At 37.5% G+C, this 72,089-nt stretch overlaps 3 protein-coding genes and 1 long non-coding RNA gene across 4 annotated transcripts; 3 read left to right on the top strand and 1 right to left on the bottom strand.

The window, feature by feature from the left end:
• Positions 1-21,460: 21,460 nt before the first annotated feature.
• en1b (engrailed homeobox 1b) lies at positions 21,461-27,627 on the bottom strand. The gene is made up of 2 exons (XM_079615092.1): positions 25,114-27,627; positions 21,461-22,252 (listed from the first exon to the last, which is right to left on the bottom strand). The coding sequence occupies exons 1-2, from the start codon at positions 25,616-25,618 to the stop codon at positions 21,933-21,935; spliced, it is 825 nt and encodes a 274-aa protein (XP_079471218.1). The 5' UTR covers positions 25,619-27,627; the 3' UTR covers positions 21,461-21,932.
• Positions 27,628-27,892: 265 nt separating this feature from the next.
• On the top strand, positions 27,893-31,518 carry LOC306999953. Its single transcript, XR_013797940.1, has 4 exons — positions 27,893-28,865; positions 28,979-29,116; positions 29,256-29,447; positions 30,913-31,518. It is a non-coding gene; the product is annotated as an uncharacterized lncRNA (long non-coding RNA).
• Positions 31,519-36,176: 4,658 nt separating this feature from the next.
• Positions 36,177-53,559, top strand: arglu1b (arginine and glutamate rich 1b). Its single transcript, XM_079615093.1, has 4 exons — positions 36,177-36,861; positions 38,776-39,001; positions 40,578-40,661; positions 51,683-53,559. The coding sequence occupies exons 1-4, from the start codon at positions 36,527-36,529 to the stop codon at positions 51,845-51,847; spliced, it is 810 nt and encodes a 269-aa protein (XP_079471219.1). The 5' UTR covers positions 36,177-36,526; the 3' UTR covers positions 51,848-53,559.
• A 777-nt stretch (positions 53,560-54,336) lies between these two features.
• efnb2b (ephrin-B2b) lies at positions 54,337-65,732 on the top strand. The gene is made up of 5 exons (XM_079615091.1): positions 54,337-55,069; positions 58,256-58,545; positions 62,726-62,818; positions 63,208-63,321; positions 63,943-65,732. The coding sequence occupies exons 1-5, from the start codon at positions 54,957-54,959 to the stop codon at positions 64,338-64,340; spliced, it is 1,008 nt and encodes a 335-aa protein (XP_079471217.1). The 5' UTR covers positions 54,337-54,956; the 3' UTR covers positions 64,341-65,732.
• The last annotated feature ends 6,357 nt before the right edge of the window (positions 65,733-72,089 follow it).

Here is a 72,089-nt window from a genome sequence, read left to right as displayed (position 1 = left end):
ACCCTAAAATCAGCTTATTAAGATAATTGGTGCATGTGGGCTATATGCATCTGATGTAAGTGTCATTATGTGTTTACATAATATGTGCATGCATGTGTTAGCAAAAGGTTATGATGACATCATCATCAATCTGTCCAAATTTCATAAGCCTCTGTAAAATGTGATGTCTGTTCTGCTATTTTAACCGATTTGAGACAGATTGGTTAACAAGCCAGGAATGTCACTGGGTTGATTTTGAATTTGGCCAGAGGCTTCGTTCCACATCAAGAGATGCTCGGCCCTGTTTGTTAACAGATGATGTTCTCACAAATGTGAAAATGTGCGAAAACATGAACTAAGATCATCATATTTCGTAATGAACATGTGATGGCAATCTCTCAACTTTATTTATTTATGGTTTGTTTGTATTCTCTTTTAAAATATGGATAAGACATTGAGTGTGCTTACATGTACAATACCTATGAGAACTTGTTAGCCGATTATAAATTGAAACTGTACTGTGAAAATAACAGCTTATTTTAAAAACACGACGACGGAACAAAATATTTATCATAAAAATGCGATGATAGTGTAATATTTTAAATAAAAGTATATATTTAAATAAAAATATATTTATTATATTCTAGATTACTTGTTTATATTTTGTTTTTTATTTGTTTATTTATTTAAATCATTAAATCAAGGTTTTCAACAAATATAATAATGTATGTATTATCTTTTATAAAACTTGTTTTTAATTATTTAGGGAGGATAATGGATACTTTGGTACTACCTTAAAAAAACTAATGACAATATTAAATATATAGAGTTTTACAGTTCACTTTAATAAATATGGACAAGATGTTGAGTGTGCTTACATGTACAGTATATGAAAACTATGATGTTGACCTATGAAACTGAATTATGAAATTTCCTAATATTTTTATAACCTGACAACAGAACATTTATAATATATATATATGTATATATATTACATGACTTAAACATGTAAAAAAGACATGCAAACTGAATCATTCTTGTTTGCAATCAAAACTGGGGTGATCAGATCAGGTGTTGCTTAAACTTTATGACCTTTCCCTGACAGGAACACTGTTTAAAGTGTTTACATGACTTTACATGTTGTCTGGTTATTAAGCATAATCTGTCTAACATTGTGCATGCAATCTAGAAAATAATAACTAAACAAGGAATAAATGATATACACTGTACATCCAGCTGATTTAAGTGCTAACATTTGAATGATCATGAGTATGTGACATCAGTTTAGCATGCATGCACATCACCATTCCCGAGAGCTCATTACAAATTTAAAATGACATAGAAATGGCATGCTCTTCATTTTTACTGTCTCTATACACAAATTATAATGACAAAATGACAAAGTACATTGTACGTTTCTGTTCTTCTGAGAGCCAAACCCGTACAGTCTCCTCATTATCAGCTCAGTCCATGTGGTTCAACTTTTCACCCTTCTCTTCTCAGTGGGGCCCGAACGCGAACACAAACACACACCTGTGTTCTATTAGGACATCAAGCCATCCATCCCAATAGCCAAAGATAGCACTATCTCAATCAGTGGGAACACTGGTAGCTGCAGAGCTTCCCTGTGAGTAAACATATGAAGTTCTGGTTGAAGGGAGGGTCATGTTGCAGACAATCCGTCAGGAAAAATACCACACTGTGTATTTCTCTGCTTCAGGAGCAGCACCATATTGTCACCATATTTTAGCCTTCAGCCTCCTGACTCACAGCTGAAGTGACTTGATCTCAGAGGCATTGGTTTGCTGCATTCATGAGCTGAATAGGAAAATGCTCAGAAATTTCGGGTCTATAACGAACGCCCTTGTCACGGAACTGAGACGATACGGTTTCCGAATACGGTTTGCGTATGTCCTTCTGCTTAACCTCTGACCCACTGACCCAAAGACGGGTCTCGCAGTGGCCTCCAGTGAGGTTTTCAGGGAAGTTGAAGTAGATGCTGTCAATAGAAAGAGACTCTGGGGAGCAGGGATGTCTAGTCACCACTGTGGGAACTAATACCACACTAACACCATGGATTATGAGAGGATTAAATGCTTGGATGTAATTGACTGCTTTTGCTCACTGCACGTTGTAACTCAAGGTGTCAGAGTTTGATAGGACTATGGAAGCCTGTCTTTTGGGAGTAGGGCACAAGTGTAGATTATCTTCTTGATTGATTGATTGATTGATTTCATAAAAAAATCATGTTATCAAGTAGAAACATGAATTTATTTATTTGGTTGGTTTTATTTTTTTATGTTTATTTTTTGTTAACGGTTTTCTTTAATAAAAGTTTTTAGTAAAATAATAAATCTATTATCTTCTTAACTAGGCCTACTTGTTTATATTTTGTTTGTATATATTGTATAAATATATTTAGCTTAGACATGTTTTTTTATTTGTTTGTTAATGCAAATGATTAAAATAATTTATTTTAAACATTTAATATATATATATATATATATATATATAAATCATTAAGAGGATTTATTATAATTCATATTAAAAAGTATTAGAAATGTATTTATTTGTTTGGTTTTGTTTTATTTCAAAACATTAAAGTGATTTTAATGAAATTTTAATAAATAAAATATATTTATATCCTAGATTACGTGTTTTATATATCTGTTTGTGTGAATCATTAAAAGTATTATTTTAAATACATCTTTTCAAAATTCATCATCTTCTAGATTACTTGTTTATATTTTATTTGTGTTTGTTTGTTTGCTTGCTTAAATCATTAAGATTATTTATTAAAACATTATAAAATTACATATTTATTATCTTAAAATTACTTGTTTGTGTTTATTTATTTATTTATTCATTTTTTTAAGAATACAAATATTTTTTTAAATATATATAATCAGCAGTACGATACTTTTGTGGATACGAATTTATATGTATTTTTGAAGGCATGTTTTAATATTTAAACATGAAGGCAAAACACATGCATTACAGAACGATCACCTTGATGAATGTGAGAACCAAGCATCAGGTGCTGAATCCTCATGTTAGCTATAGTCCTTTTAGGCCAACCTGAGGCCATTACAACAACATCAATAATGACCGGCCGGCCATCTAGACTGGACACTGCGGAGAACAGGCAGCAGACTCTCGAGGAGAGACGTTTATCTAGGCCTGCAGAGGGCAGAGAGTGTTGGAAAAGAGGCCTGGAGAGATTTCACGCTCTGGGCTGTCCAGATGATTTGTGCCGACCCAGGGCTGAAAGCACAGCTACTTGCTGAGAAACGCTCCCAACGGGTTAAACTGATGCAGATGTATCTTAATGCCACACAGACACACACTCATTGTGCGGCAAACTGATATTCACACACTTTCTCCCAGACTTCAGACATGTCCCAGACATCACACGTGAAGCACCACACAACAGACGCATCGTTCTATTTCAGTCAGACTCAACAAACTTCCTCTCTAAATGATAAAACGTTTTATTTATTATTTTTGAATTAGACTATTTTTCATCGAACCTCTTCCCTGATTGTTTTAGAAAAAAATCAATACTGATTTGCCATCCCATTCAAATCCTTTGCAATCCAATCAAGTGATCTATTTACTTAGTCAAGCTTAAACATGAAAACAGCACTCAATTGCTTTGCATCAGACAAATGTGTGTTCACATCAAATAAATAATTACGCTCCCTTCTTTATTTTTGGGCGCTCAATAATCTCATCAAGATCAAAGAAAATATTTACTTTACATTGTCATCAATTGAGGACCCAGACCTATGGAAAGCCATTTTTCTATTTAAAAATGTTCTTGATATTTAGTCACTTGAAGAGGCTGTATGTAGAATTCAGAAACCCTTGTTATTAGCGGTGGCCATTAAGTGAACTGCATAGACTATGTGAGACTATGTTTGAATTCATCTTAAACATTATTGCTCGTGCTCGCGCCCGTGCACACGTAACGTACAAGTAGTATACGCAATTTCAGGTCCGACTTCGATATATGCTACTCACAACGTTGAAAATACCTTTGCAGCAATATGCATATACTGCTGACATCGACGTTTAGATCAATATGATCAGATCCTCTTAATAACAAAATGTAATAAAAAAGTCGGGGAAGGTCTTGTTTTGTTACAAGCTGTTCACATATTGGCAATAGAAAGCGATTAATACATGAAAATACCTACATATCCCTTTTAAAGGGATAGTTCACCCAAAAATAAACATTCTGTTTTTCACTCATCCTCATGTTGTTCTAGACACGTATGACTTTTTGAAAAATGCCTCGTGTCCCGTGTTGATGGACCCCATTGACTTTCATTGTTTGGACAAAAACATTCCTAAAAATATCTCCTTTTGTGTTCCACAGAAGAAGGCAAGTCAGAAAGACATGTGGGTGAGTGTGACTGAATTTTTATTTCTGGTTGAACTCGTCAAACTCTTTATCAGTTTATGGGAATTTAATTGAATTTGAAGCATTATGTGCATACCATTACATTACACACTTGAACATTTGCTTGTAAAAGATTCTTTGCTGAAAGTTTTCAAAACAATTTAGAGAAACCATGAATGAAAGCAGTTTTGACAAGAACTGTAAGATGCCTTTTTCTTCTACTTCAGTGTTGTCACCAACTTCTGACAATACTGTAAGTGCTGACATTAGCCCTGAATTTGTTTTCACTGTTTGGGAATATTATGTAGTTTGAAGCACTTGAGTGAACGGCTACTCGTCGGTTCACGTTGACTGGGTAGAGTTAGTTTTTGTGAAATTACGTGGTGTGCATCCACATCTGGCAGGGAGTTACTGCACACCCCCCCGAGTCTGTATAAGTGTCTCTGAACATCTGTGTTTCCAGACCCCACATTGTTTTTTGCTTCACATTGCTTTTTTTTCTAGTCTCCCATGTTGGCTCTCTTATTCCTCTGGGTTTACCTTTGCAAATATTCTCAAACAGGTTTGCAGCTTTCCAGCATCTCTCAGGATGATCCCTGGAGTATGGCAGATTCTGTTTAATCTATTTATGTGTTTGTTTTTTGTATTGTAATATGTGCTGAAGCGTTCAGGCATTTCACATGTTAGCACAGTAAGCTACAGGGTAAATGGTAAAATAACTGTTACATGAAAAATACACTACAGGCTTTTCATCATTATTTCCCTGCCTCTGATCTGAGAATAAGTGTCCAAACATCTCTAAATTATAACAACACTTAGATAGTGTTTAAGAACTGAATCTAAGGTTTTGTGCTCTGTAGTAGTAACTTTAATAAAAGTATATAGGTATACAATAGGTTATATATTGCAAGTCAAACGGATATACAACAGCGATCCTGTAACTGTCTTGTTAGTGTGTTGTAAGTGTTCACTAATTAAGATTCTTCAGTACGAGATGGTCTGTGTTTACTTGAACTCTGCACCATTGTGATCGACTGTTGGAGTTAATGACTTGAGGGTAATGGCTAATGAGTGGAGGATCGACCTGTTGCCTAATTTTTACACTAATGGAAAACCAGTCGGTCAGCCAACCCCATTAAAGCATTTAGAGCTTATAAATAAAAGTAGCCTAATATCATCAGCTACCAGAGGAATAGGGAATACACTGTTAAATGACCTTTTTTAGAAATATTGAGTTTGTGAGGAATGAAAGTGTGCATAAAAATGTTTTGGCTCTATATATATTTATATACATATACGTATAGGCCTATATATTAGGGGTGTAACAATATATTGTGTCACAATGTACTGCAATACAAAAATGTATTGTGGATAGTTCACCCAGGAAAACAACGGTGTGTGAACAAGTTTTCAGGTTTAGTGTCAACACTACATTACACTAATATAATGTTGAATACAATGTATAATAATGCAATGGGGAAATATTTGTGTAAAAAGTGGTCTACATTATTTTAAATATATCTAGTCAGTGACTGAGTGCAAACATATTCGTCTATAATTCTGTATTTTCAGCTTCAGAATCATTAATTATTTTTGTTCTGGTGTCACAATTGTCCTGTGCATTGGGTTACCAGCAAGTCCAAGTCTATTAATTTCCACCCCAATACCAAATTTAGCATTTTAATCAACAGTATTTTTTTATTAGGCTAACCTTTTATCATATGTCTTGGAGTATCGCAATAATATTGTATCGTAAGTTCAGTATCGTGATATGTATCGAATCGTGACACGATCATATCTTACAGTATCGTTACACGCAGGGCTAATATATTTATATAAACTCCAGTTTTTAGTGTTACATGAACCTTTAGAAATCATTACAACACACATTACAACACACAGTTTCTGCCAATATCATACTAATATTAAATACATAGAGTAGTATTGCATCCTTCATATCTCCGAAGAGTATCTAGTTTTATCAGATTTATAAAATACAGATACACTGTGACAGTACCGATTCTTTCCGAAAGCTCAGCCGAGCTCCTGGAGGCGGAGCTAAAGACTCAGTCAGGCACACATCATCGCATTATCCCTGGATTAATTTATGATTAACTGTATACTTTCGTGTTGTTTACATTGCACTTACCATTGACTGCCAACAAAACACAGACAGTACTTACCGCCTGCAGTTCCGACTCGAGTCATGACCGGGATATTTGATCGATGGGACCGCTCCATCTTTCAGTTCCAACTATCTGCAAAGCAAACGTCGAACTGTGCCTTGCTTAAAACATTTGTCAGCGAAATTCCGGGAATAAACAAACACACTTGCACAAATCCGTTGATAGAAATCAACTAGTCATGACTGTTTCCCGGCTACTGTTGCAAATTTGTCCTTCAACCACGTTGGTTTAATGACGTCACGCACGTGGTGAAGTAATAACTTTTTTTAATGAAACTGTTTGAGATCTAATTATGCTAGATGTTTTGATAAAAATGATAGATATGGCATCTGAGGACTAGGCCTATTTCAAATTTTTCTAGTTATTTCTTTCGGCTCGTTCTTTGTAGGTAGCACGTTTGCACATGCGCACTTCAGTCTTCAAAAACTCAAACTCAAGACGTAAATGACATTTGTACATGTATTCTATGTCAGCATTCTTTTTTTTTTTTTTTTTTTTTCTTTTTTTTTTTTCTCAAGATATAGATTTATTAAGTCCACATCATGTCATGCAATCTAGACTCGAGATCTAGACCACAGCTCCAGAGCTGTCGTTCCTACCACTCAAGTGTGCGATGCTGTTGGCGGTTGGAATGATGGTTTCGGGAAACACCAACTCTTTGATAACGACAGGACTTGCGACCATAGTTGGCTAACGATACTTTCGGGAAACGTTCCGAAACTTTTAATCCTGAAGGTGTATTTGTCAAAGATATAGCATACTCATTTTTTTTGGAACTTGGCCATGTTTAGCATGAAAATCCAACTCTTTAAATGTAAATAAGTCAGAATGCATGAAATAGAATTAGACATCCCCTTTAATATTTTTGTAGAATCCTGGATCATTTTCATCAATGATAACAAATTCTGGATTATTTCATAATTAGATGTTTAAAGTAGCCTAACAGCATTTATTTGAAATAGACATAATTTGTAACATCATCTTTACATTCACCTGAACAATTAATTGTGCCCTTGCTGTACAAGAAAAATAATGACCCCACACTTTTGAATAGTGTATATTATGTCATGTTAGCATTTACTTTAACCACCTGAACCTCAAGTTCTCATCAATGGACCTTATTCACAGCAGCGCCATCCTTGATTTTAATTGGGAATGAAAGCGAGGCTGTGAGGCATTCATCTCTTTAGTGGGTTCTGTACTGTTTTTGGATTGTTCTGCTGAGGAAACACTGCAAAAACATATTTTCAGGAAAATTCAGTAGACAAAAAAACTAAATTATAAGTGATTAGGAACTTTACACAGCTTTCTTTTTCATACCTTTCATGGCGCTGCTCTGAATATTGACTAAATCTCAAGTTAACTTCATGTACACGTGTAATTTATATTACTTATGGACATGTCTCTCAGTATGACAGACAAAATGTGTCCAAAATATTATTAATTTTAAACAGAATATCGAATAAACTTATTTTTATTAAATGTTTTGGTCAAAAAGTGCACTTGTGCTATCTTTTTTTATTTGTATAAATGCAACTTGCATGGTTTAGTATATTATTATCTACTACAATATTGAGTACTTTTTATACTCATGTAAAGCTTATTGATGCCAGTTAAGGTTGTTCAAGTGATTGATGATTTAAAAAAAATATATATGAAGTTTTTACACCAAGAGGCTATAGATTTATTTGAAATTTATTTGAATAATTAATTAATCATGAGCGAACACATCCGAAGCACGCACATAGAAAGGCGGCTGTCAGACGTGAGTATTAAACTAAGTTCTCTTTCACAACATGGTGTTTCATTAACAAGGTTTGGGAGGAGCACATTCAGATAATTAATACTAACACGAGTGGAGAGCATCAACGATAAGAGGTATACAGCAGTCTTACCTCTGTTCGTTGACAGTTTATCATCCCTCCACCACCCCTTCTCCACACTTCTATTTCTAACCATTTCTACACTGGTTCAGGGGGTTCAAGCCAAATTTTTGACTCGGAGCTCTTCTCCCGGACAGCACGCCAAATATGCATAAAGCTTTACTCCATATAATGTGTGAACTCGTGAATTATTGTGCTTAAATGATCCAATACACAAGGTTATGTCAAAAACACACAAAGTTCCACATAAAATAGAACGTAAAGAACAAGTAAATAAATCATGTGTATGAAATCATGTGAAAAAAGTAAAAGCATGCGTAATATATCTACAGGACATATTGCCTTATATCCCGTTAATATGATTCAAACAACAAAAGTTAAACAGAAAACCACTCTTGATTGAATAACTTCAGTAGCTTTAATAAGAATCAATGTCTTGAATGCTGCTGTTAAACGCTCTGAGGAGATAAACATGGCGGTCTGTGTACAGCTCACTCAGCGTTATGGCGGGTCTATGCTAATAGGTCAGAGTCCGCCTGCGGTTGTGGGCGGGGGCGGGGCCTATGCATTTGTGAGGTCACAAAAGCTACAATCTGCAAATGCATTGTTCTGAGACAGCGCACGAATGTTATTATACGCCAAAAAAAAAAATTTTCCTGCATATGCTACGCACTGAAACCCCATAGGATTAGGGGTGGGGAGTGCGTGCGTATTACACGCCATAAAGTGGGTATCATATGCACAAAAAAATATATTTTGGGTGTATAAATGGCACGAGAAATAACATTCGTCGTATAGATATGCACTTTCAGCTTACATGAGACATGATATGGATTTCAGTACTGTATCTTTCAACATATCCCGTTATCTTTATGCTTGTCTGTTTTGTGTAAAGTGTGTGTAAATCTACGCGTAAAGTTTAAGAGATGATCTGTTCATGTGGGCTTCGCACTGCCGCACTTTGGCCACTTTACAGAGCGCCATAACAGTAGGTATTTATTTGTTTGAATTTCGTAATAAAGAGGACAGAATTTGAACGCTGAGACGTTGTTTCATAGGCTATATGGCCTAAAGTAACAAAACACAAAGCTATATTGCAATTTATTGGACAAATATTCATGATGAAAACTGAAAAGGGATGCCGAGTCTCTCCGAGTCTTTCTATTGATACATAAATATGCATATTCTTGTCATGTAAGTGCGAGAATAAAAATGAAACTGTAAACCAAAACATAAGCTATTAAATGTCTAATCTTATGTCATTGAAATATGAAAATTAAAACCTAATAGATTATGACGGATTTTTTATGACTCTTTACGTCAAAATGACAGACAATGTGAAAGGCCTATAACGCAACCTCTGCTGCCTACACACACACACACACACACACACACACACACACACACACACACACACATTTATGTTCAAAGACCATGGGCTTTTTGCATAATGGGTCTGTTTAAGAAATCCCAACAACCAAGGAATATCGTTAATTTATGGGGTTTTATTTAAACGTATAGAAAACTGAAGACTGGAAAGCAGAATTTGGAAAGGGATCAGGGTGCGATGCAGACCGAATTTGAAGTTGCATCCCAGTAAACTTTCACTATACTATGTCATGGATGGCTCCAACCCCAATGACACTTAAACACACATAGAATGGAAATGTTATGCGAAAGCTACAAGTAGATCTAATTGCAATGAATAGATAAATACTTTTCTTTGAGTGGCAGCAGCAGAATATTTGGTTTGATATAGTGACAAGTGCTCTTGTGTTCATTATAGGCTTCAGGTAAAATGTGTGTGTGTGTTTGTGTGTGTGTGTGTGCCTGCACATCATTTTAGACAGCGGAGTGAGAACAAAGAGAGTAAAGTGGAGGTCATTTCTCTCCCCTTTAAAGGCCTGTTTGACGTGGCTTTAGGGATAAGGTTAATTAGGTTAAGGGTAAAGGTTTAGGGTAAGGGTTCAGGTTGGGCACTTAGTTGTGACGGGTAAGCTAGAGATTGCATTGTGTCAATAAATGTAGTGTACTGTGTGTGTTGACCTGCAAATCCTACGTTATGGGGACAAAATGTCCCCACAAAAATGGCAATATCGGAAATTGTTGGGTCCCCGTGAGGAAAACAACGTATAAATCATACTAAGTTATTATTATTTAATTTTTTTGAAAACCTAAAAATGTAGAAAGTTTTCTGTGATGGGTAGGTTTAGGGCTAGGGTTACTGTAAGGGGATATAATATTCAGTTTGTACAGTATACAAATCATTATGCCTAAAGTCCCCATAAAACATAAAAACACAGCATGTGTGTGTGTGTGTGTGTTATTGTTTAAACTATTGTGAGGACCAAGTGGCCCCACAAAGACAGTAAAATGTGAAAATGTTGACGAAGAAAACCGAAATCATACAAAGTGATGTTTTTTGAAAATGTAAAAATGCAGAAAGATTTCTGATGGGTAGGTTTAGGGTTAGGGGATATAATACTGTTTGTACATTATTAAGAACCATTATGTCTATGAAAAGTCCACATAAATATATAAAAACAAGTGTGTGTGTGTGTTTGTTTATAAAGGTGATGGAAACATAAATAGATGAGCACGCAAGCAGTGGGATTCTGTGTGTGCCTGAACATGAACATGAAGAGAAAGAGAGAGATGCCTGTTAACATGCTGCACTGTGGACACACACTGCTCTTTAAACACAGATTGATGGAGTAATGTCACGCTGCTCGGAGGTCCATTCTGTAGAGGGCATGAGGGGGAACTGACATCCGGGCCTCCTCCGTAAGTATTTCCATGCTCGTGTTCTACAACACTGCATAAAACATAAATAAAATATATTTATGTATTTTTATTTTAATCAAGTGTGTAGCCTACTTGATGGTAATTTTGTTCAGATCAAACAGTGTTTGCATGCATAAAAGTGACTTTGAAAGGAATGTGCGAAGTGTGTGACACAGTTCGTCCGTTGATTCAAGGCAGATTTGGGCAGCAGCTGTGTGTGTCAGGATCTCTTTTTTTCATAGACATCTGCGACTGCTCGATGGAAACGTGTTTTTGACCAGTCGTCTCGGCTTCTTAAACACGCCGGTGTAGATTCTTCACCACAAGTGCATCACTAAACTTTGTATTTGGGATAAAAATCAACAAATACAAAAGTGGAGAAAGACAGGACAAAATATTAATATTTGGGTAGACTTTTATTATTTTAAATTGCTTTATGACTGAGAATTGATTGTAAGCAGTATTAGTGATCTGGACACAATTGCAAAAAATGTCCACACTCTCAGAAAAAAAGGTACAAAAGCTTTCAAAAAGTACACCTTTGTACTGTCCCTTATTTACCACTAAAGATATTAGTATACATATTAGTACCTAAATGGTACATATTGTTTTTTTTTAAGGGGTACCACCAGTGACAGCTTTTGTACCTTTTTTCCTCAGTAAAAATGTGTGTCAAGAGGACTACAGGTGTCTTGGACACCGGCACCTGTTGTCATGGGACAGATCAGCCTGCAATTCCGATAAACCCTGATGCATTCCAGCGTATTACCGTCTTTACGCTACAGCCCAGCCATCCCACCCTGATCCCAACACAAACTTCCTGAACATCCATAAAATGATTTACTCACATGGAACAGTTGTTGCTGTAATGTGTGTGTCTGTGTTTTTTTCCCCTTCTTGTCTGGGCAGACACACAGTGAGCTCACACACACACAAGACAAAGAGAGGATTGGAATAGCACCCTTCGGACCACACATCTCGCAGGCTGTGTAAAAGGACTTCTTCATGCTCAATGCTGTGCGGCTGCCCCAGAAATCACTCGTTCTCTTGAGCTGGTTCTGTCATCTGAAGGGGCGAGTGAGTGAATGAGTCAAGTGGGGGTGATGTGGTGTACTGGTTAAAGCTCAGGGCTCGTAACTGGTTTGAGAAAATCTAAATTTGCCTTTAAGCGAAGATCCCAGGTTACTACAGGTGAACAAGAGAGAGCAAGAAAGATAAAAACATAAATGACTACTTTACTTGTATTAATAGATATATATACTTAAACACTTATATACTTATACTTGCTATATAAATATACTATACAATTCAAAAGTTTGGGGTGGGTGTACAATTGTAAAAAAAAAATGTTTTTGGAAGAAGTCTCTTTTGCTCACCAAGCCTGCAATTATTTGATGAATAGAGTAAAAACAGTAATATTATTGAATATTATTACAACGTAATTCAAATAACTTTTCATGATGTCATATACTTTACAATGTTATTTTATTTATGTGATGGCAAAGCTGAATTGTCAGCTGATTAAGAAACATTTATTATTATTATTATTATTATTATCAATGGGGGAAACAGTTACTTTGATAAAGTTCAGCATTTATGTGAAATTTTAATGTTTTTGTCTTTACTATCACTTTTAATTAATTGAATGCATCCTTGTTGAATTACCAACATTAAAAATAAGAATGTTTTATTCCCCCCCCCAAAATAATAATAATAATAATAATAATTATAAAATTAAACACATTAGTACTTATATAGCACATGCCTTGTTCTGCATGACCATATTCTCTCTTAATCCACCCAATACCTAAATTTAATAACTACCTTACCAACTATTCATAAGAGTTTAAGGCAAAAATTGTAGTTACTAGTTAGTTGAGTATACCCCAATCTAAAGTGTGACTAAAAAGTTTTGTTGATTTATTTCTCATTCATTATTTTTCAATATTTTTTTATCTTTTATTTTTATCTTTGTCTCACTTTCACTTCATTTATGAAGGTAAACAACTGTCTCTGTTAGTTTATATCTGTGACTCTCATCCAAAACTATTGAACTGATACTTTCAGAATGAAAAACAATCATAGGCTATATGCCTATTATCATGTTCTATATTTTATCAAATATTTACACAAATCATCTTGCCAAGAAATTAAGCCTCTCTCTATTAATAATGTGAAAGCACCCATAAGGCAGTAATGAACAGAAATAGCATTCCTATGTGTTTGTCACACAGTTATTTTATTATCATCAGCTATTTCATTCAACATTAATCTTTGGTTCACTTCAAATGAAATCATCTTTCGCCTGAAGATGGCTTCACACTTCTCTTCTCTTCTGTCGGCTTTGCACTTCAGCTGTATCGTTGATGCCGCCCCTTGACCCATCCCGACCCTGGAGTTTATATTCCTGCGGGTGAAAGCCGACGCCGCAGACCACCCCTCCTGTACGGTACTCCATCAGACCCTGGTACATATTAATGTTATTTTCGGGTCATTTAACTTCGCTGTGCAGGAGGGCTAAGGGCTGACGCAAAACCGTAAATCATGGAGTTGTGGAGCGGGCTGGTGCCATAACAGATCGTCGTATGGATTTTAGGTGAGGTAAAAGTAGTCCCTGAACCGGACCTTATTTGGGTAATGATACAGGCATATGCAGATGTGTTGACAGGCGTGTTTCACCACTGACACCTACACAACATACATTAACAGGCCACTTTAAATCAGTTTTGAGAATTTAACAAAATGCAGAAATGGATAAAACCAGACACAAGCACACTAAGTCACAAGCAACTTTTAAAACTGGCCTCTTTGCTGAAAATGAAGATGGAGATGACACTTGTCATAGGCCTATATTTGAATAGGAATGAAATACACAGTTAGGATATTAAAGTGGCGAGAGATTTAGACTTGGTTGAAATTAACTGGCTTTTGAAATTGTAGGCATCTTTATACACCATATTGGGGGGGGGGGGGGGGGGTTGTGCAGTTTTTCTCTTATTGCTCAGGTCATTTGAGATAGAAATTGAGATAAAAATTTGTCAAGCAACGTAAAAATGTGCGGTAACACTTTATTTGACACTGTCTTTGTTACACTCTGTAGTAATTACATGCAACTAACCCTAAAACAGTCTAATCCTGACACTATAGTACATGTTTAACTAATATTACTCAGTGCTTATTAAATGTATAATTACATTGTAACAAGGACACCTTAAAATAAAAGTGTAACCAAATGTGCTTTGTTGTAACATCTAAATAAACTGTCTTTATTCAAATCAAAAATGTTATTTATTATGACTGAACAAACCTGAATTGCTATACATTAGGGCTGTGCACCAATACAAATAAATGTAAAGGTTGGACCAGATATAAGGTTGTTGCATTTTTTGTGTTATAGCCTACAAAATAGCATATAAAGAGGTGCCTGGTTATTAAAATGCATAGCCTACGCTTGTACGCTTAAACCACGCAAGTCATTTGACAATAGCCTATTTGGGTGATTCTTCAATTAAAGTTACTTTTGACTACTTCAAATCAGAGTTCAAAATGTTTAATCTGTGTTAAAACATGTAGGCCTATCACATGTCATCATGCTTAATCAACTTTCAGACATGTGGCTCTATTAGGCTAGGAGAGAGAGAAAAAATACTTTGGAAAATCCTAGTTTAATGCTTTTTCAAAACTGTTTTATATAGAGGGAAAGTTAATTTGTGGGTTAGGACAAGCCCAAAATAGTATTAAAATGAAAAAGGAATTAAACGTTTTTCAAAGGCTAATTAACGCTAATAACCTGTGCTTTAAGAATGGTTGTGTTTTTGTGTTAAAAAACATTCCAGGGGACAGAATAGTTCCCCTTATTGAAGAATCACCCATTCAGAAGCTCTATCCAACACTAGCCTACTGATGATGTGGTAGTAGGCCCTAGTGCTTTCTCAGATCATGTCTTCTCAAATGTGGGACAATCGTTCATATTCTCTCGCGGGGAATGACATCATGGCCTGTGACAGCCGTGTGCTAATTGAATATGACGAAGTGTTCTCCGGCTCACCTCTCTCCACCTCGGGACTGCACACAGCCAGCGATGAGAGACCGAGAAGGAGACTTCGCGATTTACCCGCCTTTTGAAGTGCAGGGCCGACGGTGAAAACATAGCCGCTAATGCTAGCGCGCATCGTGGAAGGCCCTGTCTGTCTGTCTGCGTCTGCCGGAGCCGGAGCGGGGAAAGTAATACCACATGTGAGAGGAACGCGGAGTGAAGAGCCTCTTGACCACCCATCGCATATTATGATACCAGGTGTCCCGCGCTTTGTTCTCTTTGTGCGTGTACCTTCATTATATAAAAAAGCGCCTTGACAGGATGGGCTCTGAAAAATCTGCACAGCAGATGCCATTGTGAACGGGGTGAACACCCACTGCTGTCCCACGATAGGACCCCTTCTGTTTGTAATTACAATTCTTGTCAACTCTTCTTCCTTTCATAAATGGGTCAATGACGTGACACTTAGGCCTATTTTTTTCCGAAACTATTAAGTTATTTAAAAAATGAATTAAAAATGCAATTCATACGAAAAACGGCTCATTTCTTAATTAAAATCAATGGTCATTTTAAATATTAGGCCTTTAGCAATTTAAAAACAGGCCGAATGTATTTTGCTGTCATGTGACAGGACCCGCACGATCTCATGAAAGTGCGTAACTATACCACGAATGTTATTACTCGTGCCATTTATACGCCAAAAATGTTTTTGCGTGCATATGCTACGTATACTGAAAACCCTTGGTTAGGATTAGGGGTGGAGAGCGTAGCCTATTACACGCCATGAAGTGCGTATCATGTGCACGCGAAAACTGCGTATCATATGCACGCAACAACTATTTTTGGCGTATAAATGGCACGATAAATAACATTCGTTGTATAGATACGCACTTTCATGAGATCGGGATTAGCCCTAAAAAAATCATTTTAAAATAGTTTTTTTTTTTTTTTTTAAAAGCTTGCACGTTTTTATCTTCTCAGAAATGTGTCATATGACATGACATGTTTTGTCATTACGTTGCAACGAAACAGAAATTTTTGTTAATCACATTACGTTGCAACGAAACAGAAATTTTTGTTTTGAGAAAAGTGTTTTTACGGCAGGGCCTTTCATGCAATGGGATGGGGTTGAATAGGTTGGATCACTGAAAAACTAGTAGTGTATTTAACAGCCTAAATATTGCCCTATACGCTGAAAAGCCTAGGTGTTTTATCAACATCGCTTCTAAACCGGTTGACTAAACTAATTATGGTAAGACACATTGTTACTTGACAAAAGATAGCCATTTGAAAGAAAAATAAAATGAATAATAAAAAAATACAAAATAAATGCACAGGCTAGCCTATATGAGGTTTATGCATTTCTCAGACTGACATAGGCTAATGAATGGACAAACTTTGAAATTTACTGACAATAAATAAAAAGTAACCTAAACAATGTAAATTCGACTCTGAGGGGTTTAATTGCCTCAATAATAAGTGCATATTTAAATATTTTCACAAATAGGACTATTGTCTGGGTGTTTGCCATACAAATGTAGGCTATTATTGTCTCTTACTTGTATATAAATAATGTAAATAATGTGTGGAATAAAAAAACAGTAGGCTAATAACTTAGGCCTAAATAATAACAGAATTTAGAAAGTCGGCCAGCAACAGATAGGCTACAATGTTATATTATTATTATTATTATTATTTTTAACTGATGCATGTGTATCTCACCATACTCTTCTTTTACAAAGCCTTTGCAGCAGTGTGTTTGTGTCTGGCCCTGTGCAGCTGACCAGTTAGGGGTGGGTGGAGGGGAATGAAGGTACTTGGTTGTATCCACCATGTAATGTTCATTTATCTGCTCCCACATTTGTGGCTGCTCTCCCAGTAGTCCTAATGCCTACACTGGCGCATTGGGAGGTTAACATTCAATGCCATCCTTTGTTGAATCACCCCACCAGTATTGCCTCTGTATGCATTTGTCACACATTTCAACAGCAAAAACTGAAGTGATGTGGAACTTGAAGGAGGAGGAGGAGTGGGGGGGGGGGGGTGTTTAGAATAGGACAGTGCATTTTTGCGAAGGCATAGGCTATTCTGAAAACATGAGAGAATTAACAGACGTTTGACCTCAGAGCACATTTTACACTAAAGGTTAAATAGTTGTATTATAGTACATGAAAAAAAAATCAAGATTTGCCAGAGCATGCGTGAATTTACTTCGCGTCTAATGTTGCTTTATTTTAGAAGTTTGCGACAGAAAGGCTTCCTCTTTCCAATGCAATTCCCTCTTATTTGATGCTTTTATCACACTTTCTGCTCAGTAATTCCATGGGGGATTATATTTGAGTTAAGCAGTGGGGCCGCGCTGGCGACGATGCCTCTGCATGCGTGCGCGCGTGCGCACAACAGAAACACATGTTAGCTGTGTGTGTACAAGAGCACTGCCGTGTGTAAGCATCGATGACTGGTAGTGTTGAGACGCGAATAGCCCCTGAACCGCTGGCCCCCCCACCCACGGTGTTTTCTAATAGGATTACCAATCACTTAGCTCATATATTTGCATCCTTTAGTCCTATTCAGGGTCACTGGCCTCTTCCGCTGTTCTTTGATCAATGGTGCGCGCTCGCCTCTGGTAAACGAGGGCACAAACCGAGACAACCAAGCGAGGCTGTGAAATTTGTGCAAGCTTTTCCTGTCCTCAACCCCAGTGCCATGGCCTTCGCCTTTTCTCGTGCTTTCTCTTAAGTCCACCACTTGCCATTTTGCAAAACATCATGTCCTCCTCTCCTCCCCCCCGTTTTTTCATTGAAAATAGACTGGCGTTCTCTTACCTTTGCTTTGTCTGAAGTTGCTAAGTTTCTAGTGTTTCGTTTGCAGCTACCCTGCTAAATAATCTCCATAGTTTCGTCTTTTATTGCTTTAATTTGCATATATATTAAATACATGTTGAATGGTAGCTGTAGGGCAGAGTGTAGTGCACGCGCCGATCTCAGTTGCCTTTTGTTTTAGCGAAGCACCTGCCGAACGAAGCAAGGCGGTTTTGTGCCGTTTTTTGAACGAGTTCTATATATTTTAATAAGGTAATGTCAGTAATTATGGTCCTTGCAGTATATATGTCGATTGAACCTTTATTTTGTCCCACAGAAAATACGGATATCTTAAAAATAATACATAGGCTATTGTATAACCCAGTTCACCCTTCATTATATTAAGGTTGATACGTTCATGCACTTTACCCTTGATTTTGAGCATTTAAAAGGTTGACACACAAAAAAATCGTATTGTTTGAACGACTGAAGGATATTTGAACAATATTATTTAAATATGTGATATTTTGATGTGAACAGCATCCTGCGCATTCCGAAGTCTTTTCCCCTAACAATTGTGCAAATAGGATTTGTTAAAAACACCAGATTGTAGGTAAACGCATTAAAACACACATTAATGGTGGAATCTAGTAGCCTAATATTTGCCCGTCTGGGCCTTGCAAGGATTTTTATTTGGATGGTCGGTAGCCTAAATAGAAAGCAAATTTCACATTCAATATTTCGCTGTTATTATTTTATTAGCAAGGGACCTAATAAGTTGAAAGACAGCTTCATTCGCTCTTTATTGTACAACTTAAAATGAATGATAAAGGCCCTTCATATAACATTTTATTAAATGAGCAGAAAAGCACGAGGGATTGGCTTGTCCATACGAAAGCAAATTAATAATCGTTCTAGCCTGTTTAAATAAGTAATGTCAATCGGTTTATGGCTATTAATATTTAATGTACAGGTGTTTTTGAAATGGTTCTCTTTGCTATATGTGAGTTTGTTAATTAAATTCACTGAATATTATGCGCAGCAGTTATTAGCAGCAGAATAATTACAAATAAAAGCGCGCCTGCGGGCTCCTGATGGCAAAACCCTCACGTGGAAAGGCAAAATATTTATTAATTCAACTTTTTTTTTTTTACTTTAAATAAAGGAGTTATTCTAGTCTATATTAGAAGAGTGAAATAAAGAAGATTTAAACTAGTAAATAAATTTGTAACAATTAGGCTACGTAAAAAATACAGAACTCTAAAAAATTATAATTAATAATATTAAATCGAGAAATTCTGTATCATTAGGCTTATAGCTCTGCCTGTCCATTCTCATATTGTCACCGTTGCTATAAAAACACATTTATGACAATAAGTAAGCTCTTAGCTTCAATGGGCCCATACCATATCACGTCCCACAATAAATGCTTCAAGAACTGAAGGTTAAAAAATAGTTATTATAGTCAATTCTCAAGAAATCGGGAATTCAACTAAACGGTTTGCAGTATACTTTTGTAACAATCGTCCAAAAAACCACAACACCAGTCCCGTAAACTTAAATAAAGAGTCTCTTAGCATGGAGACACAATAGCTGTGTAGCTAAATCATTTTCTTACGAACCAGTAACACTGAATATTCCAAAATAATTGAAACTGATAAATGATGACACTTCTGATGTGAACTCGCTCTGTTTATGCCTCCAAGTCAAAACATTCTAAGGCGAGGCCTGAGACAAATATTTTGTTTTTGCCTCAAAGAGCGCATATAGACTGTAAATTTAGACAGTTGATTGTTGTTGTTGTTGTGGTTGTTAAGTCTTGTATTTCAGTATTGAGTAGGCTAAGCCTTTAGAAGTAACTGAGGGAATTAACCATAATTAAATGTGCCTATAAGTCTCGTCCCAACAATACCTGACAGAGCATTTTACATCAAGACTCATTGCATTATTCAGACTGATTTCTTGTTCCTTCTTGTATTGTTTTAGTCATCATGACTCGTGCACGTGCATACATTGAATGTAATGCATTATATCTACACTAAGAGAGGTTATTGGCGAATATATTTTATGTTAGCTGTTAGACCCCTAAGTTAAAATGATTATATGAAATTGCAAACAAATTGCTTATATTTTCTGCACATTTAATGATGATTATATGCCTACGTTTCACTTAAAAAACAAATGTATTATTCATCCAAATACGGGCCGCCAGCATACCTTTATTAAACTAAAATATCATAACAGATTCTTTATTGCCCTACTTTGAAACGCAATGTTCAATGCTCTTTGTCTTAATATAATACGCGGACTGTTCCGAGAGAATGTAGTGTTTTTAAACATCCATGATTTTGTTTTGACTGCTCAGCTTGACCTTTTAACCTCGTTGGGAGAGTTTTCTGAATTTGTTCTTTGATCCCACACAGGCTCCCGCACACTGCCTCGCAAAGACACTGCGCTACCCGAGCGCTTTCTGCACTGCTGTTGTCATCGCAAGAAGTCAGATTTGTGACGGCAACATGAGAAAATTATTTAGGTAGGCTAATCGACATTCAAACGGTTCATTCAAATAATTTGCGGTCAAACACATGAGGTACGTTGATGCAAATCATGATAGCCTGCTATAAACGAAACCAGCAAATACAGAGATTAATGCATGCAATATCGTCTTCACGTGAAAAAAATAAATAAAAAATGCGTAGGCCTATCTAAAGATGCCGTTGTGGAAGATTAACCAGATATAGCCTCCTCTTATACGTTTAATTAAGTCAGATTCGCAGAGCACAATTATTTTGACATATTTACAATAGTCTACCATTGACATGCGCAGAATTTTGGTTCAAGTCAATAGTTGGATTGTTGGCGTCATAAAGAATGAATGCTGTCCAATTATCTTGCATAAATTAAAATAATACAAAATGCGTTCCAAGATATGCTTTCATTTGGCATAACAGTCTACAGGTTTTTTTTAGTAGCCTAATATAAATGCATTCCATGTTTCATACTTCAAAATGGCACGTATAGTTGGGCCTATATAAATAGAATCATCATTAATAGTAATGAGTTTTAGAATAAATTTAGATATGTAGACCTTATGTTATTTCTGTCTAAAAACAGACTTGACTAAAAAAAAAAATTCTCCCAGGATTATAATCGCTCCAATCATAAAAATTGCAATACGTTATCCGTAAAACACATTTCTCTTGCAGTGCAACCACACTGCCTCATTCAAACAAATTAGAGTAGCGTAGAAAGCATCGTTTTGTGATACATTTATTAAACAAAAATCTCTCAGGGGGTTGGGAGAACGACAAGTCATCGTAGCGTTTAAATAGCTACAGATCGTGTAATTATGTTAAGGGTTTGTAGACTAGGAAAAAAAGCAATGGCACATTCTACCTTTTTTATTTCAGACAACATAATCTGAACATATTAAAATCTTTGGCTTGAAGCGTTGGTTCAGTCACGCATTTTGAAGAACTGTGAGATAAGGGATTTAAGAGACAGGGCTATCACAAAAACTCTAACAAGCCTGACACTTAGGCCTACTGAAACGGTGAGCAACCACATTGGGAAAGGAGAAGAAACGTTAGAAATATACAGCAAGTAAGGAGTAATATAGACATCCCCTTACCTGGAATTAAATATATACATCTTACAGTTTTGGCTATATATAAATTTTCATAGTGTTCGTATTTAGATGCATGTCCATATACTGTATGATAAACAGAAATTTGTTTAAATATCGTATCTTCGTTTCGCAGAATTCGTTTCCTTTTCATTTGATTCATAAAAATATGAAAAATCCCTTTTGTTGGGGTCAATGTCCATGGCCTTTTCAAGAAGAGGACCCGGGCCATTTTATTCGCTATCTTCTTTTTCATCTTGAACTGTGGTTGTGGAATGGTTGTAGAGTCCTTGAGCCATGAGCTGAAGAGCGAGGCCGTTCTTATAGCCAGTGGCCTTTTTGATTTTGGCCCTCTTATTCTGGAACCAGATTTTTATTTGTGACTCATTGAGGTTGAGTTCCTGGGCCAGCGACTGTCTCCGCTGCTCCGTAATGTACCGATTTGCCTGAAACTCGGCTTTAAGTCTCTGCAGCTGTTCAGCCGTGAAAGCGGTTCTCGGTCGCTTGTCTTCTTTCTCGCTTTTCTTCTTTTTCAATTTTCGTGTCCTTGGGCCTAGTGTAGAAACAACAATAAAACGAAGACATAAATATCATAAAGCAGTATTAACACTACATAGGTTACCCACACCTGACAGAGAATGCAATGGTTGATGCGTGTTAACATAAGGGCCTACCTGACACTTCCGTATTGGACAAGCTATTTCGGCTACATTCTTTTAGAAATGTCGATAAAGAATTCAAACTGCAGTTCATTATGCAGCCCTTTCTCTTTCGTTACTGAATACACAATGAATGTTTGCAATGAAACATAATGAGTGTTGGGGTGTACTACATTACCTCAGCTGACAAGTAGACATAACGTTATACCGGTATGTAATTGCCAAACAAGCAGTGAAACAAAATGCCGCTGAAAAAATAGTTGAGTCAGTTTTATTTCTAAACCACAAAATATAATAATTGTAACCTTGAAATGCACTGTTATATTTATAAGATATTTAACAATGAACAAATCGTAGACCTGCAATGAAAGCTTGCATGTAGGCCTCAGTCCTCGACTGTCACTTGAGCTTACACCCTGCGAACATGGCGGGAAAGCCGAACGAGTCTTTGTGCGAGTCTGCTTATTACACAAGTTATTATTATTATTTTTGGTTGCATTAAATGCACAGAGTATAATATAGTATTACTACCAGCATATCAGACAAAATGACAACATGTCAACACATCAGGCTAAGTAGGCCTATATTCGCCCTGCTTTCGACAACAATAGCAAGTCTAGTTAAGTTCGAAATCACCTTGTTATTGTCAGTCACACAGAAAAAGAAAATCGATAGATTAATTCGTTTTTGTTTTTCTCTCTATAAAACACTCAAGCGATAGGGTAGGCTATTATAAAAAAACAAAACTGTAATAAAACATTTCAAAATGCAAGCTAAACTTGAAAGACGTAGGCTAATGCACATAAAAAAAACGATTAGCTACACTATAAAGTAACCTCTGCAGATGAGCTGTGTTAATTGCTAAAGATAGCCTAACTACTTTACTGAAAGAAGCCAACATTATATTTTTTTATTTTACATTTGTAAGTTTGGCTCCGTTGCAACAACTGTCTTGTTATTGTTCTAGAAACAGTTTTTACCTTTAATATATATCCATGAATAATGCAGCTCATATCCAAACCCATTCATGCACAATGTGCAATTTAAAAATAAAATAAAATAAAATAAGAAAAGCTAACGACCTGCTTACAGCATATTATGCAAAGCAAATATCAGCACGCATGTGACATTACACGCTCGTCAAGGAAACAATTTTCTGCATTACCAATCAACAACAGATCAGAACCCAAAGCTTTTCCTTTAGGAAACTGCACTCAGATGATCGAAATTCTGCTTGCCGTCTGTGAAAGTCCAGTGCCTGATCGCTCAATCAGTAAGTCAATCAGTGAAGTCAATCAAAGCATCTTTTCCAACAACCCAGCTGACTTTATGGCAGGTATGCAGTGTAAAAATATTTTGCAGTCAACCTAACAATTTACTTCGTGTGGTAACATCTAAACGAACTGGCTTTTGTTGAAGTCAAACAATATTTTTAAAAATATATAAAATAATAATAATAATAATAATAATACTGACATGATGGGAATACACTGGGTTTAAGTCAGGTAGCCTATAGCCTAAAAACCGCCTAAAGGTCTGAACACATTTACAGCGTGATTATGCAAGAATATATATAACAGACAACAACAATCAGTTGGCCCTATAACAAAATAGCAATTCAAATAGGCTACTTATGCACATATCTATTGAATATCGAATAATATCCTGAAATCATGAATTAATTACACAAATAGCCAGCAGCATAAAGTCATGGTGGATTTAACGAACGCCACAAAATGTGGTTGATTAAATCTCGGCACTTTCTTCTTCTTATCTTTCCTTTATTAAGATAAAGCTGTTTGGACTGGTATTATAAACAAACTACTTTCAGATTAACACATACCCATGATCACAGACTAAGATAAATTATGCGCTATATAGCTACTGAGAAAAGATATGCTCGTTATTGTTGTTATTATGAATAACAATGTGCTGCTGGGAAACGGTGGTTAGACAGAATAATTTAAAAGGGATTACTATTATCTAAATATATAGCCTACGTGTTATCTATTCCACATTATCTATAGGCTACTTGACATCCACCATTCTCTTTATTGTCAATGATTGTAAAATGGTTTTATAAGCAGGCTACAATTAGCTATTTTGTATTGAAAAGGGTTAATAGCCTACTTTACAATAAGGTTTAATTAGTTAACATAAACTAATAATAAACTGCACTTCTACAGCAATTTATTCATCTTTGTTAATGTTAATTTCAACATTTATAATACATGATTAAAATCCAAAGTGGTATTTGTTAACATTAGTAAATGTAGGCTACTATGAACTAATATGAACAACTGTGTTTTTATTAACGTTAACACATACAGTAACAAATGTAGGCCTATTGGTATAGTTCATTTTAGTTAATACATTAATGTAAACAAATTAAACCTTATTGTAAAGTTTCACCAGAAAAAGACTAGAAATTGAAAGGGCGATCAGAACTATTAATGTTTGTGACTATATGAACGCACTTTGCATATTTTCTTTTTCTCCAGAAAGTGAACAAAATGGTTTGCGGCCTAAGTGATATTGTTCGCTGATGCCTCAAAACAACCCAAGACTGCTGAATGTTAGTGACAGCTTCAGACGCTGCGTAAAACGAGTTTGATTAAAACGCCCAATCATAAAAAAATTGCTCACTATGCGACCTCAAAAAAAAAAAAAAAGAAACAAAAAAGAAAGTTTTTCGCGGGAAGCGTCAATCGCTGTTTGTGAATTATGCAATGCAATTAAGAAACTAGCGCCTTACCAGATGAAGGTCTGTCCGAGTACCTGGTGCAGTACACCCACGCAGGCCATAGTAAAGGCTGCGACTCTTTAGCCGGCGGAGTTCCCCCGTTAGCGTTCACCACCACTATCGACGTCGTATTCTCCCCGTACCTTGCTGTGGTAGTTCCATTTCCCTCGACAAGCGTTGCCGAGGTCTGCTTTGAGGATGGCGAAGACGACGAGGACGAAGAAGTGCTGTCACTACTGCAGTTTGAATCCTGGCAAAGGCTGCTATTATGCGACGGCCTTATTACCATAGGGTTAACATTCTCCCTACCCGAGGTTTGCGCGCGGTCCCTACTCCCAAGATCTTTCTTGCAGCCGAAATCTGGCCGTAGAATATTGTCGATGAAAAAGTTCGTGGTTCTGTGGGCTTGCTGCGCAGCCTGGTGAGGTAAAATCGGAGGAGATGGTATATTGGGTGAGAGCGAGACGCTCTCAGATTCAGTCGAATCACGACTATTTTGATCCTTTTGCTCCTCCATGACAAGCTGGATCGTGGTCTGCACTCCAAAATTCCACTTGTTGCAAAGAGCAGTATCCGGATAGCAACAAACACGAATGCAGTCTATACTGTTAAAATAAAGGTATACGAAATACCTTAAGAGGAGCGACTGTCATAGCATCGGAATGCTTTCCGCGATCAAGGCGTTTCAAGTGTCAAAACGCACCCGTTATTCATGTCAGACAATGCATCGCGCGATGCTCCGCAGTCCCCGACTCGCTGCCCCGTGTGACAGCTCGCGCTTAACAAACTCTTTCTAAAATCACTGTGCCCCTCACATACTTTTTTTCCTTAACCGGAAGCACGTGAGCGAGACACACGTGCAATGGACCAATGGGGTACCAACATCCTTGGTGTCACAAGAAGAGAATATCCAATAGAATTTTACAATCTTATGCAAATGGATGGATTTCCAAGACCAAATACGCTGGCGAACGGGAAATCCACTCTAATGAGGACTGGATGTTTCTGGATCGGCATTGGCTTTTGACAGAAAAGATCTGATACTGCTGCCAGATAATTCATTATTTTAGTTGCTCGTTGTATTTTTGTCAAAACTAGACACTAATAACATCGCGAATAGCAATTTTCTGGGGTTCTTAGGGTAGGTAGGCGATAGACGGAGCTAGTGAAAGAAAACAGGAGCGAGCCTTCATAATTTGGCCAAGATTGTTATTCTTTGAGACAATGAAATACATAATGGTTAAGAAGGAGAAATTACCATAAAATGCGATAGGTTGATAACATTAATATTAAAGTTTGCAATTATATGTCAAAATGTCTGATAGCATATAAGGTCGGCCTATAATATTGACTTAATTATCGTCATAACAAAGCAACAGACTAGACCGTATTTATAGCCCTATACTTATTTACTTATTTTTCAGTCGAAACGGACAGTCAAAAGTGGTAATTAAATTGCAATTGCTAGCCTCTTAAGGATTTCTACCTGACCCATAATTCAACACACTTTTGCTGGTGTAACCTAGCCTAATGTCTAGTCATATTAATGCAGCCATATCATATTTTGGTTTGAATGAAAGCATATTAATTAGATAAAGAAATCGCATTCGTGTTACATTTTATAAAACAATGGACAGTTTACTGTTTAATAGCACCCTTAAAATTATTTACAAATGGATGGCCACATCAGGTAAATGTGGCAGCATGTTTAGTTAAAACGAAAAAAAGAATAACTCAAAACATAAAAGCAGGACGTGTTAATAACAAGAAGGCTAAATGGTTTAAAGTTTCACCAATTAGGCTACGCAAAATAATAGGCCAAAAGGGGAAGCAGGAACGCATGCACACAAAACATTTAGAATAATAATAAGCGCAAATACGGAATTTTAGTGGCCTGCATGCAGCATTTATTCATATAAAACGGGTTGGGTTGAAATCTTTATTCGAAAAGCTCGAGTGGGTACTTAATAAATTTCTAATTAGGACACTATCAATATGCTATTTGAGCCAAGTAGCCATTGTGAGGCACGCTCCTTTTCAGGCGGTAAATTAGCACTCCAGCTCTTATCTCGGCTGCATGCGACGTCTTGAGAGGGGCTGCAAAAGATAATTTATAGGTTTTAATTAGCGCCCATTCCGCCTGATCAGCTTGGCGTTCATCACTAGCGAGTGAATAAAAGCCGGTCAAAAGCACTGTCACTAGCCGCTGGCAGGGCGCTTTATCAAGGTAAGCAGGGCCGTATTACATGAGGTGTAGAGGCGACGTAATTTCCCCAGTGCTGATAAAGCCCGTTGAATAATGCCAGAGTCATCTGAGACACCATTTACTGAAATGACTTTATTGACGACTTAACGTCGGTAATTCATTTTACCCTTCACGAATCGGACCTGGATTGGGTACAGTAATGGGATGATGAATGTGGCAACGGGCCGCACCTCGTATTATTGAATATAATACACACGCCCTTCTCTAAATGTCTCGAAAATCATGTAAAAATCGAAGTTGTAACTATTTTAATTTCATTATGCACACTAAAAAACGTTGGGTTATTTGTTTAACCCAACCGTTGGGTTACACACATTGGGTCAATATGTTGGGTTATTTTTCAAAAATATTGGGTTATTTTTAAAATCGTTGGGTAATTTCTAGAAATAACCCGACTGTTGGGTTAAATAGCCATAGCGACGGTTCAAATTTTAACGGTCAAGTGTCAGACAGTCAACACAGAAGCTGCTGCTGCATCCTGATAATGAACTGTAAGTCATATCGTTTTTATTTATATATAACATTAAGTATTGTGTACTGAGATACTTGAATATAATTATTCTAAAACTAAATTTTATATTTTTTAAAAACGAAGTTCCCTTTAGGCCGTTTTAATGATCCCAGGAAAGTGAGATCGGTTGGAAATAAACTTAGCTATCTCCGTTAGCTCGCTAGCTGTAATAAAGTAATTAATTAAAACGTTATACTAGCGAAAACGTTAGTGATGTAACGTTACTACCAGTAAGTTACCTAATATAAACTAAGTAACGTTAGGCTTAAGTTAGTCTGAAATCACTAGCTAGCATTACGCCTGTTTTACTGTATTCGTGATAGCAAAGGTCTTATTAAAGGGACTTTAGTGATGGTCTGTCACAGCTGAAGCAGTGCTCCAGACTGGTAGCGTCCTTTTTTGTATAGGTGTGACTACAATTGTCACTAAATGCGGAACGAAAGAGCTCTATACTCATTAGAACCGTAGTGCGCGGACCATCTATCAGCTCGGCCCAGCGCCGCGAGCTCAGGCATCGGTCACACGACACCACAACAGCGCTGTGAGAAGCGTTTGAATTCGCTCAAATCTCCGAGATGAGAGGAAGATGAAAAAGTGCAGATATTCCCAACAACATTGAAGCTGAAATAATGAGAAACATTGTGCAACAAATAAACGATTAGTGCATGATTAGTTAAAAAAAGTTTATGTTTTCCAATACACAGATTATTACCTTGATTTACAACACAAACTGCAACTATGGTATTTTGGCAGAAAAATATTCATAATGCATGTTAATATGCATGCATGTGCATGTAACAGTATTAATACTGGATAGCTGAAGCATCCAATTATAGTATTATAAGTGTTTTTTTTTCTTATGAAGTTTTGCCTTTTATTTAAATGTGTTTTACTAAATGTGTTATACTTTTGTTTTAGACAAATGGGCTAATTTGTGAAGCAGACTACAACAGTTGATCTTCTGCCATTTAATTGAAACCTTTCAAGGTGAGTAAGCAATTAAAATAAGTGATATATTAAAGGTTTTTTATTAACTTATTTTTAAAGACTAGTTTACTTATCTGAACATATTTATTTTTTTCTGCTTCATTCTAACACAGGAAGGAGTAAATGGAAGTTTTACGCTGCTGGATGGCAATGGTTCTCAACTCTGGTCCTGGACAGTGTACAGTAGTGCACATTTTGGATGTCTTCCTTATCTGGCACCGGTCTTGGTGTCCCTCTAATATAACAAGCTGGTAAGTTGAATAATGATTAGAGAGACCAAATGTGCAGTGCTGGGGCTACTACATATACAGGTACAGTTAATTACTTATGTTTGCTTGTTTTTTCAACTGTCTTCCCTCATTTTAATACAATATGTTTTAATTTCTGTAGAGTCTGAGCTGGCTGATGACTGACAATGATTGAGTGGCAAAAGAAAGCAAGAAGTCCTCACAGCCAAGTCGAGGAGTTCGTGAGACACACACCACCTCAACAAACTGCAGTGCGTGGAATTGATCCTCTGGAACAAAAACTATCGAAGAAATCATTCGAGAACATCCCAGACTTCACTGTTTTCTTGGAATGGTAAGTTTAATGATATATTAAGTATAGCGGGTTTGCGCGTGACGTCACCATCGAGTGACTGCGGTTATACCCACTGAGTGGCAGAATGACTGCCGCAAAAACACCAATAAAATGGGAAAGAGCTTTTCAATTTGTTTGTACAACTAGATAAATCTGAGGTATATTTTTACAGACTGCCGAAAGCTAGTGGGAAGTTCTGATCATTTTACTATGTCTATAATCTATTTAAAATGTTACATGTCAATAGCCAAATTCACCAAACACATTCAATGTTGATCACATTAAGAATAAGAAAAAATTGCAATGCTAGGAAGAGGCCAAATTATGAGAAACAGAAATGATTGATTCATTTATCTGCGTCTTCAGCCAATGCAGTCTGTTAGTTTACCTCACCTCCCAATTTGAGTCGTTCATTCATCCCATGAAATCCTCATAAACTGAGCTTTGCAGTCTGTAGTACCGGATATAGAATTGAATAGTTCACGTTTCGAGTCTATCGACTTCAGGTTCAAATCATTTCTTTCAACACATGACAGCCACATAAACTGAAGCTATGCAGTCGGCACCGGATACAGTGTTGATTAGTTCATCTCTCTGGTTTGAGTCGTTCAGTTTTATGTCACGTAACTGTGTTGTTATTAGACTATATAATATATATATCTTTAGCAAAGGGATTTTGGCATTGCCAACTCTTTAGTACCACATTAATATGGAAAGAACCATCATAACAGAAATTCTTAAATGATCAATTTAAAAAAAATGAAAAAGCTATAATTTGATACCAAAAGCGCAGCATGATACTGTAAAAAAACTGACTACTGGTAAATGCTTGTTTATAAGAAAGTTTGGGAATTATTAACTCATTTATGTGTCCAGCACTGTCACATGACAAAAGAACGAAAGACTCGGATCAGACCCAAAGACTCGAGAGATGAACTAATCATTTCTCTTTCCAGTACAGAACTTAAAGGATGTTGCGCATGTGCGGTCAAAATGAACAAAGAATTTTATCAACCAACGCGAGTGCTTTGTGTAAAAAAATCATAATCGCTGCGTTCACACTCTTGTCGTCTGCTCTCGCATTAACACAACACGTATGCGTTGAGGTGCTCTCGTGAACATGCGTTTGAGTTTAATATTTTGTATACTGTAATGATGTCTTCGCTACCTTACTGGGGCTTAAAAGTGATAGTTGCAAAAATCTCTCAGACTCATCAAAAAGCTCTTTATTATGTTCCGAAGATGAACAAAAGTCTTATAGGTTTGGAACGATATGAGGGCGAGTAATTAATGACAGAATTAAAAATTTTGGGTGAACTAACTCTTTAACACCAGGTGTAATGACTAATTAGAGTGACCATAATTTAATTCAATACAGCACTGCTTTGATGTAACTTTTTCATAATTTAACACTGTTGATGTTGTCACAGTGCATGCCCAACTGAACTTTATTTATTCTTTTAAGGTTGGAACTAACATGGTGCCTATCTGAAGTTCTGAACCGTAAGACAAGCCCGGATCCACATGACTGCTGCTTGGGGACGAAGAGAACTCGCAAGTTTTGATCATATTCAGTGTGGAAGCAGTTGAGCAGAAGACTTTATTTCAACCAATGGATGCGTTTCAAAAATGTTTTACATATATGACATAAACAATTTCAAGACCTCTGCACCCATTTGGTTGTTTTTGTAGCATTCAAACTTTAATATATTCAGAGTAGTTCCTTCAACACATTGCTGCCTCATTAAGAACTTTGATCATCATCATCATCATTAGGTCCTGTAGTCAACATATGTATTTGTAGTTTTATTACTTAAGGTATGTTTACAAGAACACATCTATGCATTCAGTGTACAGAATAAAGTTGTGATTAGGATTTAATGTTATTCATTTGTGTATTCTGTCCATATTTGTATAGGAATTTAATGTATAGTTCTTGTGCTGTATATATATATATTATGTATGTTTTGAATGTGTTTGTACATATTTGCATAGGTTTTTAATTTATTATGCATGATGTACACTTGTATTTTGAATTTATGTACACAATATATTTACATTAAATGCTAGACTCCCCAATATATATAGTGTGTCATTTATAAATATATTTGTTGAAACATATGTATTTTTTTATACAAATAAACAATCTGTATTTGAAAACAATGGATTTTATTGATTAAAATAAGGTCATAAATAAAAAATAAATATTTAACTCAACTGTTGGGTTATTTTAACCCAACTGGTGTTTAACCCAATGCATTGGGTTAAAATAACCCACAGTTGGGAAGGTGCTATACTAACCCACAGTTGGGTTATTCGTTGGGTTATTTTTAACCCAACATTTTTAAGTGAGTGGACAGGTTGAAATATTGTCCGGTCTTGAATAGCTCTGTTGCAATGATAGCTCACGGGATATACTCTACATAAAATAGGCGCTCATAGCGAGAACCTGACAACAACACAATAGGATATAGACAAAAAATATATTTCATATATAAAAACTTATCCACACGCATCTGAAAGCGCAACGAAATTACATTACAGGTGCACAAATCTTCAATGAATTTTAACCAATTTTCATACTAGGTGTGTTTTATGGATTGCTTTAGTTGTGCTTTTCAGAATTGTTTCAGCCAATTAGCTAACAGCATAATTGCCTTGATTAAACTATGAAAAATCCACCGCTGCCTACAAGAATAACTAGACCTTGTCGAGCTAAATAAATCAATGTGAAACGCTGCCAGTCGCATTCACTGTTTCAAGTGAACACTTTCACTAAAAGGGATGTTTTACTTAGGACATGTTTTCCCGCAAAGAAAATGTGATCAGAAACTCTCGGCTTTTCACTTCAAATCAAAGAAAAGACAAAAAAAAAAAACTATGAATAGGTCTAATGATAAAAAAGATAAAACAACTTTTTGTTAATTTGCATGCATAAAAAGGCTGGGGGGCAAATGTCTAAACTTGTCTTTTCAGATGTTGATTATAGGCTAAAATATTTCTAAATAATTCTAAATCTGATCTCGATACGACGAAGTGAGAGTTTCTTGAAGAAGGATGCTTCATATTCTTTTGTTATTCGTTCTGCTTCAATGCATTAACAGGTCTAACATTTGCAAATATTTTACTGTATCGGACATTCAGTTTTGCAAAACAGGTTGCTTTGTCATAAAAATAAAAGGCAAAGTTTCAAGAAGTGCAGTTTAGGCTCCGGTTCACAATATGTAAAACGAATTAAATTTAAGCGGCATTATATGATTTAGTATAAAATCTGCAGCTATAATTAATGTTGCATACGGGGTTTACATGACGTTGCCATATGGTGTAGGTGAAAATACCTTTATTACTTCGATTATTCTAGACTAATTTAAATATTAGATTGGCATGACTTAATCACAAGCGATCTGCATAAAAGTGACGAAGCCTTTTCTATTGTCTAAAGTCCAGAGTTAAATGATGGTTGTTCATTTAAACCATTCATTCAAAATTATTCCTTTTTTTTCTTTCTTTTTTTTTGTGCAATTTCACATGCTAATAATTTCATTTGAATCTAGGCCTATAGTTTACTGTGAAGTATAGGCCCATGTATAAAAACAGAGGTAATTCATTGAACAACGGGCCAGCTGCATGTGAGCCGAAAGGTGTCGTTTTTTTCAAACTGGTTTATATTTTGCAATTACGTGAACGCCTCCCAATGGATGTTCTGTGTAGGGTAGAGTGGTTACAGTCCTTAAGGACTGTGTAATTTTTCCTGTGAAACAAAAGTTAAATGTGTCAAGAATAGTTATCATAGTTTTCAGTGACAAAATGACATAAATTATAAACCAAGTATGAAAAAATGTCCAAGACTAGTTTATTTTTTACCAAGTTTTGCCCTACAGATGCATGGGGTAAAATGCCCCCACTCTGACAAAGGAATTTGATTACATTTACAGCAAAATCAGAGTAGCCTACACGCTTTAGCGTGAATGACAAGCCAAAATAACAGCAAGTTAGATAAATATGTATATTTATTACCATGCTGAAATTCAGCCTATTTGAAAAATGTTGTTAGCTGATTCTAATTGGCTAGCTAAATAGCTAGCTAATGCTAACTTGAGGTAATTTTTTTGTCAATATAATTCCAAATATGTATTTATTCAACCACCTTAGATTATATTTGATGGAAAAAAAGGTGGGAAGCGATGCCCCCTGGGGGCGTTTTACCCCACAGACTAGCCTATAAGTTAGCTATGTTAGAAAAAAATGGTCATTCTCAAAATATAATTATATTTTTCTTAAATAACACGTAACGTTAGGCCTACTCACTGACTACAGGCCTTACTGTTCGCATAGTATAACTGTGATGAAGATGACGACAACAACAACAACAACAACAACAACAACAACAACAACAACAACAACAACAACAACAACTTTAAAATAGGCCTATACCTTTTTTTTTTTTTTTTTTTTTTTTTTTTACTACTAAAAATTAGATCACTTAACGTGAAAACCTTTTCTCTCAGATAGGCTACCCAGCTAGTGTAAGCTTCACAGCAAATACATTACTTCTACATCACTCACATTTTTTTTATCTGGACTCCATCTAGTAAGTTAGCCTTGTTATTTTTGGATAAACAGTAGGGGGATCTGTTCTGTTGAAGAAGGGAAAAAATAGACATGATCAAGGCATTTGAAGCTACCGCTAGTCAATAAGTAGCAGATAAACGAATAAAACAACGGCCAAAGAACAGCAAGTTGTTTGGGCTGCTTATTTAAATTTAAGTAATTTATTTATCTGTTTTTAATAACATGTAGCCTAGCCCATAGCCTATATAATATCATTAATTAAAGAGTGAACCTTTTTAAGTCTTAACCGTCTTAAAACGGTTTACGAGGATTAGCCTAGCTATAAACGGTCCTCTGCGACAAATGTATCGTGCTGAGAGAAGATTGACTGGGACACAAAAAGCAAACAAAAGTTCTCAATTTCCGAACCTTTATGTCCGAGAAGCGTGGTATCGTCCTTCAGGCATTTGGCGAAACTTGGCTGCCATCTTGTGGTCAAAGGAGTAAAGTCCACATGAAGAGTGTTGGCTGGTCCTGGCTGTTGCTGACATTAGCCTATAAAGTGTTATAAAATGAAGTAAATATATATTGTACACACACTCCATACCAACATACAAGAAACAGCAACTAAGGGAAATTAATATTAATATAGCCTGTCTACGCATGTGTAGACCAGTGTAGACTCACCAGACTTACGCATCATTTATTCAATGTTGCGTTTACTCAACATCAAGTTCAATCAAATATATTGACAAATGATGTAAAACACATTTTTATATAAATATAAAACAGTTTCCTTACGACATAATCTCTTAAATGAACATATAGCCTACCACCTTGGAGTATTTACCACACAACATTTGGTTTTGCTCCATCCATGTATCTCTCTCATAGGCTACTTGATTACTGACGTAGTGGCATGGGAGGAGTTAAGTCTCATCTTGCAGTAGCTCTAGTTGACCAGCAGGTGTCCGGGTAGTGTTGTTTTAGCATAGACAGTAGACAGTGTTTTTGACAAAGACCAAGCTCATGTCAGGGAAGATATCATATGAAAATATTTTTTATGTTAAAAGGATAAATTAAAACGGTTTATACTGACTGATCTTCATAAAGGTGATATGATGATAGTTAATGTGTAAGTCCAAGAGAGTATTTTACAATCAAGCTTTGTCAACGTTATACAATGAATGTATAGCCAGCCTATAAGGAAAAGTGCATGTGAGAAGGAAAATAAATAAAAAATTAAAATTATGATTAAAGTTTTAACACAATTCCCTTCAATAGTTCATTTTAGAAATGTCTAAAGCCGGGGACACACTTTAAGAAGAAATATTGGTATGCTTTTTATTTTATTTATTTATTTGATCTCAAAAAGCCTCCATATATGATACTATTTGGAAAATGCCTTTTGACATGAATTTAGTTGGAGTTAGCACCTCATGCATGTAAACTTCCCAAATGCAATTAATATCAATATTCGTGAATGGAGAACCTAATTTGATTGTCATATAGACATGAAAATACGTCTTTTTACTCCAACTAAAAATTTTATAACTTGAAAAGCAAGCAAAGCACTAATCGAAGTGAACAACTAAACCCAGTTATTGGTAGTAGTATTAATATATTAATAATAATGCCTTCTATTATTTTCTTAATGTGTATGATATCTTACAATGCATCTGCATGCTGTTACTTTAGCCTTTTAGGCATTTTACATTTTGGCATTTGAGATTAATTAAATATTCTGCTGTTTTCATTCATAATTGATGATATATATCAGATTGCATCAAGATTGTGAAGGCTAGGTTTCTTATCGATAAAAACAAAGCCTAGCCTTATTATTATGGCTGTATTTTGTGAAACATTTTAGAACACATAGGCTATAATATAACTATGGTGCCTTATAGCCTAATCAACCTGCTGGATATGGTGATATAGGAATACACCTATATCCACTAGTCACTACTGCACCTAAACACAGCCAGTATGAATCCATATTTTTAGTTAATATATAGTTATAATGTTACAAGTAAAAAAAAAATCCATCCATCCATCCAACAACTTTACAAAAAAAAAAAAATAGCCGGGAGTGATGACTCGGTGGTGAATCGGTTCATTGAACGAACCGTCCAAATGATTCTCTAAAATTAAACGGATTTCTTGTTTACGCTCCACGCCAGTTGATGGCAGTAATCGATGTAACCAAGTGCCGATCGTCACAACGTAGGAAAAAAATAAGAAATTGCATTCTGGGATCTGAGAACAGCCATCCTCCATCTTGCTTTTTAACCATACAAGATAAATGGTACCGTGCAGTTAAGCAATCACGTTCTTATTAAACAATTCATTTCCAAATAAGAGTTTCGTCTTCAAGATTATTGTCATGCAGTCGGGACTGATTCCTTAAGTGTGTAATTTGGGGCTTGTTTGAAAGACGACCAGGTGCGTGTACTCCTCTATCCGATGCTTTAGAGGTGTTCAGTGTTCTGGTTACTGCTACTGAACACTCGTCTCTAACGGCGTCTGAAATGGGTCGTTCGCGGAGCCGCAGCTCTTCCCGCTCCAAGCACTCCAAAAATAGTAAGCACAGTAAAAAGCGAAGCCGCTCTCGATCAAGGTCCCGGGACAAAGAGAGAAAGAGACGGTCGAAGTCCCGAGAGTCCAAAAGGAGTCGGAAGAGAGAGTCGCGCTCTCGTTCCAAATCAAACACGGCCGCGGCTCGCCGGGAAAGGGAGAGAGCCGCCACGCCGCCGGAGAGAATCGATATTTTCGGCAGGGCGATAAGTAAGAGGAGTGCTGTAGACGAAAAGCAGAAGAAAGAGGAAGAAGAAAAGAGAGTCGAAATGGAAAGACAGAGGAGAATGTGAGTAACGTTACCCACACTTTCCAAAACGAAACCCGTCATGACAGTCATGCTGTAGAGTAGACATCACCTGAATAATGTGAGCCACACGAAGATACAAAAGTACTGTGAGGTACCATAAAGTGAAGAACGCTGCCATGTTTTTTTTTTTGTAAATGTATCATCGTATTCTGAGAGTAGGCTACCATGCAAATGCACCAATTTCAGTACAATAGTGTTTACGTGGTAGTATTTAAACTGCATGTGGGGTTTTCAGGCCACATTTAAAAGCACCATCAGATACTAAGCTACTACTATCAATGTACTGCCATAAATATTACATTATCTGAATTATATTTACTTTAGTACACCGAGCTTTTGCAATGCAATGCCATGTTAAAACTGAGGTGCATGTAAAAACAATTAGCCTACACACTACCATTGAGCCATGTTCAAAATACAACCGTGATACATTGTATTTTTAGGTATACACCCATCAATCAGCCAGGCTGGTTATTTAAATGAATCTAGACAGAAACTTTGGCCACAATGTCATTGACAAATACAGTTTTTAAATATCTTTTCAAAACTGATATAATGCATATTTTTGAGTCATGAACATTGTGTTTAAACACTGTGTTCAGTTGTTAGATAACATTTCAAAGTGTTTCAAGTAATTTTTTTACTTTTTATTTCAGGCGGTACAACCAAATAGTTGTATAGTCCTGACATGGAAAGTGTACCAACCTACCTGTTCTTGAAATGAGCATTTTTTTTTCTACAAACTAGTCCTAGAAACCTTTTCACTCTGCCACAAGGATCAGTTGGGTTCTTCTGGATGATGCATAATCATATTTACTAGGGGTGTAACGATACCCTCGTGTCAAGATTCGAAACGTATCAGGATTCTGAACTTACAATTAGAAATTATTGCGACACTCCAAGACATGATAAAAGGTATTTTGTATATCATGTATTTTAAAATATATTTAAAATAATGTAGGCCACTTTTTACTGGTAACATCAGACATTGGGCATTATCAGGTCAGGACCCACAAATATTTCCCCATTGCATTATTATGCATTGTATTCAACATTATATCCTATATATATTATATTTATGTTTAATGTAGTACTGACACTAAAACTCTGAAAACTATATATTTTTTCTCATAAAGAGCTTTAAAAACTACCAATATTTATAAAATTTGTTTATATTAAAGGTAACAAACCTAAAATGATGCCATAGTATTTAGTTTTTAATTTACTTATTATTAAGACACCATTTTAAATTGATTTCTTAGTCTGTTCATTTGTTCAGACAGTTGACATTTTGGGGGTTTAAGATGATAAAACATAAAATAATATGCTTTATTTAAATGTAAAAATGTATTCAAACTAAATAAGTTTATAGAATAAAGTTATGCATGTCATGAATTCATCATATTCTTTTAAAAGGAAATACTGCCCTTGTGCACAATAATGTGCATGACATGTAATTGAATACATGCATCAATAAATAGCCTATTGTCTGAATTTGAACTTTGATTTTGTGTCCTATAGGGAAGTGTTAGACAACAATATAATCTTCATTATTACTGTCATAAAACCAATAAGCAGTAGTAACCATAGCTATTAACGTATAAATGAGATGCATAATTATTATATATTATACTTAAAGAAATGTTTCCCCAGTCATTAAATTACCATTCAACATTGATTGCAGTTTACATTTTGGACTTTAACAAGCCTATAGAAGTGGACCACTACTGAAAAGCTGACACTTTGAAGTTGTTGATTTTCCATGCTCAATGGCAGCTAGCATGTGCATTGCATTTAATGTTGTTTGTTTACCTTTCCTGCTTCATTTCATAATTAGCACTAAGTACATTTTCATTTTGTATTACCTACTGACTGCAATCTCTTCTTCCCTAGTCGACAGCAGGAGATCGAGGAGCGGCTCATTGAGGAGGAGACGGCGCGGCGCGTAGAGGAACTTGTGGCCAAACGCGTGGAGGAGGAACTGGAAAAGCGAAAGGATGAGATTGAAAGAGAAGTGCTGCGGCGGGTGGAGGAGGCTAAACGCATCATGGAGAAGCAGTTGCTGGAGGAGCTGGAGAAACAGAGACATGCGGAGCTGGCTGCTCAGAAAGCTCGGGAGGTAACTTGCATGTGAACTGGCAGCACAGAATGTATGTGCTTACGAATGCTGGTTAAATGGGTAGGTTCCTGTAGTTTTGTTGGAATTGGATCTGTTTCACACCACACACACACGAAAGCAACAAATATTTAGGCATTCATATTAACTGCATTAGGAAAAATTTAATATAGTAACTCAGATATCATGTTATTTTCTGTTTGGATCTGCAGTTTATTTGTGATCAGCGACCTGTGTGAAGCCTGATGTTGCTTTCTTTGCACACTGTATGAGTGTGTGGTGTAAAACAGGCCTTAAGGCTCTGATATACTCACAGCGAAGTTCTCTTTCATTTTCCGTTTAGGGGTAAAAAGAAGTTTGAAATACCGTTGCCGTGTTAGCGAACATCCCGACGGCGCCCACACTGCTGAGAGCGACGATTAGATGAATATGTAAATATATGCTGCGCACTATCCATGCAATAGCTAAATAAAGGCACAACAAAAAGGGCAGCTGTGAGAGAACATCTGCAGTTAAGAAAGCATGTGATCTAAGCGACCTGAATATGTTTGCACCAGCTCTGCAATTCTGGACTTATCTATCTATCACTTTATTCAATAGATTGCTTAAAGCAAGCAGCTTTACCGTATCAAACATGAAAAAACGGTGTCGGTGTCGCTTTCAATTAGAAGTACAACTTCAGTTTTTATCTAAAGGAGCTCTCCAATGTTTTTATTTGCAGACATCTGACCTCAATTTTCCACATCAAAGAAGGCGGAGCCTCAGATTACACCTACATATTACATAATTGCCATGGACCAATTTTAGTTTAAAGGCGTTTACCAGCTGAAGTGAAAGTTCGCCTTGGCAAGCTGTTCAAAACTCCAAACGAACTACGTTTTGCTTGATTTAGTTCGAAATTAAGTTCAGTTTGTTCTTCGATTTCGCTTAAAGTATGTCAGGGCCTTTAGCCTAATTCCTCTCAAAATTACGTGCAAGTATTTTTTCTCTCTCTCGAATTGTAGCTCTAATCTCACGCATATCATAGTAGTACTGAGAATGACAGTTCTACCATTTTATTATCTTTAAATTTCATGTTTCACAGTTTTCTTGAACAAAACAGCTCATGCACAACTCCTGCGAGTTCCATGAGCTTTGGTTGCTATTCGCCTGAACTTCACTATCCCTCTCAGTTGTTTATGAATAGAAGTGATGAAAGTTATTCACGCTTCTGTTGGTCCTATACATCATTTAAGCTGACTGCTCCTCAGACGGCACTTCACTGTGTGGCCTTTTTTCTGAGAGTGAGATGTAAGTAGAGAAGTACCAAGAACACAGGTCAGTGGTTTGAAAGAACCTCCCTTGCTGATTGGTGGTACATCTATCAAGCAAAAAAAGTATTCCCAATATGACCCTGACTCCTCTAGGAACTTTATTCGTGAGTGAAGGACAAGTTTACTGTAGGTTTATCCATGTCTGGTGAGCTGAATGTATCTTTATTATCTACTCATTTATGTTTACTCAAGTTTTGCCACTTATTTTTGAGAATATTTATGATTTCTGCCACTACAACTCACATTAAAGCGGTTTGACTTTGCAGGAGGAAGAGAAGTCAAAGCGTGAAGAACTGGAGAAAATTCTGGTGGAGAACAATCGCAAGATAGCAGATGCTCAAGCTAAACTGGTACGTGTGGTTTTGTCATGTTTCGTTTCATATAAAAGTTGAATTGCATAGTTTTAAACAATTCATTGAAAATTTTAGGGTTTTTATTTATTTAAAGAAATGATTAAGTTTTATCCAGCATGGATGCATTCAATTGATTAAAAGTGATTAATAAAAACTGTTGAAAATCAATCAGTTTGCGGTTGCCAGTGGGGGACTAGTTCACCACAGATGTCCGGTTAGAGACATGAAGAAGCAGCATGAAAGTTCTTTGTAGCTTTATTTTCTCCACAATAATCCCATACAGCTTCAAGCAAGGTTTAGCACGTAAGTGCAAATGATTACATGTGTAGTTCCAGGAGTATGTGTGGTCTAAACAAAACATACAAGATAATAATCAATATAACAGAAACACAATTCAATAACAAGATAAATACATACAATATGATGTAGCAGAAATGCTTCCATGAACCATTAGCAACATCATGTGAATACGTGAACACAAATCAAATCACTACTTCTGTGTGAAGTATCCTTAAACAAGGAATATATAAACAAACACAATCAAACAGTTAACATAAGTTAAATACATAAACCAACTTACTTTCTTAACATATACGCACACATCAAATGGCAAGAAAGCATCAAGTCCGTTTGCTACATTCACTCTATGCAGAGCCATTTAATATCAAGGCTAATCAATGCCACCTGCTGGAGATGGGCGGAGCCTAGTGTCTTTCCATTGCTGCTTTGACAGCGTGCTCTGACATTGGCTGATTGCTAGAACAAGTCTCACAGACACAAATCCAAATACATTTACAATGGGCCTTTTTAACAGCCGCCCCCAGATTTCTAAAGAATAAAGAAATCTGCCCATTATAAAAAGGTCAAAGTCCAATTTTAGTCTGGAATCCCAGGCAGCTGTATAACCTTAGCCACAGGTCGCACATAAAACTTGTCCTTAATTCTCACTTCAACAGTCCTGACTTTACCATCCACCCCAGGGAATACTTGCGAGATCTGACCAGTGGGCCACAAGGCCCTGGGAAATTGAGGGTCCACAATCATAACTGTAGTTCCAACCTTGATTTCAGGTGACTCTCGCTGCCACTTGCTACGAGTCTGAAGACCAGGCAAATAGAACTTGATAAACCGCTTCCAAAAGTGATCTGCTAGGACTTGGCTGTGACGCCAACGACGTCGACTCAATAGTTCACTTTGAGGGTATATCACTTGAGGAAGGGACGAATCAGGTCGACCCATAAGCAATGAATTAGGAGTAATAGGAATTGGATCAAAGGCATTAGAGGAGGTATACCCAAGGGGTTTAGAATTTAAGATCCCTTCGATCTCAACGAGTGTAGTGAGAAGAGTTTCCTCGGGTATAGGCTGAGTTCCCAGAGTGACTTGTAGAGCTTGTTTCAGGGAACGAATCTCCCGTTCCCAACATCCACCAAAATGTGGGGCATGAGGTGGGTTGAAACGGAAGATAATCTGCTGACCGGCAAGCTGTTCCTTAAGCTCGGGAACTAGTTCGTCAAATGCCTGTTGTAACTCCCTTTCCCCTCCTTTAAAATTCGTACCTTGATCACATAAAACTTCCAGAGATTTCCCACGTCGGGATACAAATCGCCTGAGGGCCATAAGGAAGGAGTCAGTATCAAGTCTTGGAAGGAGGTCGATGTACACCGCACGAGTCGTCATGCACTTGAACAGAACACCCCAGCGCTTCTCATTTCTGCGTCCAATTTTAACTAAATATGGCCCGAAACAGTCAATACCAGTAGAATGAAAGGCGGGTTTGAAGAGACGTAGTCTGGCTGGAGGAAGATCTGCCATTCTGGGTATCTGTGGGTTTTTACGAAACTTCTGACACACTAGACAATCTTTGCGCTGGTAACGTCGGATTGCTTCCCTACCCCGAAGGATCCAGTATTTTCTGCGCATTTCTGCCAGTACTCTCTCAGGTCCTGGGTGAAGCAGCTTGGTATCATAGTCCTTAATGAGAAGGGTAGTGACAGGATGATGGGAATCAAGCACAATAGGATGCATCAACCCAGGCTCAATCTCTTCACAGCGGCGAAGACGACCTCCTACCCTAAGGAGGTGACTTACACAGTCAAGATCAGGAGCCAGGCTAAGAAGCCGGCTGTTGCTATTCAGTTGTTTCCCTGCTGTAAGTTGTGCCATATCAGAGGGAAAACTTTCCCATTGGGCTTGCTGAAGGATAGCTATCTCCGCTTGTTGAAAGTCTTCAGCAGATAGATTCGTCCCATTTTTCTTGAGAGATTCTGTAGTGGCTGTCAGTAATTCTTGAAAAGTCAGAAATTTACTTGGATCGGGCATGGACAAACAATGTGCAGTATTAGTCAGACCACAGAATGTGGAGTTTCTTAGTTCTTCACTGTCAACAAGAGAGGATGGGGGTGTAACCGGCCACTGATCAGATGAGAGACTAAGGAATGGGGGCCCTGTATTCCAACGACTTTGTGGCCCTAGTTCTGCCAGCCTTTTCCCTCGGGTGATATCATCTGCCGGGTTCCTATCCGAAGGCACATAGCGCCATTCACAGTGGCTGGTAAGGTCCTGAATCTCTGTCACCCTTGTACCAACGAAAACCTTGAATCGACAGGATTCGGATCTAATCCAGGTCAAAACCGTGGTGGCATCAGTCCAAATGAAAACTTGTCGAATAGGCAAAGTCAATTCCTTCTGAAGAGTCTTGGCCACTTGCGCACCTGTCAGGGCCGCACATAGTTCTAGACGAGGGATTGACAGCCGTTTCTTTGGAGCCACTCTGGATCTGGCCACTATGAATGTGATCTCCACTTCTCCCTGCTGGTCTTCTGTTCGAAGATATGCGACCGACCCATAAGCTGACTCAGACGCGTCACAGAAGATATGGATATCTCGCTGGCTGGAAAGATCATCCTTTGGTGCAGTACAGTAGCATCTGGGTAGGACTATCTTTTGCAAGTCACTGAGTTCCTCTGTCCATCTGTTCCATGCATTCACCAAATCTTCAGGTAACTTGGGATCATCCCAATCTCTTCTTTTATCCCATAATCGCTGCACAATCATCTTGGCACGTGTGGTGTACGGGATGATGTAGCCAAGAGGATCATATTGACTGGTGAGCACTTTATATATATTGCGCATAGTAACTTCCTGGCATTTTACAGCACAGAGTTTATAAGACAAAGTATCATTCTGACAGTTCCACTTCAATCCAAGCACCGATTCACAGTTTGAGGCATTACCCTTGGCAATCAATTGCTCAGCACTGCCCGATCTGGATGCCGCTGGTAAGTGACTGATGGTGGAAGGCGCATTACTGGCCCATTGCCTGAGTTCGAATCCTCCATCTGCTAAGTTACTCTGCAACTGGTCTACCATGAGCCTTGCTTCATCTACAGAAGGCAGACTTTGCAGGTAATTGTCAACATAAAATGCCTTCAGTACAGCATCCTGTAACTTTCCACCTGACTGACAACTTTCCAAGATATGCTTCTGTAAGGCAAAGACGGCGCAACATGGGCTACTAGTGGTCCCAAAGGGGAGAACTTGCCATTCATAGACTCTGGGCTGCACTTCTCTTTCTTGCTCTCTCCATAAGAAACGGAGAAGGGGTCGATCTTCAGCAAGGAGTCTTATCTGGTGGAACATTCCTTTAATGTCGCTACTGATGGCGATAGAATGTTCTCTAAATCTTAGTAGCACCGCCAGTAAGGAGGAAGTCAGTGTAGGTCCTGGATGCAACAGTTCATTGAGGTTGTTTCCTTGAAACCTGAATGAACAGTTGAAGACCACTCGATGTTTCCCGTTATGTTCAACCATATGGTGTGGGATATACCAACTTACTGGAGTGTCTTCTGCTCCTGACTGTAGTTCAACAATGTAACCTGCCTCCTCCAGTCGTTTAATCTCAGCCCGGTAGATAGCTGCTTGCTCCGGAGACTTACCGAGACGACGCTCTAGGCTTCTTAGATGAGGCATTACTGCTGTCTTAGGTGCATGAAGTGAGGGCATATTTTGAACTCTGAGCAGTGGGGTAGCATATCGCTGAATCCCATCGACTTTAACTCTGACAGTTTTTTGCTCCAGTAGTTTTAATGACTGCTGGTCTTGTACTGATCTAGTACTCATCTTCTCATCCCTCCAAGGAAGGACATCCATCTGCCAGAGTCGTTCAACTTGTTCATGCAGAGTAACAGAAGGTGACAAACTTGTGAACAGACATTGTTGCTCTGTGAGGCGATGATGTAGAGCCTGAACTGGTCCTTGCAAAGTCCACCCCAGGAGAGTTCTAATCACTGCTGGTCCTCCTGGTGGGCCCAAACGAACTGGTTCTACTGGAGTAATTAGATGAGGGTAGTCCGATCCAATGAGCAAAACTGGATGACCAGCTTTAATCTCTTGGAGGGGCAGTCCTTTAAGGTGACGGTACCTTTTCCGTAAAGCCTTAACAGGATGACAGTGCACTCCCAGCCCCAGCTCTGGCGCAGTGAAAGCTCCGCTAATTGGATATACCTTGTCTGGCTGACAGGCTGGTGAAAGGTTGAAGGATACAGCCGCCCCATGCAGGACCTTTAACTCTTGTCTGACTGTGCGCAGGGGTAAGTCCTCCGGCTTACCTCTCAATTTCAGCTGGCTAGCTGCAGTGTGTAGTAGAATGCTCCTTTCGGAGCCATCATCAAGAATGGCGTAAGCTTTCATGGATCGATCTCCATTTCTCAGAATGACTTTACATATTTTCAACAGTACCTTCCGACTTCCTGGGGGCTTGTCAATGAATAACACATCCTTGGCGGCCTCACCCCTGATAGGGTTAGCAGATGGGTCCTCTCCATCTATGGTTTTCTCCCTACCCCGTGCATTAACTTCATGAAGAACAAGTAAGTGACGCCCATTACATGCTTTACAGCGCATCTTAAGATTACACTCTGCTGATCTATGGCCCCGTCCACAGCGCCAACATCTTTTGTTGCCCTTAATCCAATTTTGCCTCTGAAATTTGGAGAGTTGAGAGAAATTGTCGCAGTTATTCAAAGAGTGTTTGTTATTATCACAGTAAGGGCAATAAGGGTTTGCCAGGGTGGTCTTAACTGTGACAAATGATGGAGGTGCTGAAGCGTATTTCTCAGTGCCGAGCAGAACTTCTGTCCCTTTGTGGAATGATTTTACCTTCCTTGGTGGTTCCCAAGATGACTTGAATGAGTACCCTCTACCAGAGTGGCTTGCATATCTTGTGGAATCTTCTTGCACTTGGATTTCATATTCTAACCAGTCTGAGAAGTCAAGGAGGGTAGGAATCTTTATACCTAATGGATAGATGAATCTTCTGAAACTGCTCTGCAGATCATGTGGCAATTTAGTCAGAAGTCTGGACACATGAGATCCACATTTCAATTCTACTTTTCCAGGCTTACCTAATTGTCGCAACATTCCCACCAAGGATCTCACCCTCAGAGCATACATTCGGAAGGTTTTGCTATCTCCAGTGTTGATGCTTGGTCCCTCCATCAATTCCACTATGCGCTGCAACGCCATCTGATGTGGCTGGCCATACTGCTTATTGAGGGCACCCATGGTTTTGGAGTAAGGATGTCTTGAACTGCTGTAAGATTCAGCAATTAGCTGAGCTTCTTCAAGCTTGAGATGTTCTAGCAGAATATGGAATTTGAAGCGCTCTGTGGAATCGATTGGCAGAATGTTTTCCAAAGCAATCTTAAGCCGTGCAAACTCTCTAGGGTTTGGATTAATCAGGTCAGGAATGGTAGGAGTAGGTCCACGATATACTCTTTCAACCGATGAACTTGGAGAGTGGTGATGACTTCTACCCCTTGATGATAGCTCGTACCGTGGCCTGAACGAAGCTTGTGGAGAGGGAGATCGGACATGACTTGTTCGAACCATGTTGACTTCAGGTCTTCCATCTTGACCTCTATTAATCTGTCTGTCAACTGGTGGGCTGGTGTTAGCCTTTTGGTGCCTGGATGAGCGCAGGTGTAGGTTTCTCATGCCATCATCAACAGAAGAGGAATAGCTTTCTTGACTGCTTGAATCCTCTGAGCTTTCCGAACTTTCCGTTGTTCTACTATATTGCAATGCTTCATGAGATGCCTGGGCATGTGATACCTGCTCAATTCCTCTTGGCCTTCGTGGGGCTGGTACTGGGTTAGGGCGGTCTCGGGTCTTTGACCGACCAGATACAGGAAGTGGAGATAATATCTCAGGAAGTTGTGACTGCTGATTTTTCCAACTTAGCAATTGTTTCACCTCATCTCCTAATTGAGACATCTGTGACGTAAACTTTCTGTTGGCCTGCTTAAGATCATCTCTCTCATCATTCAGCTGCTGAACCGTGGCAATCAGGTCTCGGTGGAGTTTCCTTAAATCAGCATTTTCCTCCCGCAGGGCATCCATTTGCTGGTCCCACTGATCCGTTACATACCACTGTTGCGGAAGATGATAATCACTTTGATGTGCTGTTGCCTGTGGGGTGTCCATCCTGACATCCTCGTCGACAGAGGCAGCACAAGAAGATTTATGAGAATAGTTAGGTGGTGATAAGGATCTATGTAGGTTATACCCAGTCAAATCATAATCCTGCAAACGTGCTGGGAAAGATGACTGTCTTCTGGGCCGCACAACAGGGACTTCAGCTGAAATCTGCTTCTCCATAACTGTGGGAAACTCTGGCTCCGGCTCGAAGGACCATAATAAAAACTGTTGAAAATCAATCAGTTTGCGGTTGCCAGTGGGGGACTAGTTCACCACAGATGTCCGGTTAGAGACATGAAGAAGCAGCATGAAAGTTCTTTGTAGCTTTATTTTCTCCACAATAATCCCATACAGCTTCAAGCAAGGTTTAGCACGTAAGTGCAAATGATTACATGTGTAGTTCCAGGAGTATGTGTGGTCTAAACAAAACATACAAGATAATAATCAATATAACAGAAACACAATTCAATAACAAGATAAATACATACAATATGATGTAGCAGAAATGCTTCCATGAACCATTAGCAACATCATGTGAATACGTGAACACAAATCAAATCACTACTTCTGTGTGAAGTATCCTTAAACAAGGAATATATAAACAAACACAATCAAACAGTTAACATAAGTTAAATACATAAACCAACTTACTTTCTTAACATATACGCACACATCAAATGGCAAGAAAGCATCAAGTCCGTTTGCTACATTCACTCTATGCAGAGCCATTTAATATCAAGGCTAATCAATGCCACCTGCTGGAGATGGGCGGAGCCTAGTGTCTTTCCATTGCTGCTTTGACAGCGTGCTCTGACATTGGCTGATTGCTAGAACAAGTCTCACAGACACAAATCCAAATACATTTACAATGGGCCTTTTTAACAGTGATAGTAAAAACTGCAGTATTGCAAAACATTAGAATTCAAATAAATGCTGCTCTTTTAAACTTCTGGTCATCAAAGAATCTGGGGAAAAAATATCACCATTTCCACAGAGATATTGTGGAGCAGCACAACTGTTTTCAACATTGTTAATAATTAGAAATGTTTCACACCAAATCAGCATATTAGAATGATTTCTGAAGAATCATGTGACACTGAAGACTAGTGATGCTGCTGAAAATCCAGCTCACATAAATCATTTTTTAAAATATATGAAAATAGAAAACATTTATTTTACATTGTAAAATATCCCACAATATTTTTTATCAAATAAATGCAGCTTTGGTGAGATTAAGATAATTTAAAAACAATCTTACCGATCCCAAACTTTTGAGAAGTAGTGTATGTGATCGAAATTAAGGGCAGAGCCATTTAGTTTGATGTTTAAGTGCCCCTATTATTCTATTTTAAAGTTTCCTAATGTTGTTTTTGAGTCTCCTACAACAGGTTTACATGCATCAAAGGTCAAACAACGGTTTCATTTTCTCATAATATATATTTGCACATCACCACATTTTCAATGATTCTCAAACGACTCGCCAAATGAATCAATCTCTCTAAATCCCTCCTTTCCACAAGCTACTCTTCTCTGATTGGCCAGACGGCTCAGTCTGTTGTGATTGGTTTACCGTGTACAGCGTGCGTGTCGAAAACAAAAACGCCCATTGCCACAACAACGTCATCGATTTGACCATTTCAATCCAAGCACGAGCATTACGTTTCTCAGCGATACGCTACTTAGTATGAGGTACATATGAGACGTTGCAATTCCTCACCATCAGCATTAACAAGTACATTTACCTGTACACATTTATATATAGTATTTTTCTAATATATTGCGGTGAACACGTGGAAACTGTATCAACAACAGTGCATGTATGCAATGTATACATTAGCCGAGCTCTAGCGTGAATGACTGATGTAACAAAAGTTGGTAAAACAAATCTTTCTCAATGCTTAATCTTTCCTCAAAGTATTGAGAACGACAGACGATCTGCATTAATAGACAGAGTTTTATGTAATAGTGTCCCACAGCTGATTAGCAGAAATATTTCAGTAAGACAGTGATAATGTGAGTTTGCCAGTTAGCAGGAGACTTACACAATATAAAACTCAAAACTAGTATTTTGAACACCGTCTTTCAAGAGCAAGCGGTTTGCGAATCCTGTATTAAACTCCCAGATTTGAGAAGCAGTCGTCAGTAAAATAAAGTTAACAGGAAAAGTTTAGGATTATACTGCTGTAGTTTCATGGTAAAGATGAATTTTAACCACTGATTCGTCACATGCTCGTCCTTGGGCAGTGAAAAAAAAACTGTCTTTACCGTCACATTGCACAGCATCTTCTCGACATGATGCTGTCCAGTGTCCACAGGAATCAGCTGCCGGTTTGAGGTTCAAGTTTTCGCTGGTGTCTGCGCGCGCAATAAGTGGGCGGGCTAATGTTTCGTCTTGACGTCACAATGAAACAGTTTAGGACTCGTTTGAAAAACGATTCATTTCATTGACTCAGTCGACTCTTACTTTTGATAGACAGTAACTTTATATACGGTGCACTTTCAGATTTAAAACTTTGCAGGATGTTTTCATTCACTTAGAGCTATGTTCCATAATAGGGGCACTTTAACAATCAAACCTTTATGCTTGCTGCACAAACTTGGGTCATTGTTCAGAATTTTCAATAAACGCTGTTCTTTGTGTCAAGCACCTTGAATTCTTTCTAACTAGCACTCTATTGGCCTTGCTGTCTTCTCATAGAACGAATGTCCCCTGCTCTGTGGCCATGTGGAACATTAATGTTGCATAAGCACTACTTGACATGTGGAGTTTGTGGAGTTCTCTTTCTCAACAGAGCAGCCTTTTAGAAAAAGGAGATCCGTTTAGTTTTAGTCCTGATGAATTTAGGTACAAAACAGAGCTTATATAAAGGATCGTCTCAGTTACAAGCCATAAAGGTTAAGAGCAACACTTAAAAGTGAACTGACAAATGTGGTCTTGCAGCTGTCCCTTTCAAACAGTTTTCACAAAATTTGGTTTGTCATAAACAACTACATATTTGCAAATGATATAATCAAAGAAGTTAAACAGACTATTGGTAAAGCATTTTTTTTTACATTATATAGAACGTCACAGAGCACAGAACGATTGCTTGAAGCTTTAATTAAAGCGTGGGACTAGTAATTATGAATGCATTTTGCATGAATAGTCTAGTCTTGAATGTTTTTAGTTTTTTATACATCTTTATTTTTTTAACAAATATAACTGCAAAAAGTAAATATTGCATGGACCATAAACCAAGATAGTCACGATTCCAAGATATGGCGATGCTGTTGACGGTTAGGTACCAGCCAATATTAAATTTGCATTAGGGCTGTCAGGATATCAGATTTTTCACTAAACGATTATCATGGCCAAAATAATTCACAATTACGATATATATAAAAATCTTGAAAAAAATTAATGCTATCAGTCAAATTCATCTTTATTTTTTTGAAGAATCAAACCATTGCATACAAAAGGAACAATTACACTTAATGGCAACCAGTGTGAAATAACTTCCTTCTACGAACTGATGTTGCTTATTACAGAACGAGGCAGAAATTATATTATTGTATAGTATTCTTTCTACAGTGATAAAGGGTATGTCGATTGGCATTACATTTTAAATATACATGATCCTGATGAAAATACCCGAGATGGCTTGAAGAACACAGATAAACCATATACTGTTGCAATGTGTGTTAAATCTGTTTAATCTGCCATAATGTCTCTGTCTGTGTTTTATTCCGCTACAGCGTGTGGTATCTGTATGTCTTTATCCATATTATGGTTTTATTATTCCTATGAGTCTCACTTGTGGACTTTCTGTTTCTGTGCGATTGCTACCTCCGGCATCGAGTATGAATGAAACATAAATTACACGTGAAGAGTTTAGTGCACCACAATGCTCACATCGTCCTTAAAAATGGGTAAAAATAGAAAAAAAAATACTGCTCTCTAAAGATATTTGAAGTAAACATACGATAATCCATCCGTTTTTATCTGAATAAGCACACATTTGGACTAAAGGCAGGTTAATGCAACATTTCCCATTTCAGGACTAGCAAAATAATTGCAACTTACTGTTTGTACAGTGGCCAAATCTGCAAGATAACAGAGGTGGAGGTGGGTGAACTAGTTTGTTTTATTGCCCACCTTTTGTGCTCAGTGTTGATCGACAAGCCCTGCAGACTGCGGTGATTGAGTCATTTTGGAGTGTGTGTAGAGTGTCTGTCATATCTGACGACATGCTTTTGCATGAAAGTAGCACACTGTGTCTACTTGTGTTTTATGTTTTATGACAGTTGGCACCCAGTGCAATACCGCCACCTACTGTACGTTGGGATGTCAAACAGATACTGGTGCTGAATTATTTATGCGTCATATCATGTGTTCTATTAATTTGAAATATTATGGTTATCGCCAACACTGGTATATTGCATCATCACTAATTAACAAGATATCAATATTACATTTTTTAATTGCCATTATCGTCAATACCAGTATATTTTGCTTGTTAATATTTATCTCCTTATAAACACCTTTTTCTGTCCTGCAGGCAGAGGAACAACTACGAATAGTTGAAGAGCAGAGAAAAATACACGAGGAGCGTATGAAGCTGGAACAAGAGCGACAGAAACAGCAGAAAGAAGAACAGAAGATCATTTTGGGGAAAGGGAAGTCGAGGCCTAAACTGTCTTTCTCTTTCAAGGCCACTGAGTGATGAAAACAATGTGTCCTCCAGACTTTCTCCAGACCACTTCTCCGTGTGAGGCGTTTGTGCTGCAGCACAAGTTCTTCTTCATAGGTCTTGTGTGGTGTGTTTCAAAGAACAACGGGAACAATCAGTTTGTCAGATTTCCTTACGCCCCCCCTCGGTTTACCTGTCTGTTTTGTATTACTGACTCCTTGTAAAGATAACCTCCACTTGTCCTCCATGTAGTATCTGCAAACACATTTGGTGCATTGCACGGGTAGGGTAAAAATGGACCGGCCTGACCTGCTCTCTTATCCCAAATGCACGTTATGGTTTCCGGTGTCACTAATTCAAGACCTCAACAGATTTTCCTGGCTGATTCGATTGAAGTATTTTTATTTTTTTTAATAGTTTATTCATAGTATAAAGTAATTAGAAAGAAAGATTGGCTGGGAAATTGCTTGAACTGGAACTCCATCCCTCTATTTTGAATGGCACAGACCACTATGATTTAAATGGTAACCAGTCCAACCAAGAAGCATCATAAAACAAGAGTAACCTCCTTTTATCATTTTTACTTACACATTAATAATTGTACATTCAAGAGGTAAGGTGATGCTGTAATAAAGGGTACCTGGTCGTTGCATGTCATTGAGCTTCTTATATGTTAGTTATGAGATGCTTTTAGAGGTGATTGAGTGAAAGGTTGCTGATTGGCCGGAATTTGTGTTTGTGGTCTGGTTAAATATTTGACCCAGTTATCAAGGATATGTCAAGAAACTCCAATAAATCCATTAATGTGTCGTGTTTCTGATATCTATTTGCATATTTGTATTAACTTGTGTAGTTAATCAGGATTAGATTAAACACAACTATACATAAAACCTAAATAGTAATCTAAAATCAAATATGATTAAAGAAAATTATTGTGTCATTTACTCCAGTTGTTCCAAACATGAGTTTCTTTCTTCTGCTGAACACACACACAAGGATATTTTAAATATGGGTAACCAAACATTTGTTCTGCCCCATTGACACATGGAAGTCAATCAACTTTTAGGTTACCCGTATTCTTCAACGTCTCTTTTGTGTTTAGCAGAAGAAACAAATTCGTTCATAGATTGAGTAAATAATGACACAATTTTATTTTTTGGTTCAACTATCCCTTTAATATTCCCTTAATTACTTAATGTCTGCCATCGAGAGAGAGAAAAATAGCATTCGAGATATCAAAGAATCTGGAAGACATGGGATCAACAAGACTAAGTGGGTTAACATTTTGACGTTAGGATGTGAACACATCACCAAATGCTATCAAATCCGCAGCCTAATTAATAGTTTGTTTGACACCTCTGTTATTTCGGCACAAGCCCAACGCGCAAATACACACTTGATTCATGCTCGAACGCAGACCAGACGATGGAAGTGCCAACGCATCACACTTTAACACCGCTCGACATCCAATTATCTCTTAACTGTTAGTTTTTCCTTTTGATTATTGACCAAACACGCAAAGGACAATAAACAAAAGTTGCCCGAACCATCGAACAAATGTTTTGATTTATCTCAGGCATCTAATAATTAAGATAAAATGTGCGTAATTTAGCTTAGGGAAGGCTGCTTTTAAAAAAAAAAAAACGGATGACGAAATTTGTAAGACTTTTTGAGGTTTACGTGACTAGGCTAAGCGGGTTAAGATCGTGGGAATTGCCTTTAGTTACAAGCTTCCATCGCGGTTTAAATTAAAAGAAAAAGAAGAATCATTCCATTTCGAATGCGACGCCACATTAGTGCGTTTAGGCCTACATTATTATAGTGTAGCCTATTTTGCATTCTGCATCTTGTTTGTGTGTAGGTATGCCTAGGCTACACACACACACACACATGTTAAACGTAAAACATATTTCTTCTATGTAAATAGCCTATATAATAAAGTGTAATTTATTCCTGTGATCATGGGGATTTTAGACATGTTTTTTTATACTGTACAAACTGTAGATTGTACCTATCCCCATACATGCCCACCATCACAGAACACTTTCTGTATTTTTATTTTCAAAAACATCACTAAGTATGCTACATGATTTAAGCTATTTTCCACATGGGGACCAATAAACGGCCCCACAAGGATTTTGGATATCCCCATCTTTGTGGGGGCTTTTGTCCCCATAACGTAAGGTTTACCAGGCCCCACACACACTGAAATGAATACCAGCAGTTCTTTGTCAATTTTTTTCATTATATCTGTCAAATCAATATAATTATTTTCCTTAAAACTTACCTTAACACTCAATTGCCTTATGGCTTTGTAAAGACAACATAGTAGTTATGCTTGAATATCTCTAAGGATAATAAAGTGTCTCCGTCTGCTTACAGTCGTTGATAGGACGAATTGCTAAATTATTTTTAATTTAACATTATGTTTTTAATTTTTTTTTTTTTTATTAAGTTCACTTGAGGCCCCCTAGTGGGTCACGGCCTCCTCCCGGTTGAAAACAATAGCATTTTGATCATTTTGATACCGCTTTGCACCTCAGGCAAACTTTGTGCTCTGGTAGTAGCCTACAGTTGCCAGACTTCTGTGTAGTCTCCTTCAATTCGACTAGGTGTCGCTCATTTAGCGTCATCCAATCGAGTGTGATGTGGGCGGGGTCTAACCGCAACACTGGGTTGTCCTAAGAAGTCTCTGAGCACGTCTTGAGGGCACTCCAAGACTGGCAGAGTTGAATGCAAAGACGAAGAACAGGAGAAGCACTGATGCCGCCTTTAGAGTTGAGCTCAGTAACATCCGATTTTTAGAGCTGTGCTGATATCCCACGTAACCTGCACTATTTAACTGTTTTCTCTACATTCATAAGAATGTCAATCTCTGGTCTTCAAAGGATGCATATGAAGACATTTAATGTCTAAAAACCCGATTACATGGATTATCTCCTGCTGTCCGGTTAAATTTGTTCTATAGAGTGCCAGTTGCGAAGGAGTCTTAGCGAATTGTGTTCTTTTTTTCCCGTTTCGAAATAAAACGCGTTTTCAGCAGAAGAGAGCGCCCAACAACGTCGGATACTCCTCACATTAGTGCCTGTGGATCTCTCACTTGTTAATCAGATTTGGACTGCTGAACTCTTTTTGCATCGCAATGGATACATCTATGTGGACTTATATATTTAGTCTTTTCGTGGTTGCTTGTCGAGTAAAACTGGCTCGATCAACAGTTTTAGAATCAATATACTGGAATACTTCGAACACCAAGTAAGTAGCCTACACTTAAATAAAGGCTCCAAATAGAACCCAAAAAAAGCGTTGTATGGCAAGCAGCTTTAACATTTATTCTTCTACACAAACTACAATCTATTTTGTTATTGGTGGTTATATTAGGCTATTTTTTAAAATATTTGTAGGCCTACGTAACCTAATTGTGAATGGTTTATCAATTATAATTCTATAACGACTATTGCAACGTGATAGTATCTATTAAATCAGTCACTTGTAGGCTAATTCTCCATTTGATACTAGTACTTCAGGCTAGGCTACTATATCTTTACTGTACCAATAGTGACACACTATTCCATTTGGAACTGGAGCCTAACAAAAAATAATTTGCCTAACAAATTGTAAATGATTTCCCTTCAGAGTAACTGTAGGCTAGTAATTTCCCCAAATTACCATTGCTGACAGTTGTGTCTAGTCCCTTTGCTGAATATTTTATGTTCCCCTATTTTATGTATAATCAAATGGGTATAGCAACAATAGTCTTCGTTTTTACAACTAAAAATTGAATACATGTCTAATAAACAAGTACAACAAGAATATAACGAGAAATACGTTCTAGTAGCCTGAATAGTTACCATTTGAAAGTTGAACTGAACCACAGATGCCAATATAATTCAAAGGCAAAAATATGTACTGGAACTTTAAATAATCAATATGCTGACTGAAAGAACCTATAAACATAACATATAGACATAATAACAAACATATATAACATAAAGAATGTTTTTAAATCTTAGTCTTAATCTTTTTTTTTTTTTTTACTTATACAGCTAAAATAGGTTGCTGAGGGTTCTGAAGGTGTAGCAAAGAACCATTGAAGAGCCTTGCATTTTAAAAGTGTATCTCTAATCACACTTTCTTTTGCAGTTTTATTTAGTTGATTTCTCCATTGATTTTTATTGCCATGTCATAGTCATTTAAACACAAGACAGCCCACTAAACATATTCGTAATCCATGCCATTTTGTTGGAGGACCACCCACCTTTCCAGACTGCAGGGTATTAGTTACAATGATGCTTTATTGGCAGTAACATTGAGATGCAAGTGCATTCATTTGCAGAATCAGGCTAAAAGGAGATCACCGCATAAACTTTAAAAACAGATCAGTTGGGCTTATCCTTTACGAACTTCCACATCATGTTACCACTATTTGTAAACGTTAATTTATATGCATTTTTGTAATTTAAGCAATTAGCCTGCACGCCCTGTCAAAAATTGCAGGTAAATGCAATGGTTTATATAAATTGTATGAGGAGATTGTAGCATGTCTTGCGAACTCCAAGCACCCTGGTATTTGCTGAGGAAAAGCTGCAGAATGAATCTGCACTTAAAGCAATCAAACTTGCGGAGACCTTACATCATGGTTAATATCGTGTAAGAGTGCTGAGCCACAGCCTAAATTTAGGACTGATTATAAGCTGAGAAATGTTCAATTGAAGAGTGGATTACAACCTCTCGCTGATTGCCACAGAGAGATCTGTTGCCTGAGCTCCTTTTTTTCCACTGTGAAGTGTGTCTCCAAAGTCTTGTGGTAATCATGCATCTGTTCCTCAGCACACCTTCCTGCGTCAGGACAAATAGTCTCAGTACACTGTTAAAAGAAAGGGAAATGCATTTAAGTACTACTTTCTGAGATTGAGACACCCAGCCTGGTGTTTTCTCAGCTGCCACATACTCTCTTCCTGCCATTGGGAGGTCTTGCAAATTGGTCAACTTACCTGAAGCATGTTTGGAGATTTGGGCAAACATTTCTCCAAACATGCACTTAGATTTCACATTTTGTTAAAAGTCTTTATGTGTTGTATTCCACCATCTGATCGCTCAAGAGTGAAACTGGTTGCCTTGGTAGCATTGTGGCGGTTTCTTCACAGTGGTGAACCTGTATTCAAATAGATCAGTTTTGTTTAGATGCAGGATAACGTTCTTTTAAGATGCTAAGCCGTAGTGCAGCAGAGCTTTGCTGCAGGTTGTAATCGGTTTTCATGAGTTCCAGTAGCTCAGTGGGTCATCTTTGTCACAGAGCTTTGGAGACAAAAGGTGCGCTGGGATGAAGGCACTGTTCAACCCCTATCCCGGTTTGTTCTCCGCAAGATCCACACAGAAGTTGGTACTGCAGGGGGGCGGAGGAGGGGCACTGAAGCTTCCTGTCTTCTCAGGACCCCCAGCAGAACCTCGAGGGTCCCCTTTCTTAATGACTTTATGAGGATGGAAGCTAGTCTTAGAAAGTGACTCTTTTATTCTGCCTTGCGGTGTTAGTGAGAATGAGACCATGTCTAACTTTGTCATGGTAGATTTAAAATATAAAGGGATAAACCCAATGCACACAAGTCTGTTTACAATGGAATTTGTGTGTTTAATCTGAAATCAGCTTAATCTGAGAATCTATAATAATTGAAAGGTCAATTTCAGAACCCTTTTACAACAAGTGAATATGGTAATAGGAGCTATAGTGAGGTTGTGATAAACATTGAGGGCAGATAAAGGACTGCCAGCAAACGGTCAGGAGTGAGTGATTGTTAATTGTGCAAATGCATTACAGAATAGAGAAGTATGTAATGGTTAGGGGGTATAGGACTACAAAGTTGCAGTAAAAAAAGAAAATAAAATAAAGTGTAAGTAAGCCAAGGTCCCAAATGCTTTATATGCATTTGCATTCTGCTTCAAGACAGAACTCTGAAAATTAGCCAAAGGAAATCGCTTGTCTCAATCCATTTCAGTCAGTTGCTTGTTTTACTATGAATGGAGGGGGCAGCCATTGCTTCTTTGTGTAACTTTAGCAAAGATATGTAGATAAATGTCTCCTTTTTTGTTATTTTTTTACCATACAGAGAAAGTCAATGGGATCCAATGTCGTTTTCGTCCCAATTGGACCCCTTTCTGGGCCAATGTTGTTGTTTTTTGGACTGCTTCGGGTGAACTATCCCCATCTAGGAGAATTGACCCTTAAAAGACATTATTGAAGCCAATGATTTTTTGGTTAATTGAATTACCTGAAGAAACCGCCAGATACAGATTAATATTAGACGTCCAAACATGATATATTTTACATTACCTTTAAAGCTCTCATGCTTAACTGATTAATAACTATTAGTCATGCTAATCATTAAGTTTTTCTTCCCATCTCTGTAACACTATAAGATATTTAACATCCCTTGTTCCCTACAGGTTTGTTCCAGGAAGGGGTGTAGTACTATACCCTCAGATCGGAGACAAAATGGACATTGTGTGTCCAAGAATCAAGGCAGGCTCCACTGAGCAGATGAACATTGAATACTTCCGGGTCTATCTTGTTCCCAAAGAACAATTGGAGACCTGTAGTGTTACTAAAAGCGACATGTTACTGCTCAACTGTGACAAGCCGGACCAGGACGTGAAGTTCACCTTCAAGTTTCAAGAGTTCAGCCCCAACCTGTGGGGCCTGGAGTTCTTCAAAGGCAAGGACTATCACATCATCTGTAAGTTTATTTCCATTCTTACTCAAGAATTTTCCCTTTAGGTGCTGATTCATGATAGTTGTTCACCTCCGTCGCCAGCTGCAACACTGTGTAGAAGGAGCCAAATGCAGAACTGATCCCACCCATGGGAATTTCAGCCTCCAGCATTGTCTCCCAATATATCTTTTCCGTCTCTTCGTCTGGGAAGGCGACTGACTAGTGTAGCCCTCCAAAAATAATGAACAAATCACGTTTATACTAGTTAATGGAAATGTGTTAAATCCGTTGGCAAGTGTGTTACCCCACAAGATGTCTTTGTCATTAACATAAAGATATGTATGCTCATTAATCATTATATTGTTTAGCTTGCCGAGCACACATCAATTCTTTGTTTTTTAAAAATGTAGTTTTTCCCAGGTCTATTTTTGTCCTCTTCTCATGTGGGGAGGGAAATGTCTCAAGTCTGAGATGTTCTCTGTGAAGCAAGTCTTGTTGACGGCCCTTTACATGGATGTTATTAGTATCATTCAACCTCTTCGAAAAGTGGTTATCGTTCAGTTTAGCGTGTGTTGATCTCAGCCCCTTTTCAGTTGGCACATTCCTTAATGGCCGTTTATGTGATTTTAAGATTTACACGCTCTAAATCCCCCAATCCTTTGCCAGTATGAGACGGATCGGTTTGATGTGATTTTTTAAGGCAGCTTGGCCTGCAGCCCGAGGGACACGGATATCTGACCTAAATGATTCTAAAGAGACTTACCTCTGTGTTTGAGTGTGTGTGTGTGTGCCTTGTGTGCATGTGAATGTCAGAACGTGTGCATGTAACTGTGATGTGTGTGAGAGTTGACAAAATGAGAGGAAGAGAACAATTTTTTAAAAACTTTTTGGAAAGTCCTGACATGCACTACCGTTCAAATGTTTGGGGTCAGTGCGAAAAAAAATAAAAAATAATACTTTTATTCTGCAAGAATGCATTAAATTGATTTAAAAAATGACATGTTACATAAGATTTTTGTTTTAAATAATTGCTGTTCTTTTGAACTTTCTATTCATAGAAGAAACCTGATTTTTTTTATTACATTTTAGCAAAGAAAATATTAAGTAGCGCAACTGTTTTCAACATTGATGATAATAAGAAATGTATATTGAGCGGTAAATCAGCATATTAAAATGATCTCTGGTGGATTATGTGACACTGAAGACTGGAGTAATGATGCCGAAAATGCAAGTTTGCCATCACAGGAATAAATTACATTTTAAAATATATGAAAATAGAAAACAGTTTTAAATTGTAATAATATTTCACAATAGTACTGTTTTACTGTATTTTTGCTTTGGTGAACATAAAGACTTAAATAATTAAAACATTAAATAATGGTACTGAGCACAAACTTTCAAACTTTAGTTTATATTTGTTTGTTTTTTAATTTTCTTGTGAACAAGACACTACAATTAGTTTCTTATCAATTTATGTTTCTAGAGAGACATTAAGGTTTTTTGTAACAATTAATATTTCATTTAATTAATTGACTTTTGGTACATTAAATTAAGAAACGTAAATTCACTTCATGTGGAAGTAATTGGAAAAATAAGTCATAAGGACTTATATGACTGAATCAACCTGACTACATTAAATTTCACCCCAAAAAAAGTTATTTCTATTTCTTACATATTTCACAGTGTAGTTTTAAAAGTAGAAAGAGAGAATGTTAAATTGCATTTATATGTTTATGATTTAACGTATATCAGCAAATAAATATGTAAGAAATTATGAGCATCCATTGAATATCTGCGGGCATTATGTCCTGCTGCAACTTACAACAAATAATTAGCATTTTGTCTAGACATACAGTCAGACAGGATATGTTTCACTGCGTATGTGGTTAAAATATGATCTCTAGGATAGTTAGACTTCTTAATGTCTGCTAAAAGCTAAAAAAAAACCTCACTGAAACCATAACATCTGCTTGGATACACTTTTTTTGTTGTGTGCGGCGTGCGCGCAACTTTGATTTTCCACCTCCACTTTGTTGCTCGGTCGCTGGCTTCGTGACTGGCTTCGCTGCGCTGGCCCGAGGCACTGAATGTGCTTGTTGTGGTTAGGAAATGAGCGGGCTTCATTCAAGCCGAAGAGTCGGGTCACATCTAGAGTGGCCGATGCAGATGAATGTGGGAATGGTTGCAGGGAACTGGGACATGTTGGGTAAAAGCTCTCTCTCTCTCTCTCTCTCTCTCTCTCTCTCTCTCTCTCTCTCTCTCTCTCTCTCTCTCTCTCTCTCTCTCTCTCTTTCTCTTTCTCTCTCTCTCTCTCTCTCTCTCTCTCTCTCTCTCTCTCTCTCTCTCTCTCTCTCTCTCTCTCTCTCTCTCTCTCCCTCTCCCTCTCTCTCTCTCTCCCCCTCTGTTTTTCCCTCTTAGCTCTCTCTCTCTCTTGTTTGCTTTCTCTGCCCACCCCCCACCCCCCACTCTCTTGCCCTTTCACTTGCTGGTCACTCAGTTCTTTCTGTGCCCTAAGCAGTTTGGAGGGGAAGTCCATTTGTTCATGTGGGATTGGTCTTAATCCTCGCAGGGAAAGAGAGATTACGGCCCAATGGAATTCTTTTGCTCTGCTATCAGAGGACACAGCATGGTTGCCCAGGCACAATGGTGTTTAAATCGTTCCACCAAGCCACTCCACCAGCCGTGGATTGACGGTCAAAGCAAATCCTTGATATTCTGTGATAATGATGTGAAAAGGCTTTGGTAATATGCTTAGTTTCTGTAAACTTCAAACCTGTGTGATTACACTGGGTTTATTACTCCCAGTATGAGGGTTTTCTAAATTAGCGTGTACGTGAGTGCGTGCGCGCCCCTCTTAATGCTTGTTCGTAAGGATTTACTCGCAAACAAACGCAAGCTTTTAAGAAGCTTTGGCGCGCTGCAAAACTGTGATTTTCTCTTTGTGCGAGCAAGTTGAACCTTCACCTTCTGCATACACATACACAGTGACTGATGAACATGTGACTCATATGTCCGCAAGGAACACTTTAAAGATTTTAAAGCACCTGTGAGTACACTTGTGGAAAGTTGACCCGGTCATAAACTAGCTCACTTAGTGCTACTAAACCTTATATGGCCAAATTCATCCACAAGACTGTGAGAGAAATGAGCCTCGAGAGGAAAGAATCATTTGGTGGCATGCAAAAGTTTTTTTAAGATGGATGATGGCTATAAATATTCAGCATCAGAAATGTAAGCTACTAAATGTTGGATGGGTGACTCTCATAAGAAAAAAAGAATCCCATAATTTCTATTGCATTAGAAATGTTCCTATTTCAACATTGCTTTGACTTTTTATAACAAAAAATGTCCTCCCCCATTACTCTAATCCATGCAGATATTTTGTGATTCTCATTATAATCTCATTGTTGATTCTTAGTATATTCACATTATAATTAGCAATAATACAAATGTAATATTTATTACATTATATACATACATAATGAAAATATTAACTATTTATTTGTTTCAAATAGAAATCACTATTCTCCCAGATTCTGAATAGACAACTAAACAAAATAGCATAATTTACTGTAGGTTCTGACAAAATGCTATTTACTATTCTATAACTATAAATGTTATTACTAGTCTATTTAAAAATGTTTAATTAAATTGATTTAATTTTGTTTTTAACCAGTTTAAACGAATGATTCAAAGACTTCACTTGCTTCATTACTGAATGAATCAGCGTTTTGGAACGATTCTCTTGAATGAATGATTCAATGACAAATACACTCACATACTGGTGCAATGATGAATTTGATACTATCTTTATTTGAAGCTTCACGTTACTTTATAAAGGTGATTTAGTATATTTTGATCGCTACTTTAAACATCAATGTTTATATTTGAACTTTTATCCCAGTACTTATGTAGTAATCTAAATGATTGTAACCCATAAATAATGATACTGTGTGGTTGAAAAGAGTGTTTATGAAGCTGTTTCATACCTATACATAATAAATGCTCTCTCTGGGTCAGCGGCAGGAGATTGTGATCTTTTAACGATTAATCACGCAGCTCTTATACTGAATATATTATTATTTTTGATCACAATGCAAATGTAAAAAAAGTCTTTATTTTCATCAGGAAAATATGATTCAGATATTGTGATTAACACAATAATATCAATGGCTAATTCATTTCTCCTTCTTCCCTCTTTCAGCCACATCCAACAGCACATTTGAAGGTTTGGACAACCATGATGGCGGTGTTTGTAAGACCAAATCCATGAAGCTGGTTCTGAGAGTTGGACAGAGTGAGTACCACCCACAACCTTTCTCTCCATACCTGCAATGATGAAGATCACTGCTTCCATAACGGTCTTTCATGTCACCGGTCTTCTAGTGGGTGTCCATGCTAGTGTGCCTCAGCGTGTAATTGAAATGTCATGTGAGCTTGTTTCCTATGGCTATGCCAGCTGTCCCTTCTTTGGGCTTGTGGGGAGATACTTGCAGCTTTACGCCAATTCATTAAATTCTCTCTCTAAAAACCTGGGGCATAATGCCTAGAAGCCAAAAAGACGTAAGGGTGGTCTGATATTATGTTCAGATCAGGTTTTCAGTTCGATGAACATTTCGTACTGATTTAGCTCCACTAGTAATTTTTGTTGCTGTAAATATTAAATTTTCTATTTTGCTTTTTTAGGTCCAACAGATTCAATCTCAGCAAAAAATCATCCCACAAGACATCCTCCAAAATACCCTGACAATAAGGACCAAAACACCTTCAGCAAAGAGAATGACGTTGTCAGCAAAATTGGTAGGTATTCATGTATATGAGGGTAAATCTCATTAAATCATAAATTATGTAATTCAAATTTAACTGCAAAATCAAAAGAAAAGAAAAAGAAAAACAATATTTTGCCTAAATAATGGGAATATTATAAATCATTCAAATAATTAAATATTATACTTAATACAATATATAATATAATAAATAGAAATAATGAGGATTAATGACACAATGCAACAAGTCTTAATAAAATGAGTCCTAAAATTATATTTTTCTTTTGAATTATGACCCAGATGTACAATATGCTAGATGGTAATAAATCTGAAATGCCAAACTTTTCCTAATTTTAAACTACAGAGTAATTTTGGAGGGTGTCTGACCATTTTTCTTAAGATAACAGATATTTAAAAATGACAAAAGACTAAGTAAAACCTAAACTAAAACCTAAAAAAAAAAAAAAAGTAAATTACATACGCAGATTTATGTAGAAAAGAAAATAAACAAAGTGCTGCCAGTTTAGTGTGGACTTGCACATCCTACCTTGTTCTTATGATGTTAAATGATTTCCACTTCACTTTGACTATCATTTTGTTTCTACCCAACAACGAATAAACTACATCTGATCACAAGCTCTTTCTCGTTCCCCAGACTCTACACAGAATGGTGAGTCCGGAGGGAAGAGCGGGGAGTCTGTAGGATCTGCTGGATCTGAAGTAGCCCTGTTTGCTGGTGTTGCATCCGGTGCCGTCATCTTCATCATCATCATCATTGCTCTTGTAGCACTCCTTCATCGGCGTCATCAGAAACACTCCGCGCAGTGCTCTGCCCAGTTGCCGCTAAACACGCTGCCCAAACGCGGAAGCGCCGCCAGTGGCGGGAGCAACAATAACGGCTCTGAGCCGAGTGACATCATCTTTCCACTGCGGACCTCAGGAAGCATGTACTGTCCGCACTACGAGAAGGTCAGCGGCGACTACGGACACCCTGTCTACATCGTCCAAGAAATGCCACCACAAAATCCTGCAAACATCTACTACAAAGTTTGACAGAGCATGGACAAGCTACGGACACTGAAAAGGTGTTGTTTTTAATGATGGACATCAGTCTTTTGATGCCGCTCAGATCAGTTGCTTGTTGCAGTGGATTTAGCCCTGTTGGCTGGACGCTACAAGGGCCGAAGTGTTGTCTAGTTCAGAAGAACTCATTCTTTGTCGGTCATGAGGCCTGGTTTCTGGATTAGATGCTGGTGCACATGGGAATTTGCTCTCTGTTTACACCTTAACATGGAAAACTGGATGACTTTCAGAGCATAGTGAACAAGCAGTGAAGAAGTGCTGCAAAATCATGCTGAATAAACATCTCATGTGAACAATCTGAGAATACTCTAACAAATAACAGTTTTTGTTAGGAAAATTTTTATTTATTGTTTTTTTATGTTTCTCAACTCCCAGATCTTAAATATTGAACTTTAATGCACGAGAAGAGGCCTTGATTCCTGTACTTTGCAGTTCTTCAATGCATTTGAGTCCATCCGATGTAATTTTGGCTGCCTGCATCCCAAAGCTGGCCTGATGGATGCATATTACATATCAGTTCAGACATTTGTAGCCCTTATGCTGTTGATGTGCAAGCCGGTGTGGTCCAAAACGCATGTGGTTCTTTTATCCCCATTTGCTTATAACTTTTCAAACATTTATTCAAACAGCAAACAAACAAAACTAAAATCAACATACAGAACGATCCTTTGTTGACTTGGTCATGTAAATACAATAGCCAAGCATTGAAATTATGCTCTAAGTTATGTTTTCTATGAATCTGAATATTGCTCGTCCATTACGTTTCATCATTGAATGTTCAGTCAATTTTGTTAAAATACTTCAGGGTTTTACTTCAGCAAACGTGAAGCAACATGTTGAATATAATGGTTTTTCTTTTGTGCATTTGTTAAACTTGTTTGTTGGTTCTAACCAATAGTGTGTGGAGGAAATTTCACATTCCAGATGGCTGATAAGGTTGAATGAAATGATTTGTCATAGTCTCTCTCTCTCTCTCTCTCTCTCTCTCTCTCTCTCTCTCTCTCTCTCTCGCTCTCTCGCTCTCTCGCTCTCTCGCTCTCTCGCTCTGAATGAATGAAAAGTTCAAATAAAATAAGTGGCCACTTGTCAAAATTTGACTCAATATCTGAAAGCATCACTGTTAGTAAAGCATTAATCATTAGCTTAGAGGATTTCAGTTTGAAAATTGTTTCAATATTAAGATAGATAGATAGACGGACGGACGGACGGATGGATGGATGGATGGATGGATAGATAGATAGATCATTTCACTTATATCATTCCCATTATTTTATGCAACATGTTGGGGTTTTTTCTTTTGATTTTGGGGTGAAATGGGATTTGTATAATTTTTGATATTTATTGAGATGTGCCCTCATATGCATTATAAATACTGTTTGCTGATATTCAACCAATTTCTAAGCAAAAAAAACAAATCAGGGTCACACTTTAGATTGGGGTCCAATTCTCACAATTACCTATGACTTTTGCCTCAACAAACTCCTAATTACTGCTTATTAATAGTTAGTAAGGTAGTAGTTAAGTTCAGGTATTGGTTATTGGGATGTAGAATATGGTCATACAGAATAAGGCATTAATGTTAATCGAATAGCCAATATCCTAGTAATATGCATGCTAATAAGCAACTTAATAGTGAGAATTGGACCCTAAACTAAAGTGTTACCTAAATCAGAAACAAGACTGTCCGATCGTTGTCCCTGATGACTACATAGGAAGCACATACCATTTGGCTTGATTTCCAAATGACGCATTGGGTCACAGGACACTCAGAGCTCTCCCACGGTGGGGAGTGTAGTGTGATGCATTTGAAAAGAAGCACTCACACCTCATGACCTCAGACACACTTTACCGCCTCACACAATCCCGGCTACACACATAATGTTCTCACACTGCGTTTGCGCTTTTTCTTACAGACTCAGATAAAGACCTCTAACCTTCCACAGCACATTATCTGTGGCCCTTCCTCTCCCCTCGAACGTTACAAACAATATTCCACCCTGAATACTAAGCATGGGTAGAACAGAACAGGAAACAGTGTGTTTTTGTTATGGAGGGACAGAACAATGGGGTGGTAAATCTACAAGTCAAGCCAGCTGCCTGTCACAGACGGCCAAAAGAAACACTTCTTGTCATTTTATAAAGACCTGCATCCTGGAATGTACACATTTATGATGTTTTTTTGCTAAAATACTTTTCTCATCTCCACAATCATTGAAACGCGAACCTCAATTTTTTATGTTCAGGAGTATGAAATGCTGCCGAGGTCTCTTAGATAAGGTTTGTTGTGTACTGATAGGCCAATATATCAGCCGAGCTGTTTAATAAGCTTATATTAGTTCAATTTGAGAGAATCAGCATCATCTGATGCAGCTCAGTTTGTTAGTTTCCCCATGTGTCATTTTCAAAATGTATTCTGATTTCAAATATTGCGTAAAACAACTTCAGTATACATATCATTTGCCAGCGTTGAATAGTACTTTTTTGTTAATGTTGCTGTCATTTGTTGTTTGTTTTTTATATTGTTAATGAAATCTGAGAGAATTGTTGCTTCATTGTAAGGCCATTCCCCCCAAAAATTTGGCACTTCAAAAAGTTCATAAAGAGCTCATAAAAGAAATCCATATGAATTGACCTGTCTTCTAAAAATACATGATTGCCTAACGATGAACAGATTTAAGTTAGGCTTTCGAAGTTGAATGAACGTCCAACACGATCTCATGAAAGTGCATATCTATACCACGAATGTTATTTTTCGTGCCATTTATACGCCAAAAATGTTTTTTTTGCGTGCATATGATACGCACTAAAAACCCTTGACAGAATTGTCATATCAATCAAGCAATAATTTGTAACAAAGTTTCTTGATTTTATTCTGAGGAACTTAAGTTGAAACGAAACCTATAGCAGTTTGCAACGTACCAATATTCTGCCAAGTATGGTTAACTTAAGAGTTTTTATTCCACACTATACCTAAAAACTAACAATGACTGAAACACATCATCCGATTCCGCAACACACAATGCTTCATTAAATCAGAGTGAACAGCTGAAGTCGCATATCCGGAAGAAAGCACACATCTGGACTAGAAATGACAAAAGACCTTTTCTGGTTGCCCCAAACATTTACAGCTGGTTAAAAATCAGGAACAATTACTCAGAGGCCACAATGCCTTATGCCATATTGAATAACTTTTGGAGACGTGGTTGATTGTGCGCCTTTTTGTTAATGTCTGTGAGTCAAAACTCACAGGAAATGGGAAACTTTTGGGGAAAATCAAGATATCATCATGTGGCAGGCACATTTCCTCCCCACCAAAGCATGTAGGATGAAATAAAGGACCAGTGAGGAAAACTAAGGGTGCTGGAGGGGGAGTTAGTGGGGGAAGGGAGACACATCTGTCATGCAGGGTGAGAAAAGAAAAGGGAGGAAAGGCCTCAAGTATGTTTTTACTCTGGAGGAGAGCCATAGATCATTTGAGACCTGTCACAAAGGCTCTGTGTGAATACACTACTGTACACAAGTTTGAATTCCTTAAACGACATGAGGTCGCTTAACCTGTATTAGACTAAATCGAGGTGCTCACAGACTCCACAAAATGTCTAGCAGGCTTCTGTTATATCATTGGGCTACGAAAACATGTTTGTAGAGTATTTTTTAGTATCAGAAGATATCACAAGTCATTAAATAAAGGATGCTATGTTTTCCTGTTGAACACGAAAGAAGACTGACATTTTACCAAAGGTTTAGAATGACATGGCTGTGAGTAGCCTAAATGATGTAATAGTTTATATTGGTTCAGTGCACAACGTGCTCAAGCTAACCGTTTTGCTCGGCCAATTGAAAAAATGAATGCAATGCTCTAACAGACAAAATCGTCCCTCGATCTCGGGCAGAAACCTTGTAGGCCTATCTAATTTTTCTATATTTCTTTCAATCTTTACTGTTGGTCACCCTTTATGTCTGCCCGTGGGTTTTGCAAATATTTAATCAATGAAAAGTATTAAAGACAGCTTGTGATTAAACCTCGTGACTCCATTGGATCCTCAAACTGTCAGTCAACAAACCTCATAACTCCACCCTCTATCATGAGTGAAGTGGTGCATGCAGTTTGTCAGTGATGTCATCGCCCAGCTTCGTCTTCGACACAAGATTTTGGCCAAATGACAGAAAAAAGACGAGCTAAAGTAAACTTTATAACATGTAAGTTGATGAAATCCTAATGCAATGCACTTACTGCCTCAGATGCGGCCTTTCTAATGATAATGTCCGAATTCCTCCGAAATTTCGCTTGTTAAAAAAATCGTAACTCCATTTTAAGTTGATTTTGGTAAAATGTTAGTAATATAATTGCACATGCAAGTTTATGACCACATATAAAGCCCCAATATCAACTTTGACCACACAGTGTTTAATAATTAAAAAAATACAGTTTTTGCGGGGTTTTTTTAGATAGGCTACGCACCCGCCAATGATGATATGAAAAAAACAATAAGATATCATGGCCATGAATTAAGAACTTGTTCCCACAACTTATTAATTTGTTTTAGGTAAATCATGGCCACGTTGTACTACTTAGTTTCATAATTTTTAATTACTTCAATCATGACCAAACAAGGGGACGAAGTGCCCACAATTGACCTAAAACGAGGGAACAAATTAATAAAACATGGTCATGGAATCATGGAAACAAATTCTTAATTCATGGCCATATATAAAAAAAAATCTGCATGACATACGCTGAAAAATATCCAGATTCTTTATGAAGTGCCACGCAAGATGCAATATTCCAATATTATATTGGAAGCAATAAGCTGGCGAACACGAAAGACAAAAAGCAATCACTCAGACAAACTGCCTGCGGATGATGCCTTCAAAGTTACCCGAAATTTCAGTGTCTCTCAACGCCATATATCACCCTCCTTACGTTCAAGTGACAGGGAAAGTGGAGGAAAGATTAAGGGCTTGTGCACCGAGGAATGTTAAGTGTGGTTGAAGCATGTGTGCTGAGTATAGACTAGCGCACGTTCAAGGCCAAATGGTTTGGAAACAATTAAAGTAATGGAGAAGAAAAGGCGGAACGCCTCCTCTGTCTGTCACCCCCCACCCCCACCCCCCACCATCCTCACCCAAGCAGATGACTAACAGTCCCACCGAGGCCCAGCGTCACCTTTTTGATTGTGCCTTCATCTCATTTCTCACATTATAGTGCCTAGTGTCATTGCTGCCGCGGCTCGGTGCGTCCAGCAACATGGAGTTTTAATAAAGTGTGTGAAAACATTTAAAAAACACGTCCATTTTCTACCTCAGCTACACGTAATGCTCAGGGCACGGGGTTAATAGCTCGATTAAATCTGGTTGCCTTTCCGGCATGTCACGCCAATGGATTGAAGGTCAAAAAATTGCTTTTATTTCAAGGAGCCTTGCGAATGCAGGTAATAAAGCAGCAACCAGTGTTAAAATTGCAAATACTTCTACATTTGTTCCACCACCCAGTGAAAGCAAACCAACATTAGGCTGAAAGGAACGCACATTGACAGCCAGATGTGCTGTCTGTCGTTTATTTGGCACTAGAAAGACTTTGGCCCAAGGGTGTGGAGTTCCCCTTCTGTTCAATCTGTGATGTGACATCCCTGTCTGGAGGCCTTTTTTTTACATTTTAAGTATCTGCCGCTTTCATTCACGGTGTCTGTAATTTAGTCTTTGTAAAGTTAGTCAAAGCACCGAATTCAAAACGTGACTCAATGAAAGCAGTTTGAAAGAGATGTAGACCTCATTCTAGGGAGACAATTAGTTGAGTTCAACCCCTCGTAGCTGAACCTTGACCTCGTAACCCGCACAGGCCTTTCACAAAACAGGGTTTAGAAAGCCATCTGATTGCATTTTGTTACAGATCATTATGGAGAATGTGACAGAAGGTGATGAATATTTAATTAGACCGCCAAGGAAACAATCAAACTTTTGTTCCTCTATCTATCTATCTATCTATCTATCTATCTATCTATCTATCTATCTATCTATCTATCTATCTATCTATCTATCTATCTATCTATCTATCTATCTATCTATCTATCTATCTATCTATCTATCTATCTATCTATCTATCTATCTATCTATCTATTTAGCGGTGCTTGCAAAGACGAGCCTCGATACTCTATATTTTCTGCAAAAAACTTGCTGTGTAAATTGTGATGCATTATTTGTGCTTTATGTGAATATCTCGATTTTGGCATCTTTTTGGAGGACGTACGATTAATTTTCTTAATTGTAATATATAGGGCTTAAAAACCTCAACATGCTCAATAAAAAACGTAAATCGACCAACATTTTTGCTTCAAAACGTACCCACAGGCAGTTCACTGAAGCTTCAGCTGAAATAAACACTATAGTGCCAGTAAAACACCAACACCCTTTATTCCTTTTCACAAAAAGGAACCTTTCTGTCCCTCCATTGACAGCTACGCAAAAAAAAAAAGTTCATAATGTGATGTAAAACTAATCCATATGAATTGAGCGGTTTAGTCCAAATTTTCTGAAGAGACTGAATTGCTTTTATATGATGAAGAGATTGAATTTAAGCTTTTATTCACATATGAACATTGATCATGAACAGACGCTCAACCGAACCTGCTTAAAGCGTGAGAACAAACCTCATTGGTTCTTGCAGAAGCTCAAACGTAATGCGTAACCTGAATGAACCTCATTGGTTCTTGCAGAAGCTCAAACGTGCTGCGTAACACAAGAATGAACCTCATTGGTTATCGCACGTCAAGCGAACATAATTGAGCTTCCATTTACCACAGCTGATGAATATTCATTAATGTTACTGTATGTGAATAAAAGCCTAAATTAAATCTGTTCATCATATAAAGTGATTGTGTCTCAGAAAATTTAGACTAAACTGCTCAATTCATATGAATTAGTTTTAAAATTGCTTTTTGAAGTGGTAGTTGTGTAGTTATGGAGCTCTCAGATTTCATCAAAAATATCTTTATTTGTGTTCCGAAGATGAACGAAAGTCTTACGGGTTTGGGACGACATGAGGGCAACATATAGATAATTAATAACATAATTTTCATTTTTGGGCGAACTAACCCTTTAAGACTATAGATTAGGTTTAGGGTAGGATTTAGTGTATGTAGTACGTTATTTAAAACATCATCTTTTGGCACCACCCACTGGAAATTTGACTTTGAACGTGTTGGGAAATCATTCCCAATCATCATTTTGCAGAAATGGAAGTTTTTTCTCTCTAGGTTTTCTCTAAAGAGCCTAGTTTGAAAAATCTCCTAAGATATGCACTGTAAAAGGAGCCAAAGAAGGTTTTTTTTTTTTTTACTTTGGGGTGTAACCTATAGCAATACTCCCTCAGAACACCCTAGAAACCATTGGAATGCCCTAGAAACCATTCAGAACACAACAGAAAAGAATATACTGGGAAATATGTCCGGCCAACTTCAAATGTGTGGTAGGTGATTTTTGCACAAGAAAGAACTTACACTCTTCAGAAAAAATAAATAACTTGATTAAATATAAACAGCTAAGACAGAAGAACAAAGTCCCTAGATCAAACCTCAATAGAGAGACTAGCTTTGCAGAGAAGTGTGAAATGTTCGCAGGGAAACAGGTGAGAGCCAAACCCGCTGTGAGAGCCTTACGGCACACCACAAACAGTCCGCCTGCCACCTTCATTTCTGTCCTCGCAGCCAACTGGTTTGTCTG

The sequence above is a fragment of the Phoxinus phoxinus genome (assembly GCF_949152265.1).
Source record: "Phoxinus phoxinus genome assembly, chromosome: 6".
Taxonomy (NCBI): domain Eukaryota; kingdom Metazoa; phylum Chordata; class Actinopteri; order Cypriniformes; family Leuciscidae; genus Phoxinus; species Phoxinus phoxinus.
Note: the sequence above shows the minus strand (reverse complement) of the source record. Positions and strands in the feature narration are given on the sequence as shown.

What these genes read in the sequence shown, in the direction of transcription:
- efnb2b (XM_079615091.1), top strand. Translation starts at nt 54,957, where the DNA reads ATGGATACATCTATGTGGACTTATATATTTAGTCTTTTCGTGGTTGCT. An exon ending in TGGAATACTTCGAACACCAA is followed by an intron (nt 55,070 to 58,255) that starts GTAAGTAGCCTA and finishes TGTTCCCTACAG; the next exon opens with GTTTGTTCCAGGAAGGGGTG. An exon ending in TGACGTTGTCAGCAAAATTG is followed by an intron (nt 63,322 to 63,942) that starts GTAGGTATTCAT and finishes CTCGTTCCCCAG; the next exon opens with ACTCTACACAGAATGGTGAG.
- en1b (XM_079615092.1), bottom strand. Translation starts at nt 25,618, where the DNA reads ATGGAGGAGCAAAAGGATCAAAATAGTCGTGATTCGACTGAATCTGAG. An exon ending in CTCGGACAGACCTTCATCTG is followed by an intron (nt 22,253 to 25,113) that starts GTAAGGCGCTAG and finishes TTTCTACACTAG; the next exon opens with GCCCAAGGACACGAAAATTG.
- arglu1b (XM_079615093.1), top strand. Translation starts at nt 36,527, where the DNA reads ATGGGTCGTTCGCGGAGCCGCAGCTCTTCCCGCTCCAAGCACTCCAAA. An exon ending in ATGGAAAGACAGAGGAGAAT is followed by an intron (nt 36,862 to 38,775) that starts GTGAGTAACGTT and finishes CTTCTTCCCTAG; the next exon opens with TCGACAGCAGGAGATCGAGG. An exon ending in CAGATGCTCAAGCTAAACTG is followed by an intron (nt 40,662 to 51,682) that starts GTACGTGTGGTT and finishes TCTGTCCTGCAG; the next exon opens with GCAGAGGAACAACTACGAAT.